Source organism: Pelodiscus sinensis, chromosome 26 (genome assembly GCF_052426305.1).
Source record: "Pelodiscus sinensis isolate ZL-2025 chromosome 26, ASM5242630v1, whole genome shotgun sequence".
NCBI lineage: Eukaryota > Metazoa > Chordata > Testudines > Trionychidae > Pelodiscus > Pelodiscus sinensis.
In genome coordinates this window covers 5,496,391-5,551,887 of record NC_143077.1, presented here as the reverse complement: position 1 = coordinate 5,551,887, position 55,497 = coordinate 5,496,391, and the positions used below count along the sequence as shown (strand labels likewise).

At 58.7% G+C, this 55,497-nt stretch overlaps 1 protein-coding gene across 1 annotated transcript; it reads left to right on the top strand.

The window, feature by feature from the left end:
- Nucleotides 1–601: 601 nt before the first annotated feature.
- Nucleotides 602–34,304, top strand: TINAGL1 (tubulointerstitial nephritis antigen like 1). Its single transcript, XM_075909074.2, has 12 exons — nucleotides 602–915; nucleotides 4,516–4,850; nucleotides 7,934–7,997; nucleotides 13,339–13,431; nucleotides 16,080–16,194; nucleotides 20,251–20,374; nucleotides 20,750–20,900; nucleotides 22,253–22,442; nucleotides 22,671–22,716; nucleotides 25,214–25,337; nucleotides 29,619–29,664; nucleotides 29,901–34,304. Exons 2-12 carry the CDS (start codon nucleotides 4,547–4,549, stop codon nucleotides 30,036–30,038), a joined length of 1,395 nt encoding a protein of 464 aa, XP_075765189.2. The 5' UTR covers nucleotides 602–915; nucleotides 4,516–4,546; the 3' UTR covers nucleotides 30,039–34,304.
- Nucleotides 34,305–55,497: the final 21,193 nt, after the last annotated feature.

Below are 55,497 nucleotides of genomic sequence, written 5' to 3'. Positions count from 1 at the left end.
AAGCACCCCCTCTTTTAACACCCCCGGGGAGCAGTCCTGGACGAGGGCCATGCCCCCAGCCAGCCCCTTTCACCTGTCTGCTGCTTCGCGTGGCAGCCTGCAGGAGGCCCCAGGCACCAGGCTGGGAGTGTGTCATCCCTCCCCTTGCAGCCAGCTGCTTCTTGCCGGAGCGCCGCACCGGGGTGCCCCAGCTGCCTTTCACCTCTGGCTTAAGCTCCGGCATCTCCTGCCGTCCCAATGAAGCCCTGAGAGCGGGTTGCTTCCAATGTGCCCTCTCATTTGTTCCATTCCGGAGTGGAATAAATTTTGTTCTGTGCACTGAGGCATGGGCCGGTGTGCACCACCCAGAGAAACACATGCTGGAGGCTGTGGGCCCTCTGCTCATCCACTGGGGGCATTTCAATCTCTCCTGGGTGGCCGCCCACGCGCTCAGCTTCCAGGGAACACCGGTTGCCTCTTGGGGGGCAGGTCTCTTGCACCTCGGCAGGTCGGAGCCTCTGAAACAGAGTGCTGGGCCGGAGCTCTGATCCAGCCTGGGGGCCGCCCTGGGTCTGTGCAGCCGAGAGTTCACTGGGGTGCAGGGAGGGAAGGAACCGCGCTGGGCTTGGGACAGAAATCTCCGTGCCAAGGCAAACCGCAGCGCAGGGAGCTGCCCTCGTCCGCGTGTGAACGCTGCAGCCGCCCACCCCCTCCCCACCCGGGGAGCCTGGCTGGCTGCTGCTGGTGGAGGTGGATGGGGCAGGCTACATAAGGCGCTCCCGGGCCCCTTTGCACCAGTGTGCGGGAGCCAGGCTCAGAGGAGTGGCTCTGCTCTGGCTGTGGGAAGAGATTCTGGCCTGCAGGGGGACCCCAGGAGGAGGAGGCGCGCAGCTGGCAAGCCCAGACAGCTGCTGAACCGGGACCGGCAGGGTTCAGGTAAAGTCCTCTTCCTGGGAGCCGGGCGCTGGTGGGTTTTGCACCCTCCGGGGGGGTTGGTTGGAGCTGTGGGCAGCTGGTTTCTGCGTGGAGGTGGGGGAGGAATTGGCTTCCTGGATTTCTCCCTGCTTCGGGGGAGGGAATGAGCCAGGTTCTGGTTCTGCCAGACCGGCAGGTAGCTTTTGGGCTGGGTGCCGAGGGGGTGGCAGCTGCCAGCCTGCCCTGGCTTCGCCGGGTGAACTTTGGAAGGCGTTGCAAATCTTTCTGGGGTCCCGGGGAGAGGCTGTGGCTCTCAGTGGGGGCAGAGTATTGTGTAGTGTGTGTGTGGGGGGGAGGTTAATGGGATGTCATTGCCCCTAGACTGCTTGCCCCGGGTGTGTTTTGCAGAGGCGGAGCAGGGAGCAGGCAGCCGGCAGGGTGTGTTTGGGCTGGGGCTGGAAAGCAGAATTCCACAGGCCTTTCCTCGCGGTGCTGCTGGGGGGAGCTGCTTCCCCCTACTTCGCAAGCTTCCTCCCCCCCTCGGGGACAGGCACCACGCTTTGCAGACCGGGGGCAGGATCTGGCCCTGCCTGATTTCCCCCAGCCCTGAAATGCAGCCTCCTCTGGGGTAGGGCACCACTGCTGTTTTACAGTCCCTCTGTAGTGCCAGCAGGGGGCGGCCCCCAGGGTTGGTTTCCGTGCTACTGTGTACGGGCGCGGAATGAGCACCGGCCCCCAGATTCCAAGCATTTTCCCGAGCCCACTTCAGCGTCGCTGCTCATGCTCCGGGCAGCCTGTTCCCAGGAGGTCCCAGCCCTAGGTCGGCGGGTTAAGCTAACAGAAGGAAGGCACCTTGCTCCCCTGGCAAAGATGGATTGAAATTCCTCCCCTGCCTTTCATCTTCCCGCCCCCTCCCCTCTGCCTCAGTTGGCTGCTGAGACCTTGAAACTCGTTGCATTGTCTAAGGGCTGGAGCACAGCCCTGATGGCACCTTCAGACCCACGGCAGGGGGCCTGAGCAGGGAGTTACAGGCCATGCTGCTCTAACCCAAGGGGATATGAAAGGGAGGGAGGATTGAGCGTGGGGTGGAGCTGGGAGCCGCAGGAGCAGGTGTTGGAGTATTTCCACCCCATAGCTCTGCTGTGGGCCCCTCGATCCTTCCCTACAGCCCCCAGCTGCTCCAGCTCTGTCCTGCCCTCCCACAGCTCAGCCAGTACCCTGCCCGGCCGTCCTCACTGGATCTTAGGCCCCGGACACCACCCTGAGCCTGCAGATCAGGGACGAAAGCGCGGGGCCAGCTAGGGATGTGAGTGAGTCGCTAGTCGACTAACCTACAAGCCTAAGTTTAGCAGGTAGGCGAGTCGACCACTCACATTTCCCCTCCCCCCTTGCTGCCTCTGTATCGGAGGCAGCAACTGGGGGTAGGACAGGAGCTGGCGCTGGGGGGGAGCCGGCTGAAAAGCCAGTTTCCCCCCCAGCACCGTCTCCATGGTGAGGCCGGATCAGCGCAGAGCAGAGGGGAAGGATGACGTCTCCTGTCTTGTTTACGACCCCCCGGGTTATACCTCCCAGAACAACGTTTGGGTCTTTCTGCCACAGTGTCACTCTGTGGACTCGTCTTTCGCTTGTGCTCCTCGGTGACCCCTCGATCCCTGCCCCGCCTCACAGGCGTGGGGTAAATACAGTATCAATTGGGAGGCGCTCAGGGACAGGAGAGACCGGGGCCCGAGACGTACCAGCCAGGGACAGGAGTAAGCGGCTCTGACACCAGGTTCGGAGCAGGCGTGCCATGATGCCCGTGTCAAGTCTTAATGCTGATGGGGGGCTGCCAGGAGGAAAGAGGCTTGTCCTGGCCATGTCTCAGCCGGTAACTCCAGGCCTGCATTCTCATCATGCAGCCATTTACAGCAGCATGGAAGGAGTGTGACACAGGGATAAGGGGGAGTCAATTGCCACGTGCTCTGCCCTAGTGGAGGTGCCGTGTGATCCCAAATGCTCAGAGTCAAAAAAGGGGGGCGGGACATGGGAGGTAGCCTCCTCCTCCTCCCACTGCTAAAGGGGTGCTTAGCAATGTTCCCTCTAATCTTTTCCAGACACGTGTGACTTTTTCCATCCATGTGTGGAATATTTTTTTCGATGCGCACCGAGGCATGTGTGAATGTGCACCACCCATAGAAACAAAACCTAACTGTGGGCACTCTGTGAATCAGCCAGGCAGCTTTTGAATCGCTCCTGAGCGGCTGCCCAAGCAGCCACCTTACAGGGAACACTGGTGTTGAGCTATTCCCATCTCTGTCCCTGACAGTGCTCACAGGCGCCTCGGAAAGGAGATGGAGGGTGGGCAGTGCAGGTTGGGTGCAGGGTGCCCACCCCAGTGCGGGAGATAATTGGTGCAAAACTCCCCAGTGCAGGCAGGTTTCAGCCCCAGGCCCCCACTAATGTCACCCTGAGGACCACACCCCCCTCGGCTCGCCTCACCGGAGTCCAGGGGGGCAGGGCATTGGCATGTAGAGCCTGATTCTGCTCTGAGCCTCTGTGGCTGCAGCAGTGTGTGCATGAAAGCCTTGGACCAGTTACCGCTGGGCAGTGCACGGGGGGATGAGACGGGGGGTCCTGGGGAGGATGTGCACAGCTGCATGGCAGGCCACCCCGTCCCTTTGGAACTGAAATCCCTGCCTGTGTTTGAGCGGCTCAGCTGTGTTCCCTCTAACTTTTCCCACCCACATGCAGAATAAATTTTGTTATGTGCACCAAGGAAAGGGCAGGTGTGCACCGCCTCTAGACACGCAGGTCGCCCGCTTTGAGCGGCCGTGGGTGCTCTGCCAATCGCCTGAATCTCTCCTGGGTGGCCACCCAAGTGCTCAGCTTACAGGGAACCCTGCTGCTCAGACTTGTCCCCACCCCACCCCGTGCCCTGGCACTGCGAGGCTGAGGCAGCATACATAGGGCGGGCACATGGCCTGGCCCAGGTGTGGAGCGGGTCACAGCCTGCGGCCCGGCCCCCTTTCCGAGGCTGGCCAGCACTGGAGATGGAGGCAGCAGCTGACCACACTGGCACGCTCCTGCCCTTCCTCCAGTCTGAGAGGACTCAACAGGACCCCGCTCTGATGCGTTCCCGGCCCTCCTCGTGGCCCCGGCTGGTCTGGGAGCCGCACTGTACGGCTGCTGAGCTAGGGGCTGTGCCCTACAGGCTGCAGGGGGGATTTCTGGGAGAGCTCCTACCGGCCACCCGAGTGGCTGCCCCGCAGGAGAACGGGGCCGGCGCCACGGACCCGACGGAAGCATCGGCGTGGACGGCAGGCGGTGCCGCGGCCTGGCTGTCGTCCCAGCAGGGGGCGACACAGCGAGGTCTCGTGGCTGGGAGACTGGAAGGGGAATCGGGCTGGGCTAAGTTGGAAAAGTTTTGTTCCCGGGTCTCCTGTCGGCCACCAATTCACACACCCGCCCTGGCAAGCCCCGCTGGCCTATGCTCGGAGGCCCTGGTGCCAAGCACGTGCCGCTGGCCTGGGGCCCAGGTGAGATCAGGGTGGCACTAGGGCGCTTCGCCCAGCCCTAGGAACGAGGCTCTAAACCCAGGGGGGTCCAGGAAATGTTTCTTCACCTCCCGTCCTCTCTCCCCAGCCACTGCAGATCCAGGAGCATCAGCCACGAGATGAGGCTGCTGTGGTCTCTCCCGACCCTCTGGCTGTTGGTGGCCCAGGATCTCTCCGCCCACAGGGCCCGGACCCGCCGAGAGCTGGCTCCCGGCTTGCACGAGCGAGGGATCCGGGACGCCGGCGGCTCGTACTGCGAGAAGAACGACGCCTGTTGCCCCGGGCGGGACGACGCCTGCACCGTGCCCTACCTGGACACCCTCTGCTACTGCGACCTCTTCTGCAACCGCACCGTGTCCGACTGCTGCCCCGACTTCTGGGAGTACTGCCTGGGCATCCCGCCCCCCCTGCCTGTGCCCATAAGTAAGTGGCGCCGCCCCTTCTCTGCCGAGGCTGCCAATGACCAACCGACCGTTCTGGTGGTGTCTGTGCCGGTCGAATCGAATGTGCCCTCTAGGAGCTAGACCGGGAGCCCCCCCTGCTACCCAGACACCTGTCAAACGGATGCATTGTCTTGTTCCACCTGCCGCGGGATTTGAACCTGCAACCTGTGTGTGTCCTGGCCCTCAGTACGCCCCCGCCCCCATACCCTTTGGAATCAACAGGCATTCCGCGCCACAGAGCCTCTGCTCCCTCTCCTGCCCACGTGGCTGCCCTGGGTCCTATCCCTAACGGGAACACCCTGGAGCAACCCCGCCAGGCTGCAGACATGGGGAGGCCTCTCCCTTGCGCCCCCTGCTGGCCTGCGTGCCGTCGGGCAGCCGTCGGCTCCTTCCTTGCCACTCACCCGTCCTCCCGCCATCGCAGGCCCTGCTGGAGAGGTGTTTGTTTCCTGGGCAGCTGCAAGATCTCAGCCTGCCTGCGGCTGGGTGTGTCCACACTTCACACACCCAACAGCCGCCTGCCTCCGGCCCCAGGCTGCCTGGGGAGCTGCCAGCCGCCTTTCCTAGAGTGCTGGCTGCCTCTTGAGTGAAGTGTCCTTACCCCTCGGTGCCAGGCACTGGGAAAGTCATGGGCCAAGAAGGGAGGGAAGAAAGTCAAGCCAAGCCCAGGGCCCCTGGAGACAATGAAGGTTGGACCCAGGTAGGGTTGCCAGATGGTTTAACAAAAAATACCGAACACCTCCCCCCCTCCCCCCCAAAAAAATCAGGAAAAAACTCTGTTGAGAAAAAAAAAGAGACGAGACCAAAGTTGTTAAGCAAAAAAAAAAAAAAAAAAGCTGCTGTGCCTTTAAATGGCCCCACTGCACCCCCGCCAGATGCAGCAGGGAAAAATTGTCCCCGCCGGGCTTCCATCCGAGGGAAAGGAAATACTGGACATTTCACATGTCCGGTATTTTCTGGGTTTTTTTACCAGGCGGGGGGACCCGAATAACGGACAGTCCGGGTGAAAACTGGAGACCTGGCAACCCTAGACCCAGGCGGAGAGTATCTGAGAGCAGAATATGGCCCAGGACACTCAAGTTCCATCTCTAGAACACGGGTGGGGAGGGGGGATCCACAGCTGGTATAAATCAGCCTTCCCAAACAGAGGGTTTGGCCCGTATTAGTTATCGGCTTTCCATAGGACGGCCCCGCAGTCGGTCGTATTCTGCGCACCAGAGCGACCCCAGATAACACCTTTGCCTGAAGACAACTCGCTCTGGAACTGGGGTGCCCAACCAGGTCGGAAGCAGCAGCTACTGTAGCAGTTCCTGCTAGAGTGAACTAGCCATGCTCAGCCAGCCAAATAGCCATGTGTGACTAGTGACTGGCATGTCGGACTCCCTGGCTCTAGAACTTCACCTGGGGCAACCAGACCAAAAGTTGACCCTACGCAGATATGTGGGTCTCTTTCCCCCAGGGTGAAATGTCGGCGAGCCAGCTGGGCGGGGGAGTGACGGAGACTCGGGGGGTGTTTGGGCCCTATCTGTGGAATCCCAGGATGGGATTTGTCCTCGTGCGGTGATCCTTGTGCAGCAGCTGCTGTCTGGGAGCTCCGAGTCTGATGACGTCATGATCCTCGGAGCTGGACACGTGTCACCCCAATGTACAGACCGGACTCCCCTCTGCCCAGCCATCTCCCGGGCTGCGTGTCCCTCCCACCGGTGCATAGAACAAAACTCTTTCTAAGAAGCCATTGAGAAACCCATCAGCTTGTAACTATGAATCAAGCGTTTGTAACTGGCGTCTTTATCTGAAATGCTTCCAGTCCCCGGGTGCGTGGGAGGCCTTTTTGGGCGCTCCCATGATCTCACCCTGCAAGCGCTGCTCTCTGGGAATTCCTCCTGCCGGCCCCACGGCAGAGTCCCGCAGTAATGGCACGCACCGCTGTGCCCTCCTGGCTACGACGCAGTGGGGGCCAGCGTGAGCCCCTTTTGGAGTCGCGGGTGGGTTGGCCCAAGAGGGGGCTCTGTACAGCGACAAGGGTCCCCAAGCAAAGTGGCATGTTGGGAGTGTGAAGAGCTGGCCCCTAAGCTGCGTTCCCTGTAAGCTGAGCGCTTGTGGGGGCCACTCAGGGGAGATGCAGGTGCTGCCCAGCTGATTGGAAAACAGCTGGCAACGTGTTTCTATGAGTGGTGCACATTTGCACATGCCTCTGTGCACATCACAACATTTATCCCGCACATGCATGGGTGGAAATCGAGGGAACATTGCCCCTAAGCGAGGGGGTGGAGTCTGCTCTGTTACGCGCGTGGGAATCCAGTGTCCCCAGGGGAGCCAATCTTGATCGATGCAGCTGAGAGCAGAACCTGGCCCCCGGGCACTCACCTGTGGGAAGCAATCAGAAAAGCCCGGGGCGTGTTTACATGAGAGGCCTGCCGGGGCGTGCGTCACACCTTGCACACGCTTCGCCTGGCTGGCACCCAACCCCAAACCGCACAAGCCTCCGCTGCACCCAGGCACGTGCCCTGAGCCAATGCGTCAGAGGGTGATAAATCATACCGGCCATTGCCTCTGATTGCACTTTGGCCTCACACCCAGCTGCAGGGAGACAGACGGGAGGAGGGAGTCAAAGACCTGCCGGGAAGTTTGGCTAGGCCTGCACAGAGGCTGCATAGTTGCACAGGGATAAAAGGAAGAATCCGGCTCCTCCTACCCTGGGATAAAATGTAACCCTTGCATGCCTTGAGAAGCAAGAGTTGTGCTCCCACCTTCCCCCAAGTAGCCCAGAAAACCTGTCTAAGATTGGCTGTGGCACAGAGAGGGGTGGAATATTTCCATGGACAGCTCAGATCTGTTCTCAGTGGGGGCCAGGACTAGTGTAGAAGGGTGATGCAGAAGTTCAGAGACTTTCAAAGCTTAGGATCAAGTCTCTTCTCTGCCACAGACTCCCTGTATGACCCTGGTCAAGTCACTTTCTCCCTCTGTGACCATGGCTCCTTATTTTACATGGGTTATGGTCCTGCTCCTTTGAAATCAATGGAAAGATTCCCACTGATGGTTTTTCACCTCTCTCCTGTCCAGGCTGTGTTCGTGGTGCACACAAGTACCCACCCGGAGCCACCTACAGAGAAAACTGCAACCTCTGGTGAGTGCATTGGCTTCCCTAATGACCAGGTGTGCTAATGACCATGCTCCTTGCTGCAGCCAAGGTTTGCTCGTTATTTCCTGAACCGCTAATGACAGGCTGCCTAGAAGCTCCACTGCAGAGCGGTAACTTAGCCCCGCACCTGAATGTTTACTGCCCCCACAGCGAATGCTTTGGCGAGCTCAGAGCCCACCATGACACGGCTGATGAAATTCCAGACAGGGTCAGTTTCTCGTCACTTTCGGATTCATCTGGACTTCCTGCAAAGGGGTCACCATGATCAAATTCTGCCCTGACAGTTGCATTGTAAGCCAATCGGTTTTCTCAGTTGCAGGCTGAGGGCTGGGTCAGTGGCTGGGATTTTTCTTTCCATCCATTTCCAAAGTCTCGGATCTAAGGGATCGGAGCTGGGCAAGACAGATGGGGCTGTTACGTCTTTCTGGGTGCAGGGAGCAAGTGGGCACGGGAGGTGTGAATGGCATTGTAGGTGAAGGGAACAAAAGAAATCTCTCCACCTCTTCCAAGAGCAGGATCACTATTTAAAGGTGCAGGAAACGGAAAACAAAAGCATAAAAGCTTCAGAGCTTCAGAGCAAAAGTTACCAGACACTGAGGGTATGTCTACACTGCCACCCTAGTTCAAGTCTTAATGTAGATCCGGGGTTCCCCTGCATGCTAATCATGGGCTGGAATCTAATCTCCGTTACACTGGAGAATCTGGAGTGACTCTGGTGTGAATCTGGAGTGACTCTGGTGTGAATCTGGAGTGACTCTGGTATGAATCTGGAGTGACTCTGGTGTGAATCTGGAGTGACTCTGGTATGAATCTGGAGTGACTCTGGTATGAATCTGGAGTGACTCCACTGATTTTCAGTGTAGCGGCTCCAGATTTAGACCGTCTTCAGTGAAGGCAGATCTGGGCCTGTTAATTACAGTTCCCTATGCAGCCCCTTGTATCAGCTGGTAGGACGCTCCTCCACAAACCCAGCCCCCATCTGAGACCAGGCAGCCCCGAACTGAGTGGGGAGGGGCCTGAGCGTGTGGTGATCACAGCTCAGCATCTCTGGAAATGCCCCCTCCCCCACCCCTTTGCCCTTTCAAACCGCCCTCCCCCTACTCGGAGCTGGCCCCAGGAACCCAGCTCCGGCTCAGGCTGGCGGGAGGAGGTGGGGGGTGGGTCGTGCTCAGTGTTGAAGCCAAAAAGCTCCCGGGGCCGCGCAGGTCAGCTCCTGCCCAGGGCGGGGGCTTTCCTAAGGGCCCAAAGCTCCCCAGTGTAACTGGCATGTTCCCTGCAAAGGGGGAGCGGCTCCCAACAGGGCTGGGCCTTCGGGGGCTGGCCGCTCCTCAGGCCAAAATATTTCCGGGCCTGACCCACGCAGGTCTCCCCGAGCAATTCCCCCTCCCGCTTATTCCAGAGGCGCCTGCTGCGTGGGTGAGCCCAGCGACTCCTGCTCCGCTGTCGCTCCCCGAGTCCTGCTCCGGGAACCTTTTCTGGGTCGGCGACTGTGGAAAACCCCCTCCCTGACATGGCCCCGGCCTGAAAAGGAGAAAGACCCTTTCCCCATTCCCCTCACACACCAGCGCCTGGGGGGCCCGGGCTGGTAGATTCTGTGTGCTCCAGCCCCACAGGGGCACCAGCATGGGCTCCCCAGTGGTGGAGGGAAGCCCTGAACCCCGGGAGCTGGATCCAGGCAAGCTGGGGGCCACATCCGGCCCCTAGGTTCCCCGCCCCGCCTTAGGCAGATGCAGCCCTGCACTGGCCCAGAGTCCAAGGCCTATACGGCTCCCTTCAGGCTGCTCCAGCCCCCCAGCATGTTAGGGCCACTGGGAGCCTGGAGTGGTAGCCGTACGGCTGCTCTAACTTACGCCAGGGCTCGCTCCAGCCCCCGAGCAGCCTAGAACCAGGGAGGCAGGGAGGTGGTGTGGACGTCTGTGAAGCCGTCTTTTACTCCCGCCAGGGGCCTGCCAGGCGCAGCCCAGGCTCTGCTCCGTGACGCAGGCCTAGAGCAATGCCGCGTCTGCCCCCAGGGCGGGAGTCAGGCCGGTGGATGGCCGCGGCGCGGTCTCTCCCGGGGGTTAACCAGGAGAGGCCCCAGCCGCCAGGGACCGCGGCCTGCGCCGAGCCCAGACTGCGAGGAGGGGGGAGCGAAGGGCTTGGGAAGCATCTGGGGGCAACGGCACTTGAACTCTGGTTTTTTCCATTGCCGCGTGGGCACAGGGCAGCGGGGCGACTGCCCGGGAGGGAGGGAGGGAGGGAGGGAGGGCCCCTGGCCTCGAACTCGTCGAGAGGGGAGCTGGCGAGCCCCGGCCCTAGAGGAGAGTTGTTCCCATTTCCCGAGCAGGGACGTGCTTCCTTCCCTGCTGGTGCCTGAGCCCAGCAACCCCCCCGGGGACTGTCGGGGTGTGAGAAGGGTGTTTGGCAGGACTGGGGGTGGGGGGTGGGAAGGGAGAGCTGGCTGGGACCGTCCTGCATTTTTCTGGCCTCCTCTGTGCCAGGATCTGAAATCGCTTAGTAAAAGGCTCATCCATGAACCGCTGCCGCCACTTCCCCTCCTCCTGACAGTACGGGGCACGTGGGTCTTGAGATGGGGAAACCGAGGCACAGGGCGGGAAGTCAGCGTCCAAGCTGGGCACGGAGGGCTCCCCATCTGCGGCTTTCAATGCTGGAGAATGCGGAGGAGCAGCTCTGTTCTGCTGAGCTGGGGCCGGGAGCCAGGGGGAGATTCAGGCACCCCAAAGCCGGGGGAGAGGAGCAGGCCGGGGAGGTGAGCAGACACATGCCGCCCTGTGCCCTGGTCTCCCTGCTCTGCAGCCTGCGGGGGAGAGGGTGGGGGACGGGACCTTCCTGTGCTCGCTGGTCAGGGATGGCCGGTTTCTCTTCTGTCTGCGCTTGGTTTCTGGCAGGTTATAACCTCTCTCCGCCTGGTTGCTGAGAGCTGGCGGTGAGCCGGGGGCAGCCCAGCATAAGCCACCCACCTTCTGGGTGCGCTGTGCTGGGAAGTGGGGGGGGGGGGAGCAAGGAGCAAGTCCTGCCCCCTTTACCCACCCCCTCCCTGGGGTGGCTGAAGGCCGTTGGCTGGAATCCGGGGTCTGCACAGGTGTTTGGCACCTGGCCCCAGGGCCTGTCCAGACAGCCGGCTCGGGGTGTGGGATGCAGGGAGGGGATCTCTGCTCGGCCAGGGGAGGGGTGGGGTGGGAGAGAGAACCCCCCCAGCACTTTTCATCCCCCCCTTCTTTGTGAAGGGAGGGTGGAATCTCCCTTCCCCCACCCAGGCTGCGTTCTCACCCCCCCCCCTTTCCTGGGAGGGGGGGGTCGCCCTCCACGCTCCAGTGGACACCTGCCCTGCCACCTCCATCTGCCCAGCAGTGCCCAGACACTCAGCCCCCTGCACCCAGCAGTGTGAGGTTGGCGGGGGGCAAGGGACAGGGTGAGGTCTCCCACCCAGCGCCCGGAGAGGGAAGGGTTAAGGAGGGCGTCCCTTCCCCCCCCCTCCCGCTGGCAGGATCTGGGCCCGGGTCTGGGGCGCTGCTGCCAGGCTGAGCTCTGTCTGTACTCGGAGAGCCCAGCCTGGCAGCTCCTTCGCCTTAAAAGGAAGCGCAGCCTCTGGGCTGGAAAAGGAGCAAAACCCAGTGGGGCTCTCGGAGAAAATACCAAGCATTGCTTGGAGCTTGGTTAATGCCGGAGGCGGCTCAGGCGAGCTCCAGGGGCGCCCGGGGGTGGATACGCTGGAATGGGGCTAGGGAGAGGATGGGTTTCGCTTGGTGCCTGAGGGGGCGAGGGGGACTGCTTCGAGCAGTACGGGGCATAGGACACTTGCTACTCTAGTGACCACGGCTCCGTAACTTGAAGGCTTGCGGTCACACCTGAGGGTTTCAGGAGCGGGTGGGTGAGGTTCTGCCGCCTCCAGTGGGCAGAAGGTCCGAGGGCAAGAGCAGGCTGGTTCCAGCTGGCCTTAAAATCTAAGAACAGGCCCGAGTCTTCCTTTCCTCCCCTGCTCCTTTCATGCATCCCAGGCCTGGTGTCCGGGCAGGACTGTGAACCCCCCGGGGCAGATGCAGGGCGGAAGACATGGGCAGCGGGTATCAGAGGCACGGGGAGGCCACGTTGCCCAGCGTGGCCCCGCCCACACTCCGCCCCCTGCCTCAGCATGGCTCTCGGGCATCTGCCACGCTGAGGCTGGAGCCGTGCCCTGCCCATGGTCTGGGGCAGGAGAGGCTCACAGGGGAGGAAAGGGGGGCTGGAGACCTGCCCCTGTGTCAGTGGGGGCTTGGCTCCTGAAGGGGGCGGGCCCTTGGGTGGAAGAGGCGGGGCTGGGGGCTTGCATCCCCCCACACCCGTGGGTTCACCCACCGCCCCGGCGTTAGAAGACAGGTTCCTTTGACATGGCTCCTATAGCCCAGGAAGGCGGGCGCTCCTGCAGCCATGGAGAGACCCCTCCTGTCCCTGCCATCTGTCCCCACGCTGCAGGGATACGGTGGCAAAGCGGCGGTCTCGAGCGCTGGCGCGTCGACGCGGGCCGGTTGGGCTCCCCACCATTCACTGCAGACTCGCCCGCGTGCCGTGGCTTTAACAGGGGCTGCGGAACGAATTCTGCGCGGCAGCGGCTGCCTTTCAGCCTTCGCCCGGCCCCAGACCTGCCTGGTGTTTGTAAACTCCTTGGCTAACTTTCAGCCTCATTAATTTTCCTCCCCTGGGCCTTTGCCCTTCCAAGCTCCGGCAGCGACCAGCGGGGGAACGGTCACAGGTACATGCCAAGGCCGGATTTCAAGGGCTTTCTGGCACTTGTTTTGCAGCGCCACAGGGCTCCAAAGGCGCAGGGAAGCGTCCAAAGCCGTAGCTGCTTCTCGGATGGCAGCGTCCCACCCTTTAAGTGCCGGCCGCAGGGGAAGGGCTTCTTGGGAGTTGTGGGAGCAGATGCAGCCAGCAGGCGCACGAGTTGGGACCAGGGATGCAGCTCTCTAGAGGTGCCAATGTCAGCTGCCATCCGAGGTAGCTCTCCCGACTGGCGCCGTGGGCAGAACACGCCGGGGGCTTTGTGTGCAGCTGGGGAGCGAGCAAGAGGGGGCGACGGACCCCAGCCCTTCTGCACGGGCAGACGCGTAGCACGTCTGTGTCCCCAGCAACGTTCCCTCGAACGTTTCCCGTCCATGTGCGGAATGAATGTTGTTGTGTGCACTGAAGCGTGTGCACCACCCGTAGAAACACAGGCCGTGGGCGCTCTGCGCATCAGCTGGGCGGCACCTGAATCTCTCCCGGGTGGCTGCCCAAGGGCACCGCTTACAGGAAACGCTGGTCCCCAGATCCCCTGCCTGACCCTTCTCTCGTCTCCTTCTCATCCCAGTACCTGCAACGGGAGCAGGCAGTGGGAGTGTGAGCAGCACGCCTGCCTCATCGACCAGGAGATGATCGATGCCATCAACAGAGGGAATTATGGGTAAGAGCTGTTGGCCCGGAGGGTGGTTCGTCCCAGCCTTCGACAGCCGGAGGCTCGGCGGGGTCGGTGTTCTACTGTGGGCGCACAGGGCAGCTGGCTGCCCTTAGAAACCTGCCAAATCCTGGGCCGGGTTTGCCGTGAGCCCCTGGCCTGGCCCTGCAGTGCTAGGTGCTGTACAGACCCCTCCCGAGAGAGCACCTGCCCCCCCCGGGCTCACAGTCTAGGCAGACCCGCCGGAGACGAGGCAGGAGGAAGGATTTCCTTGCAGCGGGGGGAAACGAGGCACGGAGACTGCCTGCGCTGGGCATGCGAGGGTTAAAATTCTGCCCTGCACCTCCCAGCCTGGCCTGAGTGAACGCAAAGTCCTGACGTCGTTTTCGCGACCCAGGGCCCCAGAAAGGCAACCCGGTTCTTTGGCGAAAAAAGGAAAAACTCCCAGCAGCTGCCTAATTTTCACTGAGTCGTTTTAGCTTTGGGGGGGAAAAGAGCCGTTTCTTGTGAGAAGAATGGAGCCCGGCTCTAGGTGACAGCTCCGGCGCCCCACGGTGCTGGCGCATCACGGCCGGGGCGGGGCCTGGAAGCTCTCCTGGGATGCGTGTCCGTTATTCCTCCCCGTGTCCTTCCTATGCTGTTAATATACTCAGCAGTGAGACAGCACGGCTGGGCTTGCGGGAAAGGCACTGGCCGGCCCCCTGGGTCGCTAGCATGGCCTTGGCCTCACGGTTCTCCATCTGTAAATTGGGGATTCTCACCCCGCTCTGCCTGCCCAGGAGGTGGGAGGGTAAGGGCTAGACTAGTATGGATACGTTCCATCTCTGTCATGGACCAAGACAGAGCCCTGGACTCCCGAGAGACCTTGCTGGAATGGGCCATGCTGATCTTGGAGGAGCAGAATCTGGCGCTGAGGTGTCCAGCCATGGACACTGCTGCTTTTTGGTCCGTGTTCAACACCCTCATGCCCCCAAAGAACGTCTGGGCACCCCATTTCAAGGGCTACGTCTCGACTTCAGGCTTCTTTCGGAAGATGCTTTTCTGGAAGAGAGCATCCACACTGCAAAAGCGCCCCGAAAAAGCGATGTGCTTTTTCGAAAGAGAGCATCCCCATTGATCGGACGCTCTCTCGCATTTCAGTTGTGATTACGGAGGATGGAGTGGCCACCAGGGCACCTGAGCTTTTTCCTGGAGGCCTCTTCTTTCGAAAAAACACTCTTCCACATCCACATGAAAAGCTTTTTTAGAAAAAGTCTTCTTCCTCGTAGAATGAGGTTTACCGCCGTCGGAAAAACCCCTCCGTTCTTTTGACTTTCTGTCGAAATAACGCAGTAGCAGTGTGGACGTAAGTATTGTTTTTCGGGCAAAATTCTGCAGTGTGGACATACCCATGGAGGAGGAGGAGAAATTGGAGAAGGTCCAGAGAAGAGCAACACAAATCATTAAAGGCCTAGAAAGCATGAACTGTGAAGGAAGACTGAAAGAATTGGGTTTGTTTAGTCTGGAAAAGAGAAGACTGAGAGGGGACATGATAGTGGTTTTCAAGTATCTAAAAGGGTGTTACAAGGAGGAGGGAGAAAAATTGTTCCCTTTGGCCTCTGAGGACAGGACAAGGAGCAAGGGGCTTAAACTGCAGCAAGGGAGGTTTAGGTTTGACATGAGGAAAAACTTCCTGCCTGTCAGGGTGGTGAAACACTGGAATAAGTCGCCTAGGGAGGATGTGGAATCTTTATCACTGGAGATATTTAAGAGTAGAATCATAGAATACTAGGACTGGAAGGGACCTCGAGAGGTCATCGAGTCCAGTCCCCATGGCAGGACCAAATACTGTCTAGACCATCCCTGCTAGACATTTATCTAACCTGCTCTTAAATATCTCCAGAGATGGAGATTCCACAACCTCCCTGGGCAATTTATTCCAGTGTTTGACCACCCTGGCAGTTCGGAACTTTTTCCTAACGTCCAACCTAAACCTCTCTTGCTGCAGTTTAAGCCCATTGCTTCTTGTTCTATCCTCAGAGGCCAAGATGAACAAGTTTTCTCCCTCCTCCTTATGACACCCATTTAGATACCTGAAAACGGCTCTCATGTCCCCCCTCAATCTTCTCTTTCCTAAACTAAACAAATCCAGTTCTTTCAGTCTTCCCTCATAGCTCATGTTCTCTAGATCTTTAATCATTCTTGTTGCTCTTCTCTGGACCCTCTCCAATTTCTCCACATCTTTCTTGAAATGCAGTGCCCAGAACTGGACACAATACTCCTGCTGAGGCCTAACTAGCGCAGAGTAGAGCGGAAGAACGACTTCTCGTGTTTTGCTCACAACACTCCTGTGAATGCCTCCCAGAATCACGTTGGCTTTCTTTGCAACAGCATCACACTGCTGACTCATGTTCAGCTTGTGGTCCACTATCACCCCTAGATCCCTTTCTGCCACACTCCTTCCCAGACTGTCGCTGGGAAGGTAAATAAATGTCTATCAGGGATGATCTAGACGGTGCTTGGTCCTGCCATGAGGGCAGGGGACTGGACTCGATGACCTCTCGAGGTCCCTTCCAGCTCTTGGAGTCTATGACTCTACGAGCCAAGCAGCCTCTCTGACGTGGGGTGGTGTCAGGCTGCTTTGCTCTCTAATCGGACCTGGGCCTGTCCCCTGCTAGCTGGAGAGCCACCAACTACAGCCATTTCTGGGGAATGACGCTGGACGAAGGCATCCGCTACCGGCTGGGGACCATCAAACCGCCCCCCACGGTCATGAACATGAATGAGCTGCAGGTGAGTCTGTGTTGCCTGGTCCGAGCCTTAAAAGTCATGGGGGTTGGCTTGTGTCCCTCTGGGGTGTATCGTGGCTGGTGAGGGTCTCATCCTGGCTGTGGCACTTGAGTCCCACTCTCCTGTCCTGGCCTCCAGTCAGGTTTTGATACCTGTGTGTGTGTATGGGAAGAGGGGGGTGGAATTATCCCCTTTGAGAGACAGGTAGATTAAGTGACTTGACCGAGGTCATACTGCAAGTCTGCCAGAGCTGGGAATGGAACCACGGTCGTGTATAACCCTGTCCGACACTGACTCGCTTTCCTAGTCTAGCTAAGCATACCTGTGCCCCTCGTGCTGGAAATGGCTCCCTGCTTTGGGAGCCGCCCATGGTCTCAGAGACCTTTGATTACTGCAGAGCTGTGGAAGCCCTGGGCTGTCCCGATTCGATTTTACACACAGACAGTCCTTCACTGCGTGAGCTTCAAGGCCAAGTGCCTGAGCTGAGCCCAGGAGGGTCCATGTAACGGGGGGCAGGCCTGCCTGCAGTGCTCACCAGCGAGCAGGCGTGCCCAGAAGCATGCACGCACATGTGCACAAGTGTGCTGCTCACCCGGAGGCCTCAATGCACTAGCATGCACAGGGACTCGGGCACGGGGGCTGTGTGTCTCTGTGTGTAACCACAGGCGGCAGGGCGGCTCCGTGCCAGTTACGGCAGCCTGCTTTGAAGGCTGGTTCCGGATACAGGCAGGGGAAGGGGGCATATTCTCTGGAGGAGGCTGCGGTCTCCCCAGAGGAACCTCCAGGGCAGGGATCCAAAGCCATGCCTGGCTTTTTTTGGAGGCAGAAGTGGGCAAAGATCCCAGGCCTCGGAGTGAGGGGGAGAGCTCCATGGGGGTCTTGTGAGGCCCGTTCTGGTAACCCCAGCTCAGCAGATTCTGCCGCGCCGTCCCTGGATTCTTTTCCTTTTCTTCCCCTGTTTGTTTCCCATCGGAAAGCAAGTTCTGTGCGGGCCCCCAGGCCCTGCTGGGTCGCTGCTGAGTCTGCAAAGCCGGCCTGCTGCACGGTGCATTACCCCGGACACATTCTGTCCCCAAAGCCCTTCCCTCTGGGCATGACATGGCCATGGAGGGTGCCGCGGCCGGCGCGCGGGGAAGGCCGACCGAGCACTGCTCAGATCCGTTCTTTTCCAAGCACGTTCTTGGAGAGCAAGACGCTGTTTTTCCAGTCGGGACAGGGGAAGTCAGCTGGCTCGGCCGGGCAGGAAACGCAGGCTGTCAGCGGATGGGACAGGCTGTTCTTCCAGCTCACGCTATTGTTCACTGGCTGCCCTTTAGTATTTGTCTCTGGGCGCTTCTGTTTGACCCGGGACTCGGGGGCTGGCTAAGCCGGGGCAGGAAGAGGTGCGAAAGGAGGGAAAGGTCACTGCTGGGCGGTGGAGGGCGATTGATTTCATTCTGCACTCAGCCGGGCCAGGGGCTGCGCCCAGTCAGGTACGAGCTGCCCCTGCCCGACTGGGCGCTCCAGCTGGGAGCAGAGCTGTGCTGCTGCCGCACGGGGGTGGCAAAGATCGGGGGGCCTCAGGATTCAGTGGGCTCCGGTTCCAGGACCCTCAACAGCGCCTCCTGGTGGTGATGGCAGCAATGCAGCCACCCTAAAGCAGGGTGAAATACTCTGCCGATCTGCACCCTGCCCTGCTCCCCCTGCACGGTGCGGGTGCGTTAAGAGGCCTGGGCTTTGGAGTTGAAGACTGAGCTGCGATCCTGGCTCATGCCTCTCCTGCTGCGGTGCAGGGCCGGGGCAAGTCTGCACAGTCGAGGCTGTTCTCCATCACTGCGGGGTCACCACGCCTTGCTGGCTAGGAGCCTCGTTTTTCACCAGGGACGGACGGAAAATCCAAGGCTCACCCCGAGCCCTAAAATAGTCCCGGGCAGCTCCCAGGCCCAGTTGATTATTTTTATCCTTCCTCCCACTGGGAGCCATGATCTGGCTGCGGCGCGGAGGGAGGAGGAAGGGAGATGCCACGGCTGGGATGGCCTGGCTTTGTTTTTCTTGGAGAGCCCCTATCACTGGCTCCTGGCATGAGATCGCTCAGGGGAGGAGATAAGCACCAGTATCAGCTCACCTTCCCTCGGCCCTGTGCGGGAGGCGCCCCTGTCCAAGGCTGAAGTGTCCTTCACTCCCTGGCCATGCGTATTTTTAGAGATGCTTCCTGATCACAGGGAAATGCTCCGCACTTGAATTGCATCCACCCCGGGGCGTGGCTGGCAGGCATCAGGGGGCTGGCCAGTGCTGGACTCCCAGAACCCGAGCGCAACGCCCCTGGCGCTAGGGGCTGTACACGCCCAGGGAGAGGCAGCCCTGATCCAAGGCACCAGCAGTGTCACTAGATGAGACAGAGGAAGGATTCGGGTCCCCGAATGGAGGTGCAAAGGGTAGAAATTTCCAAAAAACCCAAGCGACTTATGAGCCAAACGCTCAGGATACAACTAGGCTGTGTCTAGACTGGCAAGTTTTTCCACAAAATCAGATGATTTTGCGGAAAAACTTGCCAGCTGTCTACACTGGCCGCTTGAATTTCCGGAAAAGCACTGACGATCTCCTGTAAAATCATCAGTGCTTTTCCGGAAATACTATGCTGCTCCCATTCGGGCAAAAGTCTTTTTCCGAAAGACTTTTGCACAAAAGGGCCAGTGTAGACAGCACAGTAGTGTTTTCTGCAGAAAAGCCCTGATGGCGAAAATGGCGATCGGGGCTTTTTTGCAGAAAACCGCGTCTAGATTGGCCACGGATGCTTTTCCGCAAAAAGTGCTTTTGTGGAAAAGCATCCTGCTAATCTAGACGCGATTTTTCCGAAACTGCTTTTAACGGAAAACTTTTCCGTTAAAAGCATTTTCGGAAAATCATGCCAGTGTAGACGTAGCCTTACACTGCATCCCTCTTATGCAAAAGCCTATGCAAATAAAACACAGATTAGCATATTGCCGCACTTCATTTGCATAATTAGGGCCCGTTTTTGCGCAAGAGGCTTTTGTGCAAAAAGGAGAGCTACATCGACTCTGAGTTTTCTTGGCAAAAAATATGCTAATGAGGGACTCGTTTGCATGAGTCATGATCTCATTTGCATATTTTCTACTAATCTGTTTTTTCGGTAGGGTTTTTGTCCAAAACCAAGCAATGTGGATGTTTTCTTTTTGTGCAAAAACCCCTTTTCTCGCAAGATCGGTAAACTTCCTTTTTTGGGGCATAAGGATCTTGCAGGAAAAGGGGTTTTTGCGCAAAAAGAAAACATCCACACTGTTTTTGCACAAAAACCCTAGTGAAAAAACGGACCGGCAGAAAATATGCAAATGAGATTGTGATTCATGCAAATGAGTCCCTCATTAGCATATTTTGGCCGAGAAAACTCGTGTAGACGATCCCTTTTTGTGCAAAAGCCTCTCGTGCAAAAATGGACCCTAATTAATTATTCAAATGAAGTGCAGCAATATGCTAATCTGCGCTTCATTTGCATCGGCTTTTGCACAAGGGGGATGCAGTGTAGATTAGCCCCGTTGATGAACAATGGGACGCACTTGTCAGAGTGGAAGGGACCTTGACACGTCTTCTAGTCCTGCGCCTTTCACTCTCGGCAGGACTAAGTATGAGCAAGACCAGCTCTGACCGGGGCCTGTCAAACTCAGGCTCCTACGTGCCTGTCCCGTTTGCCAAAGGGACTTAGGCGCTTTGTAAAGTTACCTAAGGCAAGGGGCATTAGGCACCTCCATCCCTCCGACGGTCTGAGCCCCGGTGCCTTGCGCAAAGTGAGTGGCAGAGTCCCAGCTCCCGAGTCCTGATCCGATTGCCGAGGGGCTTGGGATTAAGGCAGCTGCCTGGGGGGGGGGGGGGGGGGCGCTTGCTTGGGGGAGGCGTGGATCCTGGGGCGGGGGCAAGGCCAGGCTCTCAGCTGGCCTCGGGGTATCTTCTCTAGAAGGGCTCCTCTCTTGAATGCAGCCTGGAGCGCCAGCCGCCCTCGGCCGTGGTGTCCCTGGGGCTCAGCCCCCCGTGCCCCGCTGAGGCGCCCTGTCTCTGCCTCTGCAGATGAGCGCGGACGCCGACGAGCCGCTCCCCAGCCATTTCAACGCTGTCGCCAAGTGGCCCGGACTGATCCTCGAGCCGCTGGACCAGGGCGATTGCGCCGGCTCCTGGGCTTTCTCTACAGCAGGTGAGACGCCCGTCGGGCCACGGCGCCCGGCACGGCGCTCTGGCAGGGGGCTGACGGGTGGCTGGTGCATCTGTTGCACTAGCGCCCTCCATACCTGTCTCTGCAAGACCCCGGCCACCCCCTCCTCTTGCTGCCAGGGCTCTGTCCTGCTGCTCAGCTGCTAGCGGGGCGGCTAGGACGGGCCCCGGCTCCCAGTTGCCCCGACTCGATTTGGCAATGCTGGACCCACCTGCCGTGTTGGCCTGTCCTTGGTGCCCCGCGCTGGCTGCTCCCTGTGCCAGATCAGGCCCCTGGGGGGAGGCTGACGGGCCGGGGGAAAGGGGAATGGCTGGTTCTGCTGTTAGAAGCCTCTTAACCACCCGAGTTTTCTCCCAGGGGTGGCTTCGGACAGGATCTCCATCCACTCCATGGGGCACATGACGCCTGCCCTGTCCCCCCAGAACCTCATCTCCTGCAACACCCGCAACCAGCAGGGCTGCAGCGGGGGCCGGATCGACCGGGCCTGGTGGTATCTGCGCAGGAGAGGGTGAGCCTGGCTGCTTCGGGAGCCGTGGGGCCAGGCCGGCCCGCAGCGGGGCAGCGCGAAGTGCCCGGATCTGTGTCTGGAGGTTCAGACCTCGGGGAGTGCGGGGCAGGGGGGCGGCTCAGAGTGGAGAGTCCCAGCTGGAGGGGAGCGGGGCAGGAATACGGCAGAGGCCTGAGGCTGGGCTTGAGGGGCACTGGCAAAGCCGTGTTGGGAGAGAGGGCAGGACGTGCTGCATTGTGGCCAGCTGCCAGAGCACGGTCTGCCCCCTGGCACAGTTGCCTCCAATCTAAGGTGGGGCCAGCATATAGTCAAGCCATCATGGAGCTGCACTGGGAATGCCAGTCCTCTCTGTCCAGTCGTCCTGGGAGCCAGGGAGCAGCGCGTGGGCTGGGCCTGCTGGGGCAGAGCTCCGTTCCACATCATGCTGTGCATCCCTCTCTAACAGTCACCGTAGTGACAGAGATGTAGCCGGGATAGTCTGGTGCAGCTGAAACAAAAAACAGGACAGTGTAGCACTTTAAAGACTAACAAGATGGTTTATTAGATGATGAGCTTTCGTGGGCCAGACCCACTTCCTCAGATCAAATAGTGGAAGAAAATTGGCACAACCATATATACCGAAGGATACAATCAAAAAAATGAACCCATATGAAAAGGACAAATCAAATTTCAGAACAGAAGGGAGATGGGGGGAGGTAAATGTCTGTGAGCTAATGATATTAGAGGTGATAATTGGGGAAGCTATCTTTGTAATGGGTAAGATAATTAATGTCTTTGTTTAGGCCGAGGCGTAAAGTGTCAAATTTAAGCATTACAAAGATAGCTTCCCCAATTATCACCTCTAATATCATTAGCTCACAGACATTTACCTCCCCCCATCCCCTTTCTGTTCTGAAATTTGATTTGTCCTTTTCATATGTGTTCATTTTTTTGATTGTATCCTTTGATATACATGGCTGTGCCAATTTTCTTCCACTATTTGATCTGAGGAAGTGGGTCTGGCCCATGAAAGCTCATCCCCTAATAAACCATCTTGTTAGTCTTTAAAGTGCTACACTGTCCTGTTTTTTGTAACAGTCAACCTGTGGAACTCCTTGCCACAGGATGTTGTGAAGCCCAGGACTTTAACAGGGTTCTGAAAAAAACTAGATAAGTTAATGGAGGATAAGTCCATCAGAGGCTGGGAATGGGCGACAGGGGAGGGATCACGTGATGATTCCCTGTTCTGTTCACTCCCTCTGGGGCACCCGGCATTGGCCACTGTCGGCCGACAGGACACTGGGCTGGATGGACCTTTGGTCTGACCCAGCCTGGCCCTTCTGATGTTCTAACCCCGCCCCCTTGCCTCCTAGGGTGGTGACTGACAGCTGCTACCCCTTCACCAGCCGGGAGAAGGACAGCGCCCCCGCAGGCCTGCCCTGCATGATGCACAGTCGCTCCACGGGCCGAGGGAAGAGGCAAGCCACCCAGCAGTGCCCCAACCCCCAGACCCACTCCAACGAGATCTTCCAGTCGACCCCCGCCTACCGCCTCTCCTCCAGCGTAAGTGCTGCTGTCCCGCCGGCCGGCCAGGCTGTGGGTTTGGCTGGTACCCTGTGCGGAGCCCAGCCCCCCTGGGCTGGCCCAGGAGGCTGGAGGCTGTCCCCACCCGCTCAGGGCCAGCAGGCATCGGAGGGGTGGGGAGAGAGCTAACCTGGGTTAAAGCCCAGGGTCTCCCCAGCTACCCCCCTCCCGGTCTGGGGGTGACCCAGCCCTGCTCTGTGATTGCAGGAGAAGGAGATCATGAAGGAACTGATGAAGAACGGACCTGTGCAAGGTAAGGGATGCCCCCCGTTCCTCCAGCCCCTGCTGCAGGGAATCCCCTCCCCCATCTGACTCAGGCACAGACCCCCTGACCTCCCAGCCCCGGGGAGCCCCCTGCCTGTGCAGACCCTGTTACTAGTGGCTAGGCGATTGGCCTCCTTTTGGGCCAAGCCTCTTCCCCCACGTCTGTCCGGCAGCTGCCCTCTGCAGCCATCCCTGGCTGCATCCAGCGCCAGGACCTTGCTTTGGGCGTGGAGCTGGCGGGGAGATATTAGCCTGGCGTGCTGGGCTTGGAGGAACCCATCCGATCTTAGGCACTGAGAACTCTGCGACGCCAGGTGATTGTGAGGGCCGGCCGGCTGGAAAGTAGGGGACTTTCCCGGCAGAAACGTATCTGAGGCAGCAGCTCAGCGGGGTTTTGAGGGTCCCATCCTGTAGCAAGAGGAGACAGGAATTAGACGCAGCCTGGGCGTGAGTCTAGAGCCAGGACCTTTGTGCTGTGTTTGTACAGCTCCTAGCACAACGGGGTCCCAGTCTGTGACTGCGGGCCCCACAACCGTACAGAATAGAGACGGCGACGTCAAAGATGATACCCAGACTATACACTTGAGTGAACTCAGTAATGCTGTTCATTAAGGGCTAGCCTGTTCCAGGCAGCGTACAGACACGAAGTCGCAGACTTACGGCTTTTTGTTTGTGCAAGTGTTTGTTTCAACATTTAAAAAAATTGTCCGTTGGTATTTAAATCTCTGGAGAGTCAGTTTCACGGACTATATCAAGGTCCTTGGTTTTCCGTTTTTCTTTTCTTTTCTGTACAGTAGTAGCGTTTCTTGAAAACATTTTTTAAAAAGGATCAGAAATCGGTGCCAAAAAATTCACTTCCCCCTTCTCTGGGTACATACAGGCAGTCCCCGGGTTACATGGATCCGACTTACATTGGATCCCTACTTACAAACGGGGTGAGGCAACCCCGCACTAGCTGCTTCCCCCCAGCAAACCAGGGAGACGCGACGCTAGCGCCCCCTCCCCCAGCAGACCAGGGAGACGCGACGCTAGCGCTCCCCCCCCCAGCAGACCAGGGAGACGCGACGCTAGCGCTCCCCCCCCCCCCAGCAGACCAGGGAGACGTGACGCTAGCGCTCCCCCGCCCCCCAGCAGACCAGGGAGACGTGACGCTAGCGCTCCCCCCCCCCAGCAGACCAGGGAGACGTGATGCTAGCGCTCCCCCCCCCCCCAGCAGACCAGGGAGACGCGGAGCCACTTTTCTCAGCAGACACCTCAGCTTGAGAATAAAGGACTGAGGGAAGTGAGGTGTGGGAGAATAAAACTGAGCTCTGGAGAAATGTTTGGCTAGAGTTTCCCCTACAATATGTACCAGTTCTGACTTACATACAAATTCAACTTAAGAACAAACCTACAGTCCCTATCTTGTACGTAACCCGGGGACTGCCTGTATTGGAGGATGGGAGGACAGAAAAAAAAAGCAGCCAACAGAGAAAAGCAAAAGTATAAAAGTAAAAGCTGTGGCATATGGTGGTTTATTTCACAAATTGCACACTGTTCTCACGCATTGCCTGTCAAACTTTAACAGAGCCTCCCGTGTATACTTCATCTAACTTCTTACAACCTAAACACAACTCTCTGCTGTACTGGATTTTCTTAATGTCAATTTATTTTCCTGTTCTTGAGTGGACCTACCTCTGGGTGAAAATCTCTAAAAACGGAGTGCTAGCTTTTGTGACACCTGGAACATGTTCAGTAAAAATCAGTAGATACTGAAAACCAAGGGCTGTAAGTGTGCCAAGCTAGGTAGTCGCCTCCAGGCCCTAGCTCAGCACTGCAGGTTACCACATGGCCAGGTGCCCGGTGACAGGAAGGGTGATGCTGTTTAATGATTAACAAACTGTAAAATTCTTCGGCTTGTTGAATGGATAGTAAAGCTGCAGTTAAGCTGATTCATGGTCTCTGTGGCACAAGTCCGGCTCTCCCATCACGAGGACCATGTTCAATTATTAACTGCAGGTAGCTGATTGCAAATTCCTGTTGGCTTGATTTTTAATCTGCATGACCCTACGTTTTGCAAACGCTCCCTCTGCAAGACTGGCACAACAGCCTAACGGAGTGAGAGAAATCCTGCTCGAAAACCCGGAGACGTTCATCCCATCTGCACTAGGCTGCCATATGTTTTCAGCCTGGCTGACTTTCCATTGAGATAAGCAAACAAACAAGAAAGAACAAAAGTCAAGTCTGCTGGGGGCGAGAGCGTAGCGTGTGCATCTCAGCCTGAGCGAGCATGCTGCGGTAACTCCACCTCACACAAAATGTGCGGTACACACAACCTCCTCCACCAAAGTCACCTAGCTACTGACACCACGGGCAGAGGATAAGAGGGGGCATCGGCCGGGAAGGGTGTCTGGTCTCAAGGAAGCAGAATGAGCCCTGCACACCTAGATGACCCCTATCTGTCTCCTCGCCCCATGGTAACATTGTTCTCTCCTCCCCATCCACAGCCATTATGGAGGTTCATGAGGATTTCTTTGTGTACAAGAGCGGGGTTTATCGGCACACGCCAGTGACAGCTGGGAAGCCGGAGCACCACCGGAGACAGGGCACCCACTCGGTGAAAATCACAGGGTAAGGAGGGCCGGTTGCTGCCTCTTGCGCTGTAGCTGTTTTTGTGTGTGCGTGCACGTGCCTGCCAGACGTGTTGGGCAGGGTTACCTGGTTCTGGTTACGGAGAAGGGGGCGTGGGCGACGGCTGGGGGTGTCCAGGTGTGTCGGGAGGGCAGGTTAGGTGTTCCCAAGCGCTGTGCAGGCGTGGGCACAGAAAGGAGCGTGAGGGGGTGTTGGCCCGCCAGGGGTATTATGGGGCGGTGTCACACCGAGGCACTGGGCGGTTTGCAGAAGCGGCAGGGTGCTGTGTATGCGGGGGCGTTCGCCGGCTGGCCTGCGAGTGGCATTGAACGCGTGCCAGGCCGGCGCTGTCTCTAGAGCGAGGAACCAAAGCCCTGTGGGGCCAGGCAGGGAAAACAGAGGCAGATGGGCAAGGCTACTCCCCTCTGCGGGGAAAGCGAAAGTTTTTCCCCAGGCTGTGCCCCAGGGAGTCTCCGGGAACCACTGCCCTCAGTGGGGTGGGGGCTGCCTAGCAGCTCAGTCTCCCTCCAGAGCCAACCTGCCCAGCCCCCACCGGTCCCCAGGAGAGCCGGGGCTGTGTGGGCCAGCCCTCATTGCCACAGGAGAGACCGCCAGGCCGGTGTCTCCAGCAGCCTGGTCCGGCCCCAGTGCCCCTCATGCCCGCTGGGCCCATCTTGCTGAATCAAAGAGGAAAAACAAACTCATGAAGAACACGGGGGCAGGGGGGCGGGGGGGGCGGGTTAATGCTTGTGAGAGCAGCCGGGCCTGGCGCCTGGCACAGGTTGGAATCACAGAGCACTAGAACTGGGAGGGACCTCGAGAGGTCATCCAGTCCAGGCCCCTGCCCTCTCGGCAGGACCAAGCACCATCCTCACCGGTGTTTCTCAGCCAACAGTACGAGTCCTCTCGGGGGCACTCGAGAGAAGTCGGGGCGGGGGGGGGCATGTCAGCACCACTGAAATGTGGAGAAACCTGAAATTTTGTGGTACGTTTTACAGCGCTGGATTATTTTGGTACTTTTTACACCCAAAAATGCCATCACCCGCCCGGCTACGATGAAGTTGTTTAAACAAATGTGTTGCAACGGTAGAAACAAAATGTGTGTGTCTGAAAACTGTAGGGACTGGGGGGACTTATTTTTTTTTAAAAGGGGGGTGTTTTATAAACAAAAGTTGAGAACCACTGGTCTAGACCATCCCCGACAGGGTCTGTCTAACCTGCTCTTAACTATCTCCAGAGATGGAGATTCCACAACCCCCCTGGGCAACTTATTCCAGTGTTTAACCACCCTGACAGTTAGGAACTTTTTCCTAATGTCCAACCTAAACCTCCCTTGCTGCAGTTTAAGCCCCTTGCTTCCTGTGCCAGCCTGCCCTTCCCTGCGCTAGTCCCGTCCAGCGCCCTGCACTCAGCTCTGCCAGTAGGGTGGCCAGGTGTCCAATTTTGAACCGGACAGTCCAGTAGTTGAGGATTCTGTCCGGGAAACAAATTGAGAAAATAGGTCCAGTATTTTCTAATTAGGTAAGTGTTAATATTATTAGGAGTATCAGTACGTAGTTGTGCACTGCCTGGCTCACGCTGCGTCGGTGTGTTTACCAGCCAGGCAGTACGCATCTCCTGCGTCGCCGGGACCGTGCGGGGGACGGGCAGTGCCCCGGGATCTGCATGCACCCGGATCAGTCCCGCTCCCCGCCAGCCGGTTTCCCCACTCCGCCTGACCCCCTCCCAGCCAGCCCTGCTTCCCGCTGGCCAGTCTGCCCCCCCCCGATATCCCCCAGCCAGCCCCACTCCCCCCCCCCCCCCCCCGATCTGAGATCAAGTGTGTCCAGTATTTTTTTTTTGAAGCCACCTGGTAACCCTTTCTGCCAGTGCCCTCCAACCCCGGCCTGCAGCCCCCCTGCTGTCCTACCCCTGAGCATCCGCACTGGGTTGCACAGTGGGTGCTGGGTTTGTGCTTAGCAGCAGCCGGGGCTGCCGCGGTGGAACGCTGGTGCCACCTGGGCGGCTGAGGCCTGAATCCTGTCCCTGCGGCAGATAAGGCCAAAATGCCCATTGGCCCCCCCAGGGATGCAGGAAGGGGTGGGGGTAACCCCAGCATGGCCTGTGCCCGGGCAGCATCCCTGGCTGTATGGACGCGGGTACGTGGGCGATGCAAGTGCCGACCGCCCCGTCTGCCTGCCTTGTTCTCGCCGTTAGGCCGGGCGCTTGCTCCCCACAGGGGCACCCCCCGTCCCTGTCACCAGGATGGGCCAGCTGGCAGCACAGCCTGTGGCGGCTCCCAGGTCTGCCCGGCTCTCCGCTGAGTCATTTCCAGGCACAGCCCTTGAGAAACGCTCCCTGGGTCTGGGAAGACCCATCTCTCCCGCAGCGGAGGAAGGGAGTTCTCCTTCCGTGGGCTGGAGAGGAAGCGTGGGGCGGCGGGGTAGGGGGAGAGATGAAAGGAGGGGGAAGTGAGTCCTGTGCTTTGGGGCCCGCCGGCCGTGAGTCACGCTTGGCGGCACTCGGAGGAGGGGGTCGAACCCCCGCTTTGTGCTGACCGAGCCGCCGGGGATGGGCTGCGGCGCCCCCTCGGGATGGGACTCCAAGTGGGGCCCCCACTCGGGCTCCGAGCTAGCTGAGTCGCCCCTCGGCCCTTCTGGGCTACGGCCTTCTGCTCGGGCACCCCCTTCCCAGCTGCAAACAGGCCGGGCCGACAGCGCTCCCAGACTGGACGGACCGGTCCGTCTGGTCTCCGTCACTTGGCGCCCCTAGTTCAGCCTGGGGCGCGGGCTGGGGAGGGGACAGACGCCCCAGCCCAGGGCGGTGGGTTGGGGTGGAGGAGCATCGGCAGAACTGGGTGGGGCTGAGCGTGCGAGGACAGGGATGGGGCGGGCTGGGGGCTGGGAGCGAGGGGCACTGGCTAGAGCTGTGGAGGGTGGAGGAGCCTACACCTAGGACAGCAATGTGCAGGGCCCAGGGTTGGAGCGGTGTGGGGGGGGGAGCGGCCCAGGGCTGGAGTAGGAGGGGAGTGGGCCGGTAGGGGGGGGGCAGGGCTGGAGTAGGAGGGGAGTGGGCCGGTGGGGGGGGGCAGGGCTGGAGTAGGAGGGGAGTGGGCCGGTGGGGGGGGGCAGGGCTAGAGTAGGAGGGGAGTGGGCCGGTGGGGGGGGAAGGGCTGGAGTAGGAGGGGAGTGGGCAGGAGTGGGGGGCACTGGCAGAGCTATGCAGAGGAGGGTTGTCCAGCACTTGCCCCCTCTGTTCCTGGCTCCATCCCTTCGCATTTGCCTCCCTCCCCCCCCCCCCCCCCCCACGCTAACGCTGCCTGGCTGGGTTCCTGGAGCGAGCTTGGCCCTTGGGCGGGAGCCATGACTTCGGGGCTCTGCGCCATCTCCCCGAGCCAGGAAACCAGCAAATCTAAACAACCCCCCCGCCCGGCACCTCTGCAGCCTGCAGCCCAAACCTGAGCACTGAAAATAAACCGCGCGTCGCCGTGGTTACCCCTCCCACACCAGGCGCCAAACACTCCCGCGGGGCGGCGGGGCGAACCTGACGCCCTGCGCGAGCCCGGAGGCACCTTCCCCCGTCCTCTCTGGGCCTGCTCACGGGAGAGCTGCGGCGGCCAGCGTGCAAAAAGCCACCCGCCAGCCAGGTCCAAGGAGCGGAGCGGGGCCACGTTTACACTCACGCCAGAATCAGGGCCCACCCAGCTCCACGTGCGTGTGGGGCAGAGGGGTTGCCCAGTGACTCCTCTTCTGTTCGTTCCCGCTGGGGCACCTGGCGTTGGCTTCTGGGGGCGGCCAGATGCAGAGCGGCCGTTCCCATGTTCTCCCGAGGAGCGTTGGCTCTGGCTTGGCTTGCACGGCGACTGTGACACATGCGTGTTCCCCACCCCCGGTTCACGGCTGCCCCCAGCGGGAGCACGTGACGCCGAAGGGCTCGGATGAGCCGGGTGCATCTTATCCAGGTGCTAGGCTTAGCCGTGCTGCCGGGTTTTCACTGGCACTGGGCGCAGAGAACCTGCGAATAGGTCCACGGGGGGCTCGGTCCAGATCATGAGCCAAGGGAGCCAGTGCACCTTCCGGAGGATTAAACCCAGGGGGCTTGGTCTCCAGGGCCTGTTGGCCGCTGCCTTTCACCAGCGCGGATCCGTGTAACTGCCTTGTAGGGGGGAAAAGCACCAGAGTTCGGCACCGGCTCCTCCTGCCAGGCATGAGTTGGGCTGGATCCCTTAGGGGAGTGCTGCTCCCCCCGACCCAGAGCCAGAGCCGCGCAGCTGACCATCTGTTCCTTTCGCTCCTGCCGCAGGTGGGGAGAGGAGAGGACGCCCCGTGGGCAGACCCAGAAGTACTGGGTGAGTGCCGCATGGATCCTTCCCGTCCCCGGCCGCGGGCAATGAAACCAGCCTGGCACCGCAGCCCCTGCACGCCGGGGGCTGTGCGGGTCGGTTGGCGCGCAGCGGGCGGGTTCGTGTCCCACTGGCGCGGAAACGCCAAGGGGCAGTCGGAAGGCGGAGGGGGGCAGCCTGCAAGGAGGTGGGCCGCCCGCAGACTCGGCTGCTGACGTCTTTTTCTTGCCCCCCTCCCGCAGGTCGCTGCCAACTCCTGGGGCAAGCACTGGGGAGAGGCCGGCTACTTCCGCATCGCCCGGGGCGCCAACGAGTGCGAGATAGAGACCTTCGTGGTGGGCGTCTGGGGCCGCGTCAGCATGGAGGACATGCGGAAGTGAGCCAGCCGGCCGGCCTTGCCTCCCCCGGCCCCGCCACGCCCCGCCAAGCCACAGTGATCTGGACTCAGCCACAGGCCCCTGCTGCAGACCCTGGTCTCCTTCACTCCCCCGAAGGATCCCCTGCCGGCCGCCAGCCTCTCCCAGAGCTACGTGTGGCTCTGGGAGGTCTGGCACCCCGGGGCCTGGGAGAGTTCATGGAGCTGCCCCTGAGGCACGTCGCCCTTTCCTGGCAACACCCCCTTCCTGCCAGTCCCCAGCCGGAGACGGGCTGGGGTCCCTCAGGGATGCTGCTTAGTGAGGGGCAGGTCTCCTGTTCGCGCTCCTCGGGCGGGGCCTTCGTGCCGTGGCTGGGGCGCCCGACGTGCGGCCCGTGGAAGTGAGGCAGCCCCGCGCTGGCCTCTGGGGATGACGCTGCCGCCCTCGGGGTCCCCTTGCCCCAGCCTTGTCCCCCAGCACTGGGCTTTTCCCCAGAGAGCTGAAGGGGTCCCTGGGGCTTCCTGGACCGCCCCCCCCGCCCGCTCTTGAGAGACCAACCTATAGTTAACCCTTTCAACTCCCCCGGGAAAGCAGTCTGGCCCTCCTGCCGCCAGGGCACCACTGAGCCACGCCCTTGTCAGGCCAGGGGCAGGTGTTTACCCCTTTGCCTCTTGCCAGTGGGCGAGGAGGTGGCCCAGCCGGCACGGGGAGCAAGAGCCTCTCGCCTGAGCACGGAGCCGGGCAGGGGGGGTTTCACCAGCCTCGCTGCTGCAGTGGGTCGGGGGAGTGGCTAACGTGGCTGTTCTCTCTCCCCCCCACCCCCAGCCATTACACATCTCTAGCATCTCCTCAACCCTTAACACCCCGAGCAACACACGGTCTCCTGCAGGAACCCCCCGCTGCACCCCTGGGTGCACACCTGGGTCTCCCATGCCAGGCTCCAGGGATCTCCAAACACAGAGACACAAGCGCAGACACAGACACAAGCAGACACACAGACACAAGCACACACAGACACAAGCACACACACCCACACGGACACAAGCACACACACGGACACAAGCATGCAGACACGGACACAAGCATACACACAGATACAAGCACACACACCCACACGGACACAAGCAGACACACGGACACAAGCACACACACGGACACAAGCAGACACGGACACAAGCACGCAGACACGGACACAAGCATACACACAGATACAAGCACACACACCCACATGGACACAAGCACACACAGAGACACGGACACACGCACAGACACACACACACACACACACACACCTGCCCTTCCACAGCCCCCCTCTCCTCCACGCTGGCGCTGCCCTGCTCCCCAGTGTCTCCCCTCCAACCCACCTCGTGCAGGGCCCACCAGGGCCAGGCTGGGTTTCTGCTGACACCGCGGGGGCGGTGCACTCGCCCGTAGCTTATGTGTGCTGAGCCCTTGAAAGTGTGTCCCCAGCCCCTGGCTGTTTAACCCCGGCCCCACGCTTTGTCCTGGCCGGCAGGGTCTTAGCGCCTAATCCCAGCCTGGCTAAACAGGCCATTGTTGGGAGCCGGAGGCCGCTGGGGCGTTTGCGTTCGGTGCCCTTGCTGGCGCTGTCAGCGGCGCGGCCCGAGTCGTGACATAAGCCCCCGGCCTTTCATGTCCCTGTTAAAACAGCCCCGTGCTTCTGCCTGGCTGGAGCGGCGGGGCCGGAAAAGGGGCTTACAACCAGAGTGGGAACCCTGGGGTGACCGCAGGGGCAGAGATCAAAGCCAAGGCTGGAGGGGTCAGGATGGAGAGATGCAGCACACTGGACTTTGGGGCAGGCCTGAGACGAGGGGCACCTGGGTCGGACTTTGCTTCCTTCCTGGGCTGGGGGTGCTACCACAGGGGTGGGGAACCGTCTTGGAGTCAGTAGCTGCTGACCCCCAGAAAAATCAGTCAGCTGCTCCCCACATTCCCCTTACACATCAGAGCCTAGGGGGGACCCAGGCTGTGGGCACCCCTCTGCTTTGGGGTGGGGCCAAAAATGAGGAGGTGTGGGGGTCTGGGCAGGAGGGAGGGTGCAGGTGTGGGCTGGGGATTGGTGGGTCTGGGAGGGTGGCTGGGTGCAGGTTCTGGGCAGGAGGGGAGCCCTGAGCCTGGGGTGGCAGATCCAGGCAAGCCAGGGACTAAATCCAGCCCCCAGGCCATAGGTCCCCACCCCTGCTCTAACAGCAAAGCAACCAGCTGGGAAACTCCCTACCCCCCACCACCTCAGTGCCTGAAGCTCTCCAGACTTCTGCTGCTATCCATTGCCCCTGCCACTCTGCTTCCCCGCAGGCCCCTGGGCAGCCCTGGGAATTTGTGGTTTGGCTCCGAAGGGCTTGGAGCATGTAGAGATGCCCCATGACCAAGCAGCTCTCGGCACTCATGCTGGGGAGCAGAAGTGTTTGTCTCCGGACAGGGCAAAGATGGAGCAAAGCCAAAGGGCACCCTTGACTCCACTCAGTGGCTACGTCTAGACTGGCATGATTTCCCAGAAATGCTTTTAACGGAACAGTTTTCCGTTAAAAGCATTTTCGGAAAAGAGCGTCTAGATTGCTACAGATGCTTTTCCGCAAAAGCACTTTTTACGGAAAAGCATCTGTGGCCAATGTAGACGCGCTTTTGCACAAAAAAGCCCCAATCGCCATTTTCGCAATCAGGGCTTTTTTTGCGGAAAACAAATCTCAGCTGTCTACACTGGCCCTTTTGCGCAAAAGTTTTGTGCAAAAGGGACTTTTGCCTGAACGGGAGCAGCATAGTATTTCCGCACAAAGCACGGATTTCTTACAGTAGGAAGTCAGTGCTTTTGTGGAAATTCAAGCGGCCAGTGTAGACGGCTGACAAGTTTTTCCAGAAAAGCGGCTGATTTTCCGGAAAAACTGGCCAGTCTAGACACAGCCAGTGTGTGACACTCAGCATTTCAGTGGCAAACTCATACGCAGACCCTGGAGTGGGTTTTCTACTCCCCTCCATGATTCTACCCCACCTGAAATGCTGCTCTGCCCAGTGCCTGCCCTCCTGTGGCAAATTCCCATTGTCCCACTCAGATCGTAGCTGTAAAAAACCATCAAAAACTCCTCACCTGCCCGGCTCCCTGGCTGAGAAAGAAACGGTGCTGACGTGAAGGGCAGAGCCTTCAAAGAGTGCAACAGCCGGCTCTCCATGTGCAAATGGGTGTGTGCGCAGCCAGCCCTGCCTTTGTGCTTTGCACACGCAGGAGTTGCTCACTAGGGGATGAAATTTGCCCCTGTGCAGATGCGGGCGCACGGAGCTTTTGGGGCACTAGCCTGAGGTGCATTCCACACCAGGGGCGCTGAGGGAGGCCTCTAACATCTATGTCTGAGCTGTGGACCCAGGTAAAACAGGGCCCCAAAGGAACGGAGACATTCCTCCACCTGCTGTGCAGCTGGCTTCCAACCAGAGTTCTCCGCCAGCCGCAGCTCTAAGCTGCACCCAGCTGGGAGATGGCTCCGTAGAAAGCCAGGCAACTCCAGGGCCGCAGTCTTAGCAGAGTGGAACTAAAACCAGTGTTCCCTCTCGTCCATCCCTGGGTAGATTTTTCCCATTATGCGCGGAATAAATGTGTATGTGCACCAAGGCGTGACAAATGTGCACCAGCAGGAGAAACAAAAAAAACCAAGCTGTGGGCGCTCTGCTGATAAGCTGGGTGGCATTTGACTCTCTCCTGAGTACAGCTTCCAGGGAACACTGACGGAAACTTTCTCCCTAGCCTGTCACTTTCCAGGACAAGCAAGGAATCTGCCTTATCCCTATGGTGCTAACGGGCCCAGTGCAAGAAAATGTCCATTGCTAAGGTCCTTGATTTGGGGAATTTATCCTTCTGTCGATGTCAGTGCAAACACCTCCCCCCCCCACCCTTTGACTTCTGTGGGAGCTGCTCTCAGCCTCCGGGAGCTAATGTTACCCTTCGCAATGTTTGCTGATGGACTCCCAGTTTCCCCTGGTTCTTGCAGCCTGGAGCAGGGGAGAGACGCGCTCTCAGTGTCTCTCCGGACCCAAAGGGTCGTTACTGTCAGGCCAAAAGCCCCGTCCACACAGAGAGGAGAGAGGCTGTCCAAGAGGGGCAGGTGCTTTGCCAGGATGCTGGAGGGGCCGTGCTTAACAGCACGGCTGTGTCCAAAGGCAAAGCAAGATCACAATCCACCTGCTGAGCCAGCTGGCGGGCTGCGCGGCGGGGTTGCATTTTAAGAGTCTTATGTATTTATTGTGCTTTTTATTATTTGTACATAAAATTATTGACGCGTCTTATCAGCACAACTCCGTCTTTCCACTGGGCCCGGCTGGATTTCCCCAGGGGGAGTTCGCCTGCTCCAGCCTGCTGCACTTGACAGTCAAGCGTGGGGGACCTCGCGGGGCATCGGCTAGCCTGGCTTGCGGTATCGCCCGGCCCACAGATTTCTGGACGCCTGAATCCAGCCCGGACCGCCAGCTGAGCTAAAGGGCATTGTTTTAGCAAAACACCCTCCCTCTTGCTTTAAAGTCTACCCGCCATGGAGCCCCGCCCCGCCCCGGGGACATTCCAGGGGTTAATCGCCTTCGGTGTGAACAAATTGGGGCCTGAATGCATCTGGATTCATTTTCCAGCCTGTGGGTCTCTTTCAAACCCAGTCTGCTGCATGATAGCGCCCTCCACCTCCCAGCTCGCCAGCCTTGCCTTTCATTGCCTAGCCTTTCAGAGCAGAGGATGCGCTGGGCCTGCCCCCCCCCCCCCCGTCCTGTTGCCTGGCAATGCAGGGTGATTGGCGGGTAAGACTTGACGGAGGCCCTGTGGGAAGCAAAGGCTACTATCAAATCCTGCGGCAGGTCGGCTTCAGGCCTCAGCAAAACAGTGCTGGTGAGCTTTGCCATTCGCCAGCTGCTGGGTCCAAACCCGCATGCTGCAGGGCACACGCCTGCCCCAGACTGGCAGGGGTCAGGCAGGAACGCCCTCTAGAGACAGATTATTCCATCCCGGGCCAGTGGGAGGTTTCCTTGTGTGTTCCTCTTGCCCAGCTGTTGGGAGCAAGGAGATACCAGCTTGGCTGCCCCCTGCCTCCATCCAGCCTGACAAGGCTTGTCTCCCAGGGCTAACTGGGACCGAGGCATCCCTGGGTCAAGGAAAAGGCTGGTGGTTTTGCTGGATGCTGTTCTCCGGGCCAGATTCTCGCTGGGGCTCTGAACTGCTGCAAGGATTCTCTTTGCTCCCCTATTCCCCTTACCGCCGAGGTGAGGCCGGGCGGGGGAAAGGCACTGCCAATCGCCCAGGAGCTGGCGCAGGGTCGGCTCGCTGTGCCCTCCACCCAGCCCTCTCCCTTGCACCTGGGCCGCCCCCTCCCTCACTGAGCCGTCGCTACCCAGCAGCGTAGGGCAGCCCCTCACCGGGGCCTCGCGCCGCCCCTCCGCCCCAGTGAGCAGCCTTTCCTTTAGCATCTCCCGCTCTGCCCGTTGATTTTCCACTCCCCCGCCCCCGGCTCCTGGCCGTGATTGTTCTCTGCTGCCTGGCAAGCGTCCGTGCGGCCGGCACAGGAAATTCTGCACAAGGCTGCCGCTGCCCCACCAGGGCTCGCGAAGGCAAAGCTGCCAGATTTCTGCCTCATTAACGGCTGCTCGCTGGAGCTGGGGGAGGGGGGCCGGTGGGTGCTCCCAGCTCAGCTCGAAGCCTTTGGGGGACCACAGCTGGGCAGGGCCCTGGGCTGCTAGGGAACTTAGTCGGGCCGGAGGAGCCATCCACGGCTGGGCAGGTAGTTCAACACACCTACCCCTTCCTGCAGCAAAGCACCTGCGCCCGCCCTTCTGCCAGCAGCACAGCCGGTCCCAGGGCGCTGCTACGAGCCGGCGGGGGCTCCTCCGTGGCCCTAGGAGGCAGGCCACGTTCCCCCGTGGTTTAGAGCCAGCTCCATCGTGGCAGCCGCCCGGCGCCGGCTGCAGCAGCCTCATGCCACAGTGCTGCTTGTGTATGGCATTTGGGGGAACCCTGTGGGGTTTGGCCCCTGGCCCGGGAGGGGCACATTGTGTAGCCTCCAGGCTGGCACACACAACGGCCCCCTCCCCCCGAGCATGCGGGAGCAGGGAGCCGCACGAGGCAGTGACCCCCCCTCCAACCCGGGTGGTGCGGAGGGCTCTCGGTTTACAGCACTAGCAGGAGAGCCCACAGGCAACACTACACACCCCCTCCACCCTGCACACCAGTGTCCTTGGGCCAGGCTCAGTCGTCCCAGGGCCAGAAGCGCCCGGGCTGGCTGCGCTTGCAGAGCCACGGCAGCGTTGTGCACACGGCCAGCGGTCGCCCGCCCGCCCGGGGGCCGGGTCACGCCGTGCACGAGTCACCGTGAGTGACACGTGCGGGCAGGGTGTGGCTGCTCCTGTCGCTGGGCTGCCTCTGACTGTGCCGGGCGTGCGGCAGGGCCCTATGGCGGGCGCGCTCCACTGCCATGGGCCTGCCCCTCTGCGACACAACGCCAGGAAGAAACTTAGGCTGCCCCTTCACCACCGCCCCTCCTCGTCTGTCCTGCTCCCTCCCCGCACAAGGGACCTGCAAGCCGGGGGGGGGGGGGGGGGGGGGGGGGGGGGGGCGTTTGCTAAGCAGCTGCTGGCCCCACACGAGGTCAGCACCCTGCGTGGATGCGCTGGCGAGATAACGGGCTTATCACTGTCGGGCTTCCTGTTTTGCCAGGACACGGTGACCCCTGGAAAACCCCGGTCAGGCGCACACACAGCACGCCCGGCAGGAACGTGCGGCCACACGGGCTACGGGGAGGAGGCGGGAGGGGTCCATGCCAGAGCCACACGGCACTGGCAGAAGCAGCCACATCCCCCTCGCCACGAGGGTGGCGGCCTGTACAGTCCCGCGCCCGGCATGCTGGGCAGCCACACGCCACCCCGGCCCAGCCACAGCTGCGGGACGGAGCCCGGAGCCCGGAGCCCGGTTATGGACAGGGCCAGCCTTGTTTCTAGGGCTGTAGGCTCAGTCACTGCAGCTGCACCCCTGCTCGCCGGGTTCTGTCCCCGGGCCCCCTCTCCCTGCCTCGGCGGTAGCACCCCGAGGCTTGAAGGCAGGGCCCACCCGTGTGCTGAGATGAGGTTGCAGGCTTAGGCTGGGCCAGGTTGTTTGGTGTTGTTACAGCAGATTGCCGGCCTGCGCAACAGAGGGGTGTATGTGTGTGTGTGTGTGTGTGTGTGTGTTTACTGCATCAATGCTGTGTGTGTGTGGTGTCATAGCAGGTTGTGTGTTGCACCAATGCTGTGTGTGTGGTAGCAAAGCAGAGTGTGTGTGTGTGTGTGTGTGTTTACTGCATCAATGCTGGGTGTGTGGTAGCAAAGCAGAGTGTGTGTGTGTGTGTGTGTGTTTACTGCATCAATGCTGGGTGTGTGGTAGCAAAGCAGAGTGTGTGTGTGTGTGTGTGTGTGTGTGTGTGTGTGTGTTTACTGCATCAATGCTGGGTGTGTGGTAACAAAGCAGAGTGTGTGTGTGTGTGTGTGTGTGTGTGTATGTTTACTGCATCAATGCTGGGTGTGTGGTAGCAAAGCAGAGTGTGTGTGTGTGTGTGTGTGTGTGTGTGTGTGTGTGTTTACTGCATCAATGCTGGGTGTGTGGTAACAAAGCAGAGTGTGTGTGTGTGTGTGTGTGTGTGTGTATGTTTACTGCATCAATGCTGGGTGTGTGGTAGCAAAGCAGTGTGTGTGTGTGTGTGTGTGTGTGTGTGTGTGTGTGTTTACTGCATCAGTGCTGTGTGTGGTGTCAATGCAGGGTGTGTGTTGCACCAATGCAGACAGTGTGTATTGCATCAATGCTCTGTGTGTGTGTGGTGTCAATGCAGACGGTGTGTGTTGCATCAATGTTGTGTGTGTGTGTGTGTGTGTGTGTGTGCGTGCACTAGGTCTGCAGCAACAACTATTTGTGTGCTGCCCAACACACTATGAGTGCGGGGGGGGGTGGAGGGCACAGGCCTACAGCTCCACGCCCTAGTGCTCTGGAGTGTTGCACACATCGGCGGTAGCCCTGACTGGGGGGGGGGGGGGGGGAGGGGGGGGTCCTGCAGGGGCGGGGCACCCAGCTGCAAGGCCTGTCCGGGAACAGCCCAGCCCCGCCCTCCTCCTGCTCGTCCCGCCCCCTTTGGCAGCAGAGTCGCGGCAAGAGGAGCGCGCCCCCTGGTGGCTGCAGTGTGCGCGCAGCCCAAGCAGGAGCAGCCCCCCCCCCCCCCCAAGGGCGTGTGTAATGTGATTGGGTGGACTGGTCTAGTCACCCTCCTGGGCTGTGGGGTGGGGGGGTGAGAGGCAATGCCCAGCGCTCCCCCCCCTCCAGGGCCAAAGGGTGGACAGAGCTCTCTGCAAAGGGGCGCTCCAGGGTGGGGGTCTCTGGGGGCAGCGGTGGCTTAGTCACTAGCCCCATGGGGACCATGCCCAGCCCCCCCCCCAAAAAAAAAACCTCTCCCCAACTGGGGGTGGAACTGCCAGCGCTGCCTGCCGCTGTTCCGGGAGAGGCGTGTTTGCCACCAGGACGTAATGGCCTGTCCCCCAAATGTCCTAACACAATCCCCTCCGTAGCCGCCGGGGGGATGGATGCCAATTCCGGGAGCCACCAGGCCACTCCTGGGGGGTTGGCAACCGTCATGGGAGGAGCAGAAGCCGAGCAGGGAGTAGGGGAAGCCTCCAATGTCTGCCCTCCCCCCCCCCCGCAGAAGCCACATGCTGGGAGAAGCCACAGCACCCCAACCCTCGCCCCCCCCCATAGAAGCATGGTGGGACCAGCTCCCAGACCCGCCCCCCCCCCCCCCCCCCCGGGCCCTGGGACTGGAGGCGCTCTCACTGGGACAGAGCTTCTCCAGTCTTGGGGAGGAGGGGGCTGCAGTGGGGAGGGGCAGAGAGGAGCAAATAGGTTGGGGAGGATGCTGGGTGAACCGGGGAGGGGCCCCAGGGAAGAGGTAGAAAGTGGGGGGGGGCTGGGGGCAGAGTATCAGGAGCAGGACAAGGAACGGGGGCAAAAGTGTAGGTGGAAGGGGGTGGGAAGAGCCTCCCCCCCATTTGCTCTGGCCCACAGCCTCCGTTCACCTCTGCCAAAGGGGGCCAGTGCTGGGTGAAAGCCCCCGGCGAGGGCCCAGTTGTTTGGGCGTGCTCAGCCCAGCCGCACTGGGGAAAGGCTCCCTGCGCCTCTGCGGCCTGGGCTTTAAGTCCCTGCTGCCCCACAGATCTGTGGGCAAACCCCTGAGCACAGACCCTGAAAGGTGTGTAGGCCTCACACTCCCGCCAGCTGTGCCCCAGCGCCTACTGCATGGCCCCCACCTGAGAGGGGTGAGGAGAAACCCGTCAGCTGGGGAGGGACCTGCATACTGGAGGGGGGGGCGGGCGATGGAGCTGCCGTGGGGCAGGCCAGTGGGCATGGCCTTCTGCTGTGCCACCAGGTGGTGCTACAGGCGTGCAAATGGCTTTGCAATGTCCCTGGAGGTCAGCCTGCCGCCTGCCAGCCCTGCTCAGGGGTTGTGGCTCCAGGGGGGGGGTGGGCAGAGGAGGGGGGCAGGAGCCGTTAAGCACCAGATGGGGCGCAGGGAGGGGCACCGATGAGCCCCACTGGCGCCCATTTGGGTCATACAGGTGCCCCCTTTGGAGGGGGCTGGGCTGGGTTTTTGAGCCTTATCTTCGTTAGGTCCTGGGCTTTTCCAAGTGCTGAGCTGAAGGCTGGGGGCTGCGCCAGGGGATTTGGGGCTGGATCCAAGTTGGGGAGAGGGCAGCATCTCCGAACCAGGAGGGCCTGGCTTGCCGCTAGTACCGTCTCTGCAGGCTGCCCCTGCACTGCAGGCGAGGGGTGTCAGCGTGTAGTCGATAGGATGAACCGACAAACCTGGGCTTATTGGTTAACCCTGTCGCCTACACACACGCTCCCCTTGATACAGAGGCAGCAAGGTGGGGTGCGAGAAGGCAGGATCCGGTGCACAGGAGGAACCAGCTTTTCAGCCAGCTCCCCACGAGCCCCGGATCCCACGCAGCCGTCTGATAAAGAGGCAGCCGCGCAGAGGGTGAGGGGGGCAGGCGGGAGCCAGGATGTGGGGGAAGCCCGTTTTCGAGCCAGCTCCCTGCGCGTATCGGCTCCCGCGGGGCCCCATGTCTCCTCGTGCTGCTGCCTCGCAATCAGAGGCAGCGAGGTGAGGGAGGCGGGAGCTGCCTGCTCCTCCCCCCCACGCTGCCGTCTCTAGCAGCCTCTGTCCGCAGCGGGCAACGCATGAATGTCGAGGGCAGCCGGTCCCCCGCCTGCCATTTCCGCAGCTCCCTGGTGGCCTGACGTCCGCCGGGAGGCTATTAGCCCTGCTGCGTGCAGGGCAATCACCCGCCAGCGAGGGGGGCGCGGGCCCACGGCGAAGGCTCTCGCCGCCATACGGAGGCTGGGCCATGCACGGAGAGCGTCGCTTCCCCCTCCCTGCTGCCTTAGGAGGCTGCAGAGGCCGTGCGGCCCTACGCGGGGCACATCCATGCTAGAACTGGAGCGAGCTGCTTTTTCTCCAGCCACGGGCCTAGGCTCCGGTGTCAATCCGGAGAGACTCCCGTTGACCTGCCTGCTTGGGAACAGACAGTAACGACGTCCCAGAGCAGCCAGCTCAGCTCTGCCCTCAGCCTCTGTCCTGGGGGCCTGATGCACCCTTGTCCCAAAGCAGGGCCGGGCAGTCTGGCTCGCAAGGTGCCTGCGACTGGAGTAGGCAGGGCGGCTGGGGGGCTGGAATTGAGGGGGGTTGGCAGATCGATGGGGTGAGGACCCAGGGCTGGAATAGCCGGCGGGCTGTCGGTCGGTTCCCATGTCTCCCCCCAGAGCTGAGCTGCAGATCGGGAGGCAGCCGGGCAGGGCTGCAGTGTCCCAGCAGGAGCCAAGGCCACCGGGAGTCTGTGGGAGCCGGGGGCTTTTGAACCCGCTCCCCGCCCCTCAAAGAGTCAAAGCAAAGGTGGGGAGAGAGGGGGCTACGGTGGGCGGCTGGTAATACAAGCAAGGGAAGGCGCCACCTTCCCAACACTGCTTCCATGCCCGGCCTCCGGGGAGGGCTGGGGTCATGGCGCAGCGACCCGGCTTCCCTGGCCATCGATGAGGGATCGGGCAGCGGTGGCAGCCCGGCTCCCTGCTCACAGCCGCCGCCGGGGAGGGATGGGGCCAGGCCTGCAGTACAGCAACCCCAGCCGGCCGAGAAGAATCGATCTGGGGGTGGGCGGGGCTTGACTCTAGGGGCGGGACCTCAGGCAGAAAGGGCGGGGCTGGGCTGTGCCTTCCCCAGCTGGGCCTTCACCCGCCGCCCATGGGGCCCACCTAAGTACCAGAGAAAGTGGCAACGTCTGTCTCCTGCTGTTCGCCTTTCCCTGGGTTTTGGCCCCGTCCTTTCACTTACACCCCTCACATCTTCCTCTTTTCTGAACGCGACCTTGGCTCCCAGCGCTCGGCTGTATCCCTGAGTCCTTCTGCGTTCTCCCTGGTCCACCTCCCCTCCTCCAGCACCGCCACCCGCAGGATTCCTGCTTTACAGGTTCACCAGGGGACATCCAGATCCTTCGCTACCAGCCTTTTCTCATCTTAACCCCCTGCCTCCCACCCCAGACTCCCTGCCCAGAGGGCACAAGCCGAGAGAAGCCCCCCTCTGCAGAACTCAAGAGCTGGGCCTGGTGGGATCCCTCTGGGGTCGATGCTCTGCCCGTGCACGCCAGCTGGGACTGTCCTTGCAGCAACCACCCATCCCCGGCTCTGGTGCTATGTTGTGCCCATCACCCTGGTATCTGAGCCCCTCCCCCCGCCCCAGGTTCCCTTTACTGCGCCCAGACACAGGGCTATGATTCTGTGGCTCTAACACCTAATGCGCCCCCAGGGGCGGTGGGTATCAGAGGCAGGGGGAGGCATTGCCATCCCAGACTGCCAGCCTAGCCCCGCCCACACTCCAGGCCCCGCCCCCCTTCAGTGCAGCTCTGCTGGGGCTGTCTGGGACTCAGCCCCATTGAGGCTGGGACCGTGCTGCCTGGTCCCCGGGAGCTGGGGAGACTGGGGCAGGCTGGGGCCACATGCCATCCACTCTCCCCCGCAACCTCTGTGCTCAGGCTGGTGCTCCCTGCCTACACTTCCCCCTGTGCTCTCAGGCTGCAGGGAGTGGCCCGTACCTACTGTGGGGGAGGGGTGCTTGGCTCCCATGGGGTCCTGGTGGCATGGGCGGGGCCTCAGGCAGAAGAGGCGGGGCTGAGGGCTTGTCCCCGCCCCAGGTTCGTCCACCGCCCACGTGCCTCCCCAGAAGCAAAGCAGGGAGGAGAAGCCACGTCGCCTTGTGGGCTGCGCAGGGGAGTTGAGAATCCAGATGCGTCCGTTCTAGGCCCAGATCTGCCCCGACTCACCATGTGACCAAGTCATTTGGGGGGTCTCAGTCTGTGCCTCTAAAACCGGGACCCTAATTCTTAACCACCGGCCCGGCCAGCAGGAGACTTGACAGTGCTTTGGGTTACTCTGCAGCCAGGCAGCGTTGTTATTATAAAGAACGAAATCCCCAGCTGATAGGGAGCTAACCCCAGGTCTGTCCTTGCGGCAGCCACCCATACCCAGCTCTGGTTCTATGTTGTGCCCATCACCCTGGTATCTGAGCCTCTCCCCTGCCCCAGGTTCCCTTTACTGCACCCAGACACAGGGCTATGATTCTGTGGCTCTAACACCTAATGCCTGGAGCATTCGTAACCACAGCGGGGCGCCCCCCGCCCCCCGCTTTGCAGCCCCAACAGGGAGCAGGGTGAGACTGTCTCTCGCCCGTTCCGCGGTGGTCTCTCTCGCTGCGGCCGCTGTCTGCCTGCGACCTCTCGCCTCTTTGTGCAGGAGCAGGCGGAGCCCGCTAGCCTCGACACAGCCGCAGGGAGCCTAGAAATAATAATACAAAATTACAGCTACATTTCCACCTCCAATTTCTGTCTGGAGCCGCGGAGGAATCAAGCCACCAACGCTATTTTCCCAGCAAGCCGGATGCATCTCGATCAAGTGCTAAGAGCTTGAAATAGCTGGCTGCAGTGGAAGGAGGCTGCTTGGGCATGTGAATGGAGGAAGGGAAATGTCAGGAGAGGCTCTGACCAAAAATAAGAGCCAATTACCACTGTAAAAATACAACGGCCCTTCACCCCGTACAGCAGAAAAATCCTCCGGCAAAGTGCTAACGAAGCACCAATAAACCATCCAACCTCCCGGAAAGAACAACCACCAGCCAGTTACAGTCGGAAAGGACTCGGCAACGCTGGACAAAAATCTATTTGGGAAAGGTCACGGCTGCCCTTCAAAGTTCTCCCCCGGGGCTAGTCTGGGTGGACAGAGCAGGGCCGGCGTGCAGAGCGGCACTTTCTTAGCCCGAGGCTGCGCTGGAGAAGTTTTCCTCAGTGGAATGAGGTCAGTGCGAAATGCTCGTGCATCTGTGAAGCACGTACTGCACTAGGGCCAAATGGGGCTCGTACCAGCGTGTACGTGTAACGCCTACGTGTAACGCACACACTTGCTGGCGGGGGTGCACTGTCCCATGGACCGGCATTGAGCCCACTTCCAGAAAGAAGAATGAGTCCGCTCTGCCGCCTCCTCTGCGCGCCCGCTGGCTTGTCACTCATGCACTAAGCTCCAGCGCTCTCAGGTTCGGTTCCGCCCAGTGTTACACACACAGCCGTGCAACTCCAGCGAGGCCCATGGCCTTCCGCACGGACAGAGCCTGGATTCATGGCTGCTGTTCTGCCCATCCGTATCGAAGCACAGGGAACTGCTTCCCCGGATGCCAGCCGAGAGGCACCGGACGGAGCCAGGCTGCCTGCGACCTGGGCTACAAGTGCCGAGTGTTTCCCACGGCACCGTCAAAGAAAAGCTGTCTGGCTGGGGTGACATGATCCGCTCTTGACAAATCCATGCCGGCTGGCACCTATCACCTTACTATCTCTCAGGTGTTTTAAAATTGATTGCTTCCTTATTTGCTCCATTATCTTCCCAGGTACAGAACTGAAGCTGACTGGTCTGTAATTCCCTGGATTGGCTTTTGTGACGGCGTGTTGGGGGTTCCCCGTCTCCTGCACCCCGAGATGTCACAAACAGACTGCACCAGCCAGTGGAATAGAGGAAGTTTATTGCCTCTCCAGGATACAGCACAGCACAGATGTAGTCTGGTCACAGAACTGGGCTAGGATGCCTCAGGCCCCCTTGAGTTGGGGGGAGACTGGGCCCCTAAACTCCAGCTCCTCTCCCTAGGCTGTCTCCTCCATGCTCTCCCACAGTAACAACTAAACTCCCTTGCAGCCCTGCCCCCCAGTCCAGGGCAGCATTCACCTTCCTTTGTTCCTCTCCATGGGGGGTGTCTGGCCACTGGTTCGACAAGTTTGGCCTTATCTCTGCCTAGCGAGATTTTCCCTGCTGGGTCTTGCTCCAGACAGCAGGGGTCACCACATCCCAGCAAGTACCCCCACTACGTCACAGCTTTATTCCCCTTTTTACAGATGGGCCCTGAATTTGCCCTTTTCCAGTCTTATGGAATCGCTCTGGTCTTCCAGGACTTTTCAAAGTAATAGCTAATGGCTCAGATCTCTCCTTAATCAGCTCTTTGAGCGTTCTAGGGTGTTATTTCCTCAGGCCCTGGTGACTTGAAGACATCTAATGTGTCTACGTAATTTTTAACGTGTTCATTTCCTATTTCAGCCTCTGATCCTACCTCATTTTCATTGGCAATCTCTACGCTAGATGTCCCATCACCACCGACCTTCAGGGTGAAAACCCAAACAAAGAAATCATTAAGCACTTCTGCCATTTCCACATTTTCTATTATTATTCCCTCCCTCCACTGAGTAACGGGCCTACCCTGTTCTTGGTCTTCCTCTTGCGTCTAATGTATTTGTAGGACGTTTTCTTGTTACCCTTTCGTGTCTAGTTAATTTGAGCTTGTTTTGTTCCTTGGTCATTCTCATTTCGTCCCTACCGCCCTGTGTTATTTGTTTATAGTCGTCCTTTGTACTTTGACCTAGTTTCCACTTTTTGTTGAGCTCTTTTTTATTTTTAGATCATTGAAGCGATGCTGGTTAAGACAGGGTGGTCTCTGACTATCTTTCCTACGCAGTGGGATAGTTTGCTTTTGGGGCTGTAATAATGTCTCTCTGAAAAACTCTCTTGACTTGTTTCCCCTTAGATTTGCTTCTCATGGGGTTTCACCTGCCAGCTTCCTGAGTTTGCTAAAGTCTGCCTTCTTGAAGTCCACTGCCGTTCTCCTTTCGACCATTCCTTAGGACCATGAACAGTGTCGGGTCATGATCGCTTTCACCTCTGCTGCCTTCCACATTCTGATTCTCGATGGCTGTGTCTACACTGGCCACTTATTCTGGAAAATCAGCCACTTTTCCGGAATAACTTGCCAGCTGTCTACACTGGCCCCTTGAATTTCCGGAAAAGCACTGATGATCTACTGTAAGAAATCAGCCGCTTTTCCGGAAATACTATGCTGCTCCCGTTCGGGCAAAAGTTCTTTTTCCGGAAAACTGTTCCGGAAAAGGGCCAGTGTAGACAGCACAGTAGTGTTTTCCGCAAAAAAACCCTGATCGTGAAAATGACGATCGGGGCTTTTTTGCGGAAAAGCGCGTCTACATTGGCACGGACGCTTTTCTGGAAAAAGTGCTTTTCTGGAAAAGCATCCTGCCAATGTAGACGCGCTTTTTCCGGAAATACGTATAACGGAAAACTGTTCCGTTTTAAGCATTTCCGGAAAATCATGCCAGTGTAGACGTAGCCAACCGGTTCCTCGCGGTTTGCCAAAAATCCAGTCTACAACAGCCTCCCCCAGTAGCTTTCTCCGCTGTCTGAAATAAAAACACAACAATGGCCTCCTCGTATTCTTAATATCACATAGAGCAAAGAGGCTACCGTAAGGCTCCCAGGCAGGAAGAGCTGCCCAGCCTCTGGGGTTCAGGCACAGCACCGGGTCCATAATGGACACTCTCCAGCAGGCGAGACCTCGCCCTCCGCGCAGGGGTGTCTTGCTCTCCTGCCAGGCTGAAAAGCCCAGACCACTTGGCGGAAAGGGCAGCACGTTGGCTAAGCCGGAGTCCAGCGGGGTTGGCTCAGGGTGACCTACATGCAGCTGGCAGAGACCGTTCAAGGCAATAAAATGGAAGCAGAAGAAAATGACTTCTGAAGAGTTTTCTGCCAGCTGGACAGTTTTGATTGATTGCCGCAGGCTTTGCCTTCAGAATGTCACTTCGCTCCAGGCTCCCTGGTCAGCTGGGGAGCGGGGGATTAATTGCCTTATGGTAAAGTCAGATGCAAATAATAGAAGCGGCAGAGGGACCCGGGCAGCAGAGCGATTCTGGAGCGCAGAGTTCTCCGGCATGCTGCTTTATTCCCACCCCTCTGCGCGAGGCAGGGCTCCCAGCAGGAGAAGCCACATCCCCCCGGAAGACCTAGGAAGACAGACGGATGCTCTGTCGCGCCCCAGAACAGCTGGGCAATGCTCCACCGCCTGTGATGGGCAGATCGAAGGGCGTGTCCATGAAGTCCCATCTGGCCTTGGGGGGTGGGGAGGGGACAGTCCCCCCGCTGCCGTAAAACGGTCCAAGCGACGTCAAAACGGAGCAGAAAGAACTGACTGAGATGTTTGGCTGCTGCATGGCCCGGAGGCCATGTTGATGCAGGTGAGGACCAACCCTGGGGAAACTTTCTGCACCCCTCTGCAGGGTGGGGTAGCCAAGCCCATGACGTATGAGCTCGACCGCGGCAGTCCTGGTGCATTCCCGGTCTCGTTAGCTAGCGAGCCTCGGCCCGGTTTGGGACACACCCCTTGTGCAGTTGCAATGATGGGATGCTGACCCATCCAGGCCAATATCCCGCCTGTGGCAGGTCAAGGCTCCCGACCTCCCCCCAACACCCAACTGGACAGTGATCTTCCATCGCAGCCGAGAGGCAGAGTCTTTTCTACCCCAGCTAGCGTCCAGCCTGTGTCCTGAGGCACTGAGCCTCGTCTGACACCTACAAAGCACTGAACCTTGCGGAAAGACAGAGCTGCTGCCGTGACAGCAGCATGCAAGGAACAGCCATGGACATCTCGGGGTGGGGGTGGGGGTCCTAGTCCACATCTGGGCTAGCCCAGCGGTTTTCCAACTTTTTTCCCCTGATCTGGTTGAAGAAAATCGTTGATGCTGCGACCCAACAGAATGTGACTGTAGTGGGGGCTCCGGGGAGGTGCTGAGGATCAGAGTTTGGGGTGCAGGAGGGGACTCCGGCTTGGGGGGGTGATCAGGGCTGTGGCAGGGGGGGCTTACTTTGGGTGGCTTCCAAGCAGCAGTGCAGCGAGGGTACGGTAGGGGGGCTCAGCCAGCTTCCTGCCTTTCCTGGCCCCGCAGACCAGGCTGTGCCCCAGAAGCAGCCAGTTCCCAGCCCATGGGAGTGGGGAGCTAATGCTCAGGGCAGGGGCAGTGGGGGGAGCCCTTTGTGCTCCCCCACCCCACCTAGGAGCCGGGCCTGCTGCCGGCCACTTCTGGGGCGCAGCACAGTCTGCGGTGCCAGGACCGGCAGATCGCTGCCTTAGCCCCCCCCCCCCCCCCACTGCTCACCTGACCCCCCTGCAGCAACAAGCCCCAGGGCCCGACATCCCACCCCCCAGGACTGGGTCGCAACCTGTAGTTTGAAAACCACTGGCCTAACTCCTCAGTGGGGTACCTGACCATCGCCCCACTGGCTTCAGTGAAACTTTGGGCCAGTTCTCCACCTGGTTCCCTGGCAACACGTGGTTTGCTACTCGTCGGAGCAGAAGCAGCTGAAGGGGAAGGCGTCTCAGGCGAGACCGGCCTGCACAACTGTCAGAAACAAGGGCCTACGTTGTTGGGGTCAGGGGGTGATTCCGGGTATTCCCGTTCCCAGGTTCCCAACGTGGGGCACTTTTCAGGGTTCTCAGGTTTCACAGAGGCAGGGCCTGGAAGAAGAGTTCCTTAGCTCCTCTAGGCTGGCTTTCTGCGTGCCACAAGCTATTGAGTTTCACCCAGGCCCCTATGTTGACCTCAGTGACGTCAGCTAAACTAAAGCAATTCAGGGACCTGTGAGCCACGAGCAGAAACAGGATTCTCCCAGGGCGAGGCCCCTGCCATGGCAGGGAACTGTCCGTATGAGACAAGCCCAGGTGATCCTACCAGGTGATCCGCACCCCAATTTGGAAGAGGAAAGTGAAAAACTCCCCAAGTTCCAGACAGTCTGATCCAAGGGGAGAAATTCCTTCCTGTCCCCAAATCTGGCGAGCACTGTGCCCCAAGCATGTGAGCAAGGCACACGCCGCTAAGACTGAGGGTTCTGGGTGAAAGACGCAGCCAAAACAGTGGACTACAGGGGAAGGCCGCATTAAGATACACAGCTCCAGCTGTGGTAATTGCATAGCTGGAGTCGATGCATCTTAATCGGAGTTTCTGTGCAGTCTCCACAGCAGGAGGTCAATGGGAGCCCACGCGCCTGCTGGCTTCCCTTACTCAAAGTTTGATTTAGAGGGTCTAGGAGACTTTCCTAGACCCGCTAAATCAAACTCCGGAAGCTCAACCGTGGCAGCGTCAATCTTCCGCGTAGTGAAGATCTGGCTTAACCGTTTACCGGGAAGTTCTCAAATAGGGATGTTAATGGTTACACAGGTAAATGGTAAGCCTCATCCTTAATGGGTGAGACTTACTGGTTAGGGTTAATTGGTGGGGGCTGGCGCAGTCCCCCATCTACCTTGGGCCGAGGGGCTCCAGTCCAGATGGAGCAGCCCTGCCCATGGTAGGCTCAGCAGCCCCTTGTCCACTTAGATTGGTTAACCAGTTAAACTTAATGTTTAACCAGTTAACTAATTAACCAAGATTCTACACCCCTATTCTCAAAGGGGGTGCTATCACACCTGGGCTGCATCCTCAGTGCAGGTAAATGGACAGAGTCCATTGCCTTCAGTGAACTTTTGGGCCACATCTCCAACTAGCAGAGAGCCCGTTGGGCAGCCTAGAACACAACTCTCTCTTCCTAATTGAAGCCAGGACTTGTGGCAAGTGCTTTCCTTTGGTCCTGCACCCCAGCTCGAAAGATAAAGGGGGGGCCGCTCCCCCCAAACAGCTGCAGAGGTCAAGAGCAGATTGGGGAGATCTGGCCTGTGTTGTTTATACCCCAGACGGTGAGCGGAGAGGGGACAGGAAGGTTTGTTTCCTTGCTACCGGTGTAAGTGTCCTCTTCACTCATCACTGAAATCGCACATCTGCCTGTTATGCATGTGGCTCCCCCGCCTCCAGAGGATAAACTGGTCCCAACATGAAAATGGAACCAGTTTGGGCTCTGGCAATTAGACAAGTGCATTGCAGAAGCAGCGACGGGGAAGCGTCCCCGCCAGCCAAGCCCTGGCCCTTTGCATGGCAGATGCTCGCTTTGATCTGAAGCGGAGGCTGTCGATTGAGAAATCCCAACCCAGCCGCGGAACATCACAGTCTCCTTGTAAGATAAGGAGAAACCGCTCGGAGACTCGCACCTGGAGGCGGCTTTTGTTATAGTATCAGCCCTATACATCAATGACAACTGGTCGCTCGGTCCCCACCGGGCACAGAGCGCTACCGTGCAGCCCTGGAACAGTTCTGGCTGTGAGCAACCCAAACAGACCGCATTACGGTTCCCTTCTCTGCTACTGGAAACAGAACTTATCTGAGCACAGGACGGGTGATTAATGAGGCAAACCACAGAACAGTCCGTAGGTCCCAGAGCTCTGCGGATGTTGCAAATATTTGCTGGAGTTTTTAAAAGCAGTTTCCACTGGGTTTTCAGGCGAGCTTGGTTCTAGCCCATGGATCCGCAGGAGCCCGATTCAGCAAAACCTTTGGGCACGTGTCTGTCTCTAAGCACGTGAGCCGTTCCAGGCGTCAGATCATCCACCAATTTAAAATCCGGGTCGTTTCCCTGCCTTCTCATGAGCTAGGCTGGCACCCGCTCCCTGACTGTGATGAGATGGTTCGCCTGCTGAAAGGGACTCACTCGCTTTGCTGGAGCAGGGCTGTCAAGCACCCATTGGTATAGGAGTTACCATAATAAATGTGAAAACAAACGAGTGTAAACTCACATGCTCCAAGGTGCAAGCCAACCTGCCATGAATGGGGGTCAGGAAGAAATCTCCCCAAGAGCAGGTTGCCCAGAACTACCCACTGTGGCATTTTGGGGGGGGGGCGTGGAGGGGTTGTTTGTTTTTTGTTTTGGTACCTTCCTCTGCAGCTGGTTTTAGTGGCTATCAGAGACAGATCAGTGTAGATCAGGGTAGGCAAAAGAGCCTCTGTGAGCTGGATCTGCCCCACTAAATGGGTAGATCCGGCCCTTGGAGGTCCTGCCATTCCCCCGCCATAGGCCAATCAGGGCCTAGAGGCGGGAGGAAGCGCACAAAGTCTCCTCCCACCACCAGGCACCTAGAGGGAACGGCCAGCTGTTCAGAACAGCTGGCAGTTCTCTGGGGGCGGTGGCAAAGACTTCGTGCACTCCTCCATCCCCCGACCAATCAGGATCTGTAGGCAGGGAAGCACAGACGTGTCCTGGCCCCGCCCTTTTTGCCTGAGGCCCCGCCCCTTCCGGGACAGCCCGGGGCCACTTCAAACATTTCTGAAGTGGCCCCTGGTCAAAAATTATTGCCTACCCCTGGTCTGAATGAAGCCTGAATTTGATCTGGTAGAGCAATTCCTACAGGCTCTGACGTCCTTTAATCCCCGGCCAGGGAGGTAGCACCTCTTGCCCTGCCCTTCCTGTAATTAAGGCAAAACCAACTCACATGAAAGTGAAACCATCTTGTGCTTATCTTTGGGGGAAACGCAGCCAGGCCAGGCTAGTTAAACGCTTTAACCCTTTATACCCCCAACAATTGACAATGTTAGAGGTTCACCTGTTTTGAAAGTAAGGAGGTGTTGTGGGAACACACCTGTCGTTAAGGGGCCAGCGGCGCCTTTCAGAGGAGCTACGGTCGGAGGACACACGCCAGTTTCCCACGATATGCCCTGCCGGGGTGATGCCCTCCATCCACAGGGCCTCCCCCGCACGGGAAAAATATACTCAATATCTTAATAGAGAGCCTCTCTCAACGGAGCTGGTTGCACGACGGAAACCAATTTCAACACAAATGAAAAGGTCAGCGTTATTTTCTGCTTTCACAGAGATCAAACCGGAACAACTTTTTTGTTTTTAATCACATTTCAGGCACTTTTCGGTTTGGTTTTTTTAAACGTTTTTCACAAATGTTCCCTCTCCCTCTGCTTTACCCCCGTTTTTGGCAACCAAAAGTAATTCTGTCCAGAGTCCCCCCTGCCTAAGGATGTTAAGAGGTGGGTGATTGGTTAATCGAGTAGTTGATAGAATTTTTATTGACAATCAGTCCATAGGGGAAGGCGCTTATCCCTGGCTCGCACCACGTCCGGGTGCTACCCCCGCTGCAATTGAAATGTAGTAAGGGTCGAGCATGCAGGCAGCCCAGCTCCTACTATGTTTAAACTGCAGAGCTGCAGAGGGAATAGGACTCCGACCCGCACAGGCTGGGACTGAGCCAGGCTGCCTGTTCGGTCAGAAAACCCCTGTCTGAGGCAGCCCCGGCTGGCCACGTGCAGGAGCTACTCTGGCAGCAGCCCATGTTCGCGCAGGGCCCCAGCTCCCCCCACAGATAGGAGCTGCTGCCAGAGCATCCTCTGCCCACGGCGAGCCTGGGCCCACCACAGGCAAAGGCTGCTCTGCAGCAGCCTCCCCTTGCCTCCCCCCCACCCTACTGCTGCCTCTGATAGAGGCAGCCGCACAGGCGGGGTGGGGGGCAGCAAATGGAGAAGGTGCTGGAGGGAACTGGCTTTTAAGCCAGCTCCCCCCCAGCAACGGCTCCTGCTTCCCTCTCTTACATCCCTACCCCTGCCCAGTCATTTTTCAACACTACTACTTCCAATCCTTCACCGACTCGGGAGGAAAGGGACAGGGTGGGAGAACGGAAAAAAGACGAAATGACAGAGGAAAACCAGGTACTATTCCCTGTGTCACTTTCAGTGGTTAAAGGGAGAAACAAACACAGCTGAGTGCAAAATGGTGCCGGTCGCCTTTGCTTTGGCAATCGTATTTCTAAGGGGTTAACAGATGATTGACAGATGTCTGAATGCCGGTCAGTTGCTAAGCCTCCAACAGGTGGCTCATAACCATCAAGCGCACCATCTGCTGGCACTCCAATGTCCATCTGTCCCACATTTAACTCCTGACTGTCATAGTCCTGCACAATCTTCTTATCTTTTTGTAAACTATTTCGAATTGTAACCTTTCATGGAAAGCGCAGAACGTTTTATACTCTCCACAGAGCTAGTGAAAGTGATGCAAAGTCAACCCCCACCTCCCACACGCACCTTTATTTTAATCAGAAACATTTGATAAGATCAATTCATTGTTCTCAGACCCTCTAAAGCAACTAGTACCAAGAGGTGAGCGGTGATCAGAAAGACAGACCCCGACTCCCGTCAGCAGACGTGTCTGACGTTGCAATCCAGTTGCCTGGCAGCTTTTGTATTTAATAGAAGGAATAATAAACTCGCTGAGGCAGGAAAGTGACCTGAAAGGATATTGGGCCCGTGTAACGGGTTCTGCCTTTCAGGTGAGCGCCCCTAGGTGGCCGAGGAAAGTCTCTCAGTCTTTACTCACCTGTCTGGGGCGAGTCAACGACCAAGCAGCAGCCGTAGATCAGGCCTCTTCATTTACCCCCTGCTCCAGGTGTGGTTTGCAAGCGGGTTTGGGGGGCACCCAGGCCCACCCACTCCTCTGGGTCCTGGCCCAGGGACCCTAAATAGTAGTTACCTGCTTAAGTTTCAATGTCCACAGTGGCTGCCATCCCTGGGCCACTTCCTCAGGATGCTGCTCCATCCAGCCCTCTCTCTGTCCAGAGGCTCCCACTCAGAGCTGTCCAAAGGTTTCCCTAGTCAGCCCTGAGGTCTGCCAGGGTTGAGCTCCAGGAAGGAACAGCCTGGCCCTAGGCTAGCAGCAACTTTTATATTGAGCTGCTGCACTCTGATTGGTTCCCACCAGGGCTGCCCCTCTACCCAGCTTGGAGGACCTCTCCGCTGCTCCTGCTGCTGGCCAGGGTGCTGAAAGGTCTCCAGCAGGAAGTTCAGCTTTGTCCAGCCCATCACAGCCCGACTGCACTTTCACACTGACGTGCCTACAGTCATGTCTGATTTACACAGGTGTTTGATCCCAGCAGAGCACACTGATGCTCTTAATGGTTTGTATCACTCTAAGGCCAGGTCTACGCTGCAGCCCTATCTCAGCATAACTATGTCACTCAGGGTAAGAAAGATACACTACCGTTGCCCCTGTGTAGACAGCACTAAGTCACCGGGAGAGCTTTGCAGAGAGGAGATGAGAGATGTTCTCCTGGCAGCGTTGTAGTGTTTCTCCAATGGCAGCGCAAGGTAGATTCGAACGAGTTTTCCCACCCAGCTGGGGCACAAGAGGATCCCAAACGCCGGTTCAGATCTCAGTTCCGTCTGTTCAAATCATGGGAGTCCCTCTGGATTTGCTTCAGTGTAACCAACGGAATCTACCCCAGGCTGCTTGAGCCTGGTTGCTACTTTTATAGCTCTGGAGGTCTCCCTCTCCCGTCGCCGCACTTCAAAGGGGAATCTGGTCCCACCCTTGAGTTCCAAGGACATCGGGCAGCTGGGGGAGACAGTCAAACGACATGGGAAATGCAAAGCACGCGCCATATGGCAAAGCTCTTCTCCAAGAGCCCTCCTCTTCTTGCCCCCCCACCGGGCGTGTCCCAATTGGGCAGGTCGGAGATGAGCCCAATGACTCCTCAATGGCGTAAGCGCCATATTTATTGCACCATGCTGGCTCCTGACAGGGCTGTGTCGCTGAGGACGTTATTTCGGCTTCGTTGAAGGGGAATTGGAGCCGGGCTGGTTGGACGTCCTGGCTGTGTCTAGACTGGCAAGTTTTTCCACAAAATCAGACGATTTTGCGGAAAAACTTGCCAGCTGTCTACACTGGCCGCTTGAATTTCCGGAAAAGCACTGACGATCTCCTGTAAAATCATCAGTGCTTTTCCGGAAATACTATGCTGCTCCCATTCGGGCAAAAGTCTTTTTCCGAAAGACTTTTGTGCAAAAGGGCCAGTGTAGACAACACAGTCCTGTTTTCCGCAAAAAAGCCCCGATCGCGAAAATGGCGATTGGGGCTTTTTTGCAGAAAACCGCGTCTAGATTGGCCACGGATGCTTTTCCACAAAATTGCTTTTGCGGAAAAGCATCTGTGCCAATCTAGACGTGCTTTTCCGAAAATGCTTTTAACAGAAAACTTTTCTGTTAAAAGCATTTCCGGAAAATCATGCCAGTGTAGACGTAGCCCCTGGTATTTCAGCCAAAGAGCCTCATGTCCACCAGACACCTCCGTCCAAAGCACTGAAGGGGTGTGGGACTCTCCCCTGCCCTCCGAGTGCAGCCTGCCCCGTCAGGGGAACCGTCCTTCACAGGTGGCTGTGAACTCAGTGAATAGAAATGGCTCCGACCTGCCGCCCAGAAATGGCTCCATACTTTGGCAAAACGACAGCATCTGGCTGCAGCCCAGTAGGATCCTCCCTTCCCTTTCCCTTCCCAAGAGCACAGAGCCTCGCAGAACGCCGGTGTTGGCCCAGTGCCCTAGGGCCAATTACCACCTCTCCGAGCTCCGCGTCACACTGGCTGTGAATGTCTAGTGCCGGCAGGGTCCGTCCTGCTGGGTGCAACCGGGGGTGTCTAGCCACAGCACCGCCTTGTCATGTGGTCCGATTTATTTTAGATCCAAAGGAAACCCGGACACTCCAGCAAGACTTACCACTTTCTTATTTATTGCAAGCTTTAAGCCGTTAATATAGATGTTTAAGTTTTACAAGCCTTAAAAGCAAGGACGATACAATTTAAACCTTAAATACTATACATTCTAAAGCAATTAGCACAGCACAAAACAATGCAAAAGCCATGAACAGAAGATTGATTATATTACAATAATTAAGCTTAGTTCACTTACATGTCACTGGTCTGCCACCTACCCTAGCAGGCCGGAGGTTGTGGTCCTTTTGATTCCCATGCGTTGGGACACCATGTACTGCTGTAGCCGGTGTGAAGGGTCTATTACTTCTAGTTACGATGAGCAGGACCTCTGGGTCGATTCTTCTTACTAAGCCCATTTTATAACAGACTTGGCTGTTCTAATAATATTTACCAGTTGATTACATATTGTGTAAGGTACCTAAAATGCCCAATGCCCTTATTTGGGGTACATTCTCCTACACAGGATGTTGCAAAAACGATGTGCGTAGTTAACAGTTGTGTGGCTGCACTTACTTTCATGCCTCCAGCTTCCATCCCAGACACATTTCTCAGTCTGTTGTATACAGCCAAGCCCTAAGATACAACCAGATTTGCTCCAAGCCCCAGACCGAGACAATCACCTACAGGATCTTTACAGAGCATTCCTAAAACTGAAATACCCACCTGG

Coding starts and splice junctions, on each gene's coding strand:
- TINAGL1 (XM_075909074.2), top strand. CDS start 4,547: ATGAGGCTGCTGTGGTCTCTCCCGACCCTCTGGCTGTTGGTGGCCCAG. Junction 7,998..13,338: donor AGAGAAAACTGCAACCTCTG/GTGAGTGCATTG, acceptor TTCTCATCCCAG/TACCTGCAACGGGAGCAGGC. Junction 22,717..25,213: donor GAAGAACGGACCTGTGCAAG/GTAAGGGATGCC, acceptor CCCCATCCACAG/CCATTATGGAGGTTCATGAG.